At 39.9% G+C, this 53477-nt stretch overlaps 1 protein-coding gene across 4 annotated transcripts; it reads right to left on the bottom strand.

Moving 5' to 3' along the window:
- Window positions 1-5760: 5760 nt before the first annotated feature.
- Window positions 5761-52605, bottom strand: HLTF (helicase like transcription factor). 4 transcript variants are annotated; one of them, XM_077825819.1, is made up of 26 exons: window positions 52468-52598; window positions 50035-50455; window positions 49664-49874; window positions 48536-48702; window positions 45478-45611; window positions 43252-43349; window positions 42257-42331; window positions 41791-41982; window positions 41606-41701; window positions 40176-40224; window positions 35015-35105; window positions 33201-33280; window positions 33080-33124; window positions 31897-31986; window positions 31580-31677; window positions 28293-28436; window positions 25668-25806; window positions 24546-24681; window positions 24092-24271; window positions 22826-22950; window positions 20259-20437; window positions 14874-14999; window positions 13525-13637; window positions 13074-13254; window positions 10095-10175; window positions 5761-6386 (listed from the first exon to the last, which is right to left on the bottom strand). In XM_077825819.1, the coding sequence occupies exons 3-26, from the start codon at window positions 49730-49732 to the stop codon at window positions 6234-6236; spliced, it is 2841 nt and encodes a 946-aa protein (XP_077681945.1). In that variant the 5' UTR covers window positions 49733-49874; window positions 50035-50455; window positions 52468-52598; the 3' UTR covers window positions 5761-6233. The 4 variants fall into 4 exon arrangements, with proteins under 4 accessions (XP_077681945.1, XP_077681941.1, XP_077681943.1 ...); XM_077825815.1 differs by lacking the exon at window positions 50035-50455 and having other exon boundaries at window positions 52468-52605; XM_077825817.1 differs by lacking the exon at window positions 50035-50455 and having other exon boundaries at window positions 31897-31983; window positions 52468-52605.
- Between the last annotated feature and the right edge of the window lie 872 nt (window positions 52606-53477).

The raw sequence follows: 53477 nt of genomic DNA, 5'->3' as shown, positions 1-53477 counted from the left end.
AAAAGATCACTAGTGCGTGACATTAATGCCCCAAGAATCTCAGCCTGCCTTGGATATGGTCAGTGATTCAAGCAATAAGGCTCCAGCTCCTAGAGTGACTACTTTTATAAAGCACAATATTTGAACTGTTCATGCTGAGAACACCTGTAACATGGTGGAGAGAGCACTAACACACTCCTGGGGAAATTCTGCACCACTATGCATGCGCAGAATTTATGTCCCCTTCAGATTTCTTCACTTCCCTGCAGAAAAATGACTTTCTGACAGGGGAAGCAAAGGGAAGCCACAAGCACAGTCATGCAACTCTCCTTAGCAGTATTTTTTCAGTAGCCAGGGCAGCTGGCAGAGAGGTAAATCACTGAGGGGCAGGGACTGGACTGGGGAAGACCCGGTTGGTGGCTCCTACCCTGCACCAGGCTCAGCTGCTAGTCCCAGCTGGGCTGGGGACAGGACTTCTTCTTCCCCTGCACGGCATCCACACTGTGTCAGTCCCACCCAAAGATTTCTCCCGTGGCTGGAGGAAGCTCTTCAAACTCCTTTCCCCACCCCCACACACTTCCTGCACCCATCACTCCCCAGCTGCAGGGGGAGGGATCACTGTGCAGGTAGCTGTTTGCCCATCCGCCCAACTCCATGCATCCAGACCCTCCCGCTGAGCCTCACTCCTGCCCACACCCAGAACCCCCCTGATGAACCTCACTCCCCCTACACCTGGACCACTCCAATGAGCCACCCTCACCTGGATCCCCACCACACTGAGCCCCATATCCCCAGCATCTGGACACCCCCAAGCTGAGCTCCCCACACCCAGACCCCCCCCACCAAGCTCTATCCCCCCACCCCACACTGAGCCCCAACTACCTTCACCTGGACCACCCTGCTGAGTCCCATTACCACTGCACCCAGAACCCCCCAACAAACCCAACAGTGATCCCCCACTGAGCCACCCACACCCAGATTACCCCACACATAACCCCCTCAACCCACACCTGGCTTCCCCAATACTAAGCCTCTCTACACTTGGATCCTACTTTGCTGAGCCTGCCTGCCCACGCGTGGTTCACCTGGCATAGAGGGGCAGGCCTGGTCCTTGCGCTGTGTCAGGGTTGGGTGCAGCCTCACTGCTGCGTCCATGTCCCGGGAGGGAGCTGCACAGTGATCTCCCATCTCTGTGCAACCAGTGGCCTGTGCTCCCCAATGCCATGCTGGAGCCACCACATTTATTTGACAAATAAAATTTGCAGAATTTTAAAATATTGTGTGCAAAATTTTTAAGTTTTTGGCACAGAATGCCCTCAGGAGTAACTAACAAAAGGAGAAGCCCCTGGCAAGGGGCATTTTAAATTGGCATTTAATGTTGCCCAAATTTGCACTCCAGGTTCTTCCCCTATGAATTACTGATACGCTTTCTTCCAGAATCAGACAAAAGCCGCATTACTCATTCCTTGGCAGCCAGGGGCACTTCAAATGGAAAAGTCAGTAGTCCCAAAACTCATTTTAAGAGCAAAGACTGAAGCATATTGTTACATTTCACCCCAAAGGGGTAAATAACCACTTAGAACCCATTCCCCCCCCAATCAATCCCCTAGAGTCTTTCATTGCTCAGCCCCCTTTAACAGCAATAAGTGGAAAGCCACTCAGTACAGCCAACCACAATTAAGACAAGTACCTATCTTATCTAGACATACTGCAGGAAATACAGGCCCAGAAAAGAAAGCTCTCATCCTGAGCTTTAACTACTCTCTTCTCCCAAACAATATACTAGTATGTAGGTGAGATCTCCCACTGGCTGTTTATAAAGTTGCCCAGCACCATTGTACCTGAACCTTCAATAGAGTGGGGAAGTAAATTTATGCTCACATACAGGAACTGCTGCAACATGGAGGGTGTCTACTGGGAGGCAGAACTGGATCAGGACTAGGGTGGAGCAAGTCTCACCATAGTTTACCCTCCCATGGCACTTTGCTCAAAACAGGCAGCATGACTGATTAAAGTTAATATTAGGTGGCCATATTGAAATTGAACTGGTGGTACTATGAAGAAGACATGCTCAACGGGAGTAGAAGTATCAGACGAAATTTAATATCCACCTATAGTATAATGGTCAGGTAGATTACAGGCAAATTATTTAAAGTAGCCTTTTTGAAGCCATCTGTATCCCTAAAGTATTTCTACTGAAAGCTGCCTTCATTGTGCAGCATGTGGTAAAGCACAATCAGTTCAGAATCAAATGCTTTTTTGGGTTCCAGAGAAATGCCATGCTGCATTACACTAAAAGGATGAGTGGGCCTAGCATCTCATCTTCAGCAGTGAGCAATAGGGTAGTGGATTTTTAAGAGGAAGGTGCAAAATTCCCCATCATGTATCTAACCCTGCACTGGGTTATCACAAAGAGACTTGAATGTCAGTTTGTGAGCAGCTTTTGTTACAAAGTCTGAGGATTAAGCTTCATTGTAGTTGTACCTAGTATAACAGCAGATGTTTTTATTTACCTAAATATCTAGTCCTTTTAGATGTATTAAACTATTGGTCTTGACTTTTAGGTAAGGGGGCAAATCAGTAACTTGGACATTTGCTCCAGCATGACACCCCATTCGTATCTCTGGGACATGCTATTTCCCAGCTCAGTTTAGGCAATACTGATATAGTCAATGTATACTTCCTGGGGCTAGACCTGTGGTTTCTGTCCTTCAGCATCAGAGCAGCACGCAATGATGAATTAGCAGGTTCAGAAGGAAGGCAGAGGCCTACGGCTAAACTGCAGTTTCTAATCACTACAAAACATATACAGCCCCCTTGAACTGCAGCAATAAAGGGCAAAATCACTCAACACCCTGCCAGCCACAATTAATTTTATTCTGCTTCACTCCAGTAAAGAAGAACTCAGCTGCAAACAATAGGTATGTCTACACAGCAAAGAAAAACCTATGACTAGCCCATGCCAGCTGACTTGGGCTCACAGGGCTGTTTCATTGCTGTGTAGACATCAGGGGACAGGGAATGGGGGGGGATGGGGCAGGAGTCCCAGGGGGGCCATCAGGGGACAGGGAAACGAGGGGGGATGGAGCAGGAGTCCCGGGGGAGCCATCAGGGGGCAAGAAGCGGGGGAGAAGGGGGTGTCAGATAGGAGTCAGGGGCCGGGCCACCCCTGGCCCGCCATACAATTTTGGAAACCCGATGTGGCCCTTAGGCCAAAAAGTCTGCCCACCCCTCGGACAAATTAAACATTAAAAGGCTGATCAGGAAGAGCATACAATAGCACCAGTTCATGTGTAACCTGATAAGATTTTTCTTGGGAGGGGGAGGAGGAAAGTTAGGCAAGGAAGATTCAATGCTAAACCCACCTCTAATCCATAAGCAAAAACATTTCCCACTTCTAACCACAGTAATTGGATCCACACAGATATCAAGGAAAACAACTTGCCAAGGGGCATAACTGCATAAGAGTGACCTGCTCGTATACACCTGCTCTACATTTGTTCCAGCATGAGGTTTAATGCACTGAATGTATACAGTGGGCATATGGGATACCTGCTTGTGGCTGAGTGGGATCATACAAGCTATTTGAATGGCAAATACTAAGTCACACACTAAGAGTCATCACTCCTGAAACAATTTTCTTAGGCTTTGTTACTGGCAGCGGTGGCTTCTATGGCTCCTGGCTTCTATGACTCCTCCCTCTGTCTTGCCCCACACATCAAGGCAGCATCCAAATCTTGTCAGTTCTTCCTCTATAACATCTCTAAAATCTGACCTTTTCTTTCTCACCACACAGCTTAAAACTCTCACCCAGGCCATCATCGCCTCAACCACCTCCCTAACAACCTGTATTAAGCCACACAAGTCAATTGAAAACAAAGCTGTTAGATTTCAGAGTAACAGCCGTGTTAGTCTGTATTCGCAAAAAGAAAAGGAGTACTTGTGGCACCTTAGAGACTAACCAATTTATTTGAGCATGAGCTTTCGTGAGCTACAGCTCACTTCATCGGATGAAGTCTCTAAGGTGCCACAAGTACTCCAAAGCTGTTAGAGATCATGCTTTTTTTGCCTGCCTTCACCATATCACTCCTCTGAGTCCCTCAACTGGCTCCCCATTTTACAGAATTCACCCAGGCCCTTCCAACTTATTTGCACGTGTATCTTATGTCATGCCTTCATATAGTTCTTCCCCTCCATCCTTTGTGCATAAAATGTCCACCCCACCCTAGTTTATGAAGGTCCTATCCTCTTCTCCCCAAGACACATTTGTACTGTAAGACCTGCATCAAGTCATCAACTGATAATAGCTAGGCAGAAGGTAAATTCATGCAAATAACTAGGTAAATGTGAATTACCAGTTAGCTTCATCCTCCCTCCCCATTCCATACTACTGTTTCTTACACACACTTGTTGCATCTTGTTTTAAATTATATTTGTAACCTGCTGGGGCAGGAATCATGTTTTCCTACCTATTTATGCAGCACCTAGCACAACAGGCCCCTGATTTTGATTGAGTGCCTTTGGGCACTATGGTAAGAGACTAAATAAATATTGCCACCATCATGGAATTATCCAGTCATGGAATTAGCCCTTCCTGTTCGGACCATTAAATCAGAAGGAAAAATATAAATATAATGGATTTGGATCTGTTATTTTATATCTGAACAGAATAGGGACTTTTACCTTTTATATTTAATTTTAAGAATTTAAACTATTACACACAAAACTAATATCACTGGATGTGCAGTTGCTGGTCAGTTACAATTTTGCACTAAGACCTAGAATATTGACCAGCTGATGGTACATGGAAAGAGGAACATGTCAAAAGCAAATTTTGACCCACTTCCCTGTTACTAGAAACCCTTCTTGAATTTCCCCAGACACAATTCCCTGCTTCTGATTCTGAGCCCACGCTAGATGAGCCAGGTGTCAGTTATCACACTGGAGGGCAGCATGGAGGAGTAAGGAAGCACATGTCTGGGGATACAGGCAACTGGGAGGAGGTAGTTGGGGAGGTGATAGCACTGAAGAGCTGAAGTTGGGTATTTACTAAGTTTGAAAGAACAGAACTATAGATTCTCAACTAACATTTGAGGTTTTTTTTATCAAATTGCTCCTTCCCCTGTAAATCAAGTTCTAGACAGATCAGTGTTCCATGGCATCTTCCAACTTTTTTATATATATATATATATATATATATATATATATATATATATATATATAAATAAAATGATGGGGGAAAAAATTATAACACTTCTAACCACTTAAAAAAGGAAATTAGTTATTTTCCAATGTCCAAGTGGGGTTACAAAAAAACATACTTGTATATTGCATACAGCAAAACTATATATAGTGACATGTTCCAAAATCCAAACACATAGATTGGTTACATGTAATAGTACTAATGCTAAAACCAGAATTTACGTGTTCTTTCCCACATATCAAAAAAAAATTCATATAGAATTACAATTTTTATACACTTAAATGGAATTGTTTAACAGAAGGAAAACATTAAATGTAAGTATTTTACATTTACAGTTAAAATAGTTCACTGATAAAATCCTGGATTCTTGAGGAGCATTCATTCCCTGTTGCAACTGTACATTATACACAAAAGTGTCTTCCTCTATGTTTTACTTATAAAATATTTTAGACCTACCTATACAGACTGACAGAAAACAAATCCATAATTAAATATCAGTCTTCAAAAAGAGTTACCACATTTTTAGTTTTGCAATTACTATTAACTATTTGTCCTGAAACACAATGAACAACACCTGATTGGTTAAAAGAAAGTTTTATGTTCTAGTCTGCATTTTATTTACATTTTTTAATGTTTCCATTTTTGGGGGGCAGATGGTCATATTTTCAGTGCCAGAAAAATACAATTTGCATTTTCATTCTAGAAATAGGTCAGAAACTTACAAATAAGAATGCACAGTTATATCATTCTGTTTTGAATTTTTTTTGGTCCACTTCTCAAATAAACTACTTGTATGCAGAAATGCTGTAAGTTTGAAATATGACTTTTTATAAGTTTAATGAGTATAAAAATATTTAAAGAATTTTTTTAATTAACATTTAAATAGGCAAACCAATTTTTATCCCTGTCAGCTGATTTCACAGTCTACATACTAACAACATAATTATAAACACACATGGAGTGTGTGCACATAAAAACTAATGCAGTAAAAACTAACAGTAGTACTATATCCTTTATTCAGAAAGAATGATTGACCTATCCTCTTACAAAATTATAAATCAATCAGAGTCTTAATTTCATTGATCTTGGTTTGTTTTACTTCACTAGCAGTAAGCTTTTTAGATGCAAAGGCTCCTGCTGCAAGTTCCCTCTTCTTGTTCTGGATTTTCAGCATATTTTCTTCCACTGAGTTCTTCACAATGAACTAACATACATTAAAAAGAAAAAACAACACACAAAGTAAAAGGCAGACATTTTCAAAAATGGGTGCCTAAATTAGGCTCTTAAGTGATTAACTGGAATTACTCTGTACTTAGCACATTTGAAATCAGGCCACTTATTTAAGTGTCTATGTATGGATTTAGAAATATAGGCCCATGTTTCTGGAAATTTTATCGATATGGTAACACTCTGAAAGAAGAGTGGCTCTGTCATTCACTTACTTTGCCAAAAGAGTGAGTGGCAAAGTACACAGACAAATCTTGGGTCTTGGGGGGGAAAGGAGTAACCTCTCTTTTGCCTCCATTTTGATTATTGGAACAACAAATTCTTCCTACTTGCTGCTGATATCAGAAGAGGAACAACTCCAATTTCCTAAATGTGATTCCCCCAGTTGGTGTAGGAGGAGGAAGGGGAGACAACTGGCTGGTGAAGAACAGATCAGCAGCTAGGAGATCTGTAGTGACATAAGGAAAAGCACTTGGGTCCCTCCCAAAGAAGACCAACAGCCTGGCTGGCTAGACAACAATAGCATGCCTAGGGACCTACAGACTGGGGTACTGGCTAGATTCCATTCAGGCTTCTGGAGCTTGAAAAACCCTGGGAATCCAGAGCACAGAGGCTCAGATTCCTCTCTCAGCAGTTCTAGTGGGTAGCCAGGAAGGGGCGCTTTCTAGGATCTGAGACAGAATGGTGGCAGTGCAGTAATACACGAAGATTTTTACAACACTGTTGCAAAGGCTTATACTTTTGCTCTTTAAACTGAAAGCAAGAGCAGGTCTGTTCATTTGTCTCAGGTAAAAGCCATTTAGCAAGCACAAATTACAAGCAGTTCATGAAGAGCAGCTTCTGGGCCTGTATGCGCAGTGAAGTCTACCTGCTGCTGATCAGGAGAAACTGGAGTTGGTGGCCAGGATGTACTCACGTGCCATGAGGCACAATGGGTCACCTGCTCCAAACCAGCAGCCAGAGCGGGTCCCTTTTTCTCCTACAGGGCATGCAATGACAAAGCAGATGGGGTCAGATGATCCAGCAGAAGTATCTGCAGTGACTAAAGGTCCAGAGCTGTGGAGGCTGAGGAAGACACTGATGGAGCGTGAAGCCAGACATCAGAGTGAGGAGAGAGCTGGAGCAACAGAAGTTTGCTGACCTGGACAAAACGCAGGCAGCTCGAACGGGAGATGAGGGTCAAGTCACGCCCATGGGACCCAGGAGCAAGGACATAAGCGTATGCCTCATCAGGGGCTAGTATACAAATATATGAGGGAATGATGGATGCTATCATTCTGCCTGCAGCTGAATCACTAGGGATGCTAATGTTTGTTCTGGGATTCTGACTGTGGGAAATTATTTTTCTTGATTTTTTCTGTAGTAGTGTACCAGGGTCACATTCTGAGGGTTCAGGTACAAGCCCGTCATGACCAGACTCAGTGGTTGAGGGGAGAGCTCAACATCTACCTTCACTGGGGAAATTGAGTCAGTGCTGAGTGTGTCTGTGGCACATCTAAAAGTTGCTGTGGCTCAGAATCTGCTGGGAGCAGCAAGATAGTGATACAGCTAGGAAATGCTGTGGACCAGAACCCCACTAGAAGTACAGAAGATTACTGGGGGCGGTGAGACACTGGCGCAGCTAGAAGGTGCTGTGGACCAGAATGACGGTGGGAGAAGGGAAACTAGGTATGGCCATAAGGTGATGTGCCTCAGAACTCCCCTGGAATGAGGCAGACTCTGGGTGGTAAAAATGCTGACAAATCCATGCCACCTAGTAAAGGATGGGGAAAAGCCCAGACAGGTTATAACCACTGTGGCAAGTGAAGATGTTAAGAAGAGGGAAAGATACCCTTTAATCTGTGGGTTTAGAGTGGTCATGAGAGATATAATTAAACCTGAGGGGGATGAGAGAAGGAAACACACCTCACCTCTCCCCAAGGAGGGAATGAACATGGGAACTAACGGATGACTATATTTTAGTTTGATTATTGGAACAGTTTACTAGCTGAATGAATGTATGAAGTTCAAATTAATAAGCTGATACCCTGTCCAGACAGAGGGACTTTAAACCAAGATCTGTGGAGTAGCCAGTAGCTAATCCTAATGAGTCTACAACAGGGGAAAGCTGACACACAGAAGCCCATTGGTACCACCTGACAAAGGATTCACTGTCCTGTAACAGCAACTCTTAAGAAGCCTGACAAAGTCAGTACAGCTAAACACACTGCTTTGATGGTATTTATCCATAAATTATATCCTGTAAGGTCTCTAATATAAGCTTATGTCATACTAATCCTCACAATAATTGCATTATATATGTATGGATGATATTTAAGGAGTTCGTGTATATGTAGTGAAAATATAAAGACTGTCACCAATCAAAGAGAAAAAACAAGGTTCTTCCAGACAGGAAACAGGATGTATATTCACCTCTCTCAGTTCACAGGTAAATTAAGCATGGTAAGTCACTGGAGACTAAACCACAGAGGTTGTCCTGCCTCTACGGAGGGAAAATGAACTCTGAATAATACAAATAGAATGTAAAGAAAAGTCTCATCTATTCACTAAGAAAAACATCTGGTAGAAGGGGATGCTTCATGAACACTTGGATCCCAGTTTGCCTGAAACCGGCTAGCTCTGCAAGTCAGAACCCTTTTTTTTTGGGGGGGGGGGGGGGGGGAGGAATCTATATCATATAGGAAAGATAATGATTTCTAAGTTTCAGAGTAGCAGCCGTGTTAGTCTGTATCCGCAAAAAGAAAAGGAGCACTTGTGGCACCTTAGAGACTAACCAATTTATTTGAGCATAAGCTTTCGTGAGCTACAGCTCACTTCATTGGAGCTGTAGCTCACAAAAGCTTATGCTCAAATAAAATTGTTAGTCTCTAAGGTGCCACAAGTCCTCCTTTTGATTTATAAGTGTAGACCCTGGTTTGTATTTATTATTTGATATGTAAAAAACAGTTTGGTTTCTAATTATCCTTACTCAGTATCTCTTAAATCTTAATCTTTGATAATAAACTTGTCTGTTTTCATTATGAATATATTCCTCAGTGCTATGATGTCATATAGGCACTGATCCTCAATTGCATCAAACAAGTTACTTAGTGTGTATTCAGTCCATTTCGGGATAGCAAATCTGGTAATTTCTGAGAGTGTCCAGTGACAGGTGCTGGATACTAAGGGGGTATGCTTCAAGAGGGCTCCAGGATTGGGGGGCATCTACTGATAACCTGCAAGGCAAAGAAAGGCCTGGCACAGCCCTGAGGAGACTGTAAGGGTGGCTAACAGACTGGTGGTGTCAGGGAGCCGCTGGTACCCAGTTAGGCATCTGCAAGTCTTCCTCTGACTGAGACAGTGAGAGGTAAGAAGGTGACTCGGAGTCCTGGGCATCTTGAGAAAGCATCACACCTACCCACCTTAAGATCTCAGCCAGGAACAAGCAAACTCTGCTTCAAAAATTAATCTCTCTTCAGAGAGAGAGGTCATACCCTATTATTTTTGCAAAACTTTAACAAAATTTCACATTTTTGTAAGTGAGGAAAACAACATAGCCCGAGCTAACATTTCAAAAATGGTATCCCAACTATAGTTATATTTATGTTATACTATAGCTATATCCTCTGCCCAATTCTTTTAAATAAAAAGTTGTTTAAAAGAACATCACTCCTATATCAAAATCACAGTTGTTCAAACAGCTCACCTTAGTGATAACAACATCTTGCTTCTGGCCAAGTCTGTGACATCTGTCAAAACACTGGTCTTCTGCAGCAGGATTCCAAGCCTATCAATGATGCATGATCATCAATCTAAACCTTATGGTGAACAATTAGTTTTTCAAAACTACACTTCCAGTACATTAAGACACTAAGAAATTTAAAAAATGAATTCACTAAAACATGTTATCATGATAGTACGGCCTATGATAAAAGTAGCCATGTGATTAGCACTGTTTATTTTTATCAGTAACTGTTGTTCTTAGGGTATGTGACATGATCACACTATTCTATATAAGGCTGTAGGGTGGATTTAAAAAAAAATTTAAGTAAAAAAAGGCATTTATATTTTCAGTAAAACCATAGAGGAGTTTGTAATCAGGACCAGCAAATTCCAGCAAGACTCCATAGATGAAAAGTTCACTCAGTTCATTTATGCAACCAGTTCTCTCTTTTGTTTTGTTCAGAACAAATATTCCATTGACATGGTTCAGTCATTACAACAACTACACTTCACCCAGCAGAACAGACATTGCTGGAAGGTTGCTGGATACAGTGAATGAGAAGGAAACTGAACAGTGTGCAAAAAACAGTGATGAGAAATTCGTTAATCTGAGCCTTGATGCATGCAGCAATGTACACAATGATTTAGTAATATGTGCTTGTGTGACAACAGAAGATGGGTTTGTCAATCTTTCAGAAAAAATGGATACGTCAGGAAATGCCCATGCAGCAGAGTACTTAAAAAACGGGCAGTAAAAGCTATAACAAAAATTCAAGTGTCAAGCACATAGCTTTGTCACTGACAATGTTGCAAATGTAGCAAAGATGAGAAGAAATCAAAGAGGGAACCTGAAATTTATGTAGGTGCAGTGCTCATTTGATGCATCTTTTAGCCAGAGACTTAAGTATGACTCCAGGAATAAATGAAAATGTTGCTGAAATTGCAAAATACTTCATCACTTTTCTTCAGCTTCACTGAAAAGAGCAAGATCTAAACTAATTCTCCCCCATGGTGTACAACTGAATTCAGTGGTTGACTGCTTTGAGCTATTTATTAAAAAAACTTGTCTATTCTGATAACAATTTACAATGAAAATCAGGACAAAATAAATGGAACTATCACAGCCAAAGTAGTCAACATCAGACTAAACGGAAATGTAGAAGATATGCTGAATGTCACAAAATCCATTTTCATTGCCTTGAACAAACTGCAGAAAGATTGCTGCTGTATTGCTGATACAGTCGACTGAAGAAAGACTCCAGCAACAAAAGTTATATTGCAGGTAGTAAAGAAGAGGATGGATCAAGCACTTACTCCACCTCAATTTCTTGCCAATATTACCAACCCAAAATACTAGAGTAGATATCTCACTATTGAAGATGATGCTACTGCAATAGCATGGCATCTAATCTCATCAATAATGCCATAATAGATTTCAGGACTGGAGGTGAACCATTCTAGTAATACATGTTTGCTGAAGATATTTTGAAGAACATCATACCACCAAACTTGTGGTAAGTCCCTAGCTAAGCACCTGGAACCAGTTTGTTGAAATGCTAAATCAGCTTTTAACAGCAACAGCCTCTTCTGCAGGCACAGAAAGAACATTTTCTTCATTTGGACTAATTTATTCAAAGTTGAGGAATCAAATGGGAGTTGAAAAAAAAGCAGGAAAATGTGTCTTTTCCAGTCTATGAATAAAAACGATGAAGGAGGGGATGAGATCTACTAGTTTTAAAAGTTTGAAGAACAGCCTAAGTGACTTAGGAGACTGTGCTCTCATTTTCAAAATACTTAGGTGAGTAGAAACTTGAGCTCCAGTCTAAGCTAATCCTAAAAAATACAAGGTGAATCACATAGTGCACAAGCGAAGCAAACACTGCCAAGGGATTCCTCTTGCAGCCACGGACATGAAAAAGGAACATGGGGCAGGTGAGCCTGCTCCACTGCTTATGCCCTCAGTGAGAGATACGAAATGGTATAGAAACAGCCCCAAAAGAAACTGCTGGCCAAAAAAAAAAAAAATCTGATCTCAGGCGTATGGGGTGCATGTGATCCAAGAGTGGAATCTGTGTGGACAACACAGAAAGAATAACCTTCTGTTTCTCCATCTGCAGTCACTTCATAACAGGAGAAGAAAGAAACTAGAGGAGAGTTGTGCTAAACTCAAAGAAAGATGTGTAGAATGAAAATGGCTCATGCACAACCCCAGTCAGCTGCACTCTGCAACCTGGTACGAAAAGTACAGGACTTTTGCATGCAAACACAGTGCTATCCCCCTCTTTGATGCCTCTCAAAAACAGGAAGCAGGACACAAAGAACAATGGATAGAAGAGAGGATTAAAAATATATGAAAACCAACAGAAAACAGTGGTAGTTTTTAAGTATCTCACATGATGTTCCACTAAATTTAACTTTTAGCAGCCAGCTCTACTACTATTGCACAAATAGTTCTGTCTTTTCCAATTTTTTTGTTTTGGTTTGTTTTTTTTTTTGTTTTGGTTTTTTGTTTTTTAAGAATACAAAGAGTGCTACATTGCCAAAGAAAGACACAAGATATTCTTTCCTTCCTCTATCTGCCCCTTGCCCAGATAGCACTAATGTCATTAATTCTTAGGGTATATCTACACTGCAATTAGACCTGCAGATGACTCTGGCTAAGAGGCTCAGGGGCTATTTAAATGCAGTGTAGACGTTCAGGCTCAGGCTGCAGCCCACTCTCTGGGCCCCTCCCACCTCAGAGTCCTAGAGCTCAGGCTCCAACCCAAGTCAGACTGTCTATACACAATTAAACAGCCCTTTAGCAGAAGCCCTGGGAGCCCAAGTCAGCTGGCACAGGCCAGGGTTGGGTTTTTAATTGTAGTATTGGCTTTATACCTACCGCTTCCTAAAATCCTGAGGGAACTACAACTAGTTTTGTATAGATCACTTCCAACATACCAGTGTTAAGTCTATTACTTACAGGATCCATTAAAAACACTCGTGAAGCAGCTGTCAGATTTAAACCAACTCCACCAGCTTTTAGGGATAGCAGCATTATGGTCGGGGACCCTTTTTGGCTGTCTTGGAAACTCTGAATTGCTTGTACTCTCTTCTTCTGTGGCATGGATCCATTCAAACGAGTAAACACAAACCCTGATTCTCTGCAGTAAAGAAAAACAACATTTATCAAGTTACTATGACAACAGGAAACATCTAGTTAAAATCCTGACCTCTGCTGTGAATGTTTAAAAGGTTATGCTTCTAGTCAAAACAGAAGTTAAGGTACATGGATCTATACCACTAAACAAAGAGTAATAGGATTCTCTTATATTCTAAAAGAAAAGCACATTTTGTTCAATTTACTTGAAATGGACATTTCACAGACATTTCAGCCACTAAGAAGTACAAAATTATAAATTAGTTCAACTTACTTCAGTGGAGTTTCTATTAGAGACAGGAAAGTGGTGAACTGAGAAACAATCAGACACTTTACAGCTGGATTCTGCTTCCTTAGGTCTATCAAAGCATGCATTAGAGCACTGATCTGAAATGCCAAAAATTAAGATTTATGCAATAGGGTTATGATCCCAATCTTTTGGATACTTCAAAAGCTTTGTGCTTAGGTACTGTGCTGATGGCTGATAATTTACCCTGTAATAAAACAGGGTAATCCTAAAGAAAATTTGTTTTTTAGAACAACTCCTGAAAAGAAAATAAGAACTGGCCAGTTTTTATGGCTATAAAGGTAGCTATTGGGAAGTTGGCAATGTTTGGAGAAAGTTTCCTGAGGAATTAATATCAACCTAATCTGTGTATCCAATGCACTTTTCTCCTACTGACAAAGTGTCAACAACCTTCTTCAGGCCAGAAAGCATGCAAAGAGGAAGGACGTGGAGGGGGAACTCAAAGCAGTGAGACTGAGGCAGGGGTTCTGGGCGGGACCAGTGCTACAGAACATCAGAGGAGGAAAAGGAAGATCAGATTCCTTTTGGAGCTGAGAGAATAAAGAATGACCTCCTTCCACCTTTGAGCCCAAAGGCCAAATATTTTTGTTCTTCAGCTTCTATAACTGTCAGGATAGAGATATTTTTAAAGGCTCAATATATACTGACTTTGAAAGGGCAGTACCCTTCTTGCAAATTTAAATTAAGTTTGTTGAGAAACAGTCAAATTCTGCAATTAAAACCAAAAAAAGAAATCAAATGAAGACAGGAAAATTTCAGATTTGGCAGTAAGACCTTGTACACTGATGAGGTTGAGGCTAAACAAAAAAAGGTAAACTTTATAAAAAGATATAACCAGCTGGGTAAACTAGTGAAATAATGTTCCTTAATAAAACATTTGTGAAATATAATGTCTGAAGCTCATTTATTTCAAGAATTTTAATGTGTGAAGCTCAGCAATTTTAAGAATTTTCTAAAGAAATGTATTCATTCATTTCTGATAAATTAAAGAGGATTTCCTTACATTTAGTTACAAAATATATCTTCAAAAGAAAAAAACATTAGAATTTCTGCTCTTTTACTGAAACAGTATTTTAATTAGTACACTCCACAAACAGCCCTTCACTAAGGGAGCTCCAGGTCAACAATACTACTTAGCTGCAATTTGCACTACTTTTGTCTGTTTCCTTGTTGCAACCAAGGCTTGTGGTAGGATTTTATGGTTTTAGTAGTGTTGTATTAACTTGATGTATACACCGAAAATTCAATTTTAAAGCGGAGAAAAATATTTCTATATAACGTGCTAGATTTCACTACACAAGACAGTGGGAAATTACTTTTGAACTGGATATCCATTCCCGATCACCCTTCTTCTCAAGGCTAGAATCCGACTCCTCCAGAGGACATTCTACCAAATGTTCTACTCGAAGTTCGTTCCTACAAAGAGGACATTTGGCATTTGGCTATAAAATAAAAAGGGAGTTGAAACATTAGGAAAAGCACTTTCTTCATTCTAGATCAGATTAAGAGCATTTTCCCCCTGAAAAGCTACTTTATCACTTGCAGATCAAAGAGTTCCAAGATTGCCTTTATGAAGTACATTCAGTGAAATTGAGAATATTGCATTCTGATCCATGCTAATTCACACATGGTACATTATTCCACATGATATAACTCTTCCAGCCACACCTGACACTGCAAAAATAAGATGATTCTATGTGCTACACCATGAAGACTACACTGACATTTCCATTTTAATACTATTTTATTCACATTTCTTAAAAAAAAAAATTGAAAATATTTGTTTGGAACAATGCAAACATCTGTTTATTTTTAAACTTTGAGCTAAATATGGTATATCATTCAGGTCCTCTGGAAAAGAGAGGGAAGAGAAAAACTCTCTATATTCAAAATATCAGAAGCAGAAAAATAAACCATTTTTTAAAAAAATCTGAGTTCTTAGATCAAGGACAGTCTTCTCTTTAAAAATGAAATGTGAAAGATTAACTGCAAAGTTAAGCACATCCCTACCCTTTTGCTGTATTTAGGGGCAGATATTTGGACACTGGCGGTCATTTTTTTATAGGTGCAAATAACTGCAGACATAATTTTATGCCTGCAAATATTTGCTCTCACTGAAAATAGAGACCTGGTTAAGGCAGGGCCAAGAATTTCTCTATTAACATTTCCATGGGGCAGTATTTGACAAACATAGTATGGATTGTCTGTGTTGCAGGAATGGAGAAGGGCAAGAGTTTTAGTCTACCATCTCTACAGAAGGAAAGGGAAAGGGAAACTTCTTCCCCCCGTTCCCCTCTCCCCGGGGGGTGGGGGGGGGGAAACAAACCCCACAACCCTAACAACGGTCTTAACAAAAAAACTTCTGGTTTGAGGTTTTGACTGCTGAATTATGACAAGAGAGAATGGCATCCATGTAAAAAATAAAGTGTGACAATTTTGAAATAATTCTTCTCCCCTGGCAGTTGGCTAACACAAGACTACTCAAAAATTGTAAGTTTTCACTATATTGTTTGCAGTGTTGTAGCCGTGTTGGTCCCAAGGAATTTTTTAAGTACATCAGAAGCAGGAAGCCTGCCAAACAGGCAGTGGAGCCACTACACAACAAAAAAGTGTTAAAAGAGCACTCAAGGAAGACAAGGCCATTGCAGAGAAGCTAAATGAATACTGTGTATCAGTATTCACTACAGAGGATATAGGGGAGATGCCCCAAAAGAATATCTCTGATGTGGGTAACATATCTGAAGGACTGTCCCAAACTGATGTATTAATAGAAGAGGTTTTAGAACAAGTCAATAAACTAAACAGTATTAATTCACAAGGACCAGATGGTATTCACCCAAGAGTTCTGAAGGAATCAAATATGAATTGCAGAACTACTGACAGTAGTATGCAACCTATCACAGATATCAGCCCCTGTACCAGATGACTGGAAGGTAGCTAATGTAACGCTGATTTTTAAAAAGGGCTACAGAGGAGATCCTGGCAATTACAGGCCAGTGGGCATTTTGGTGGAAACTATAGCAAAGAACAGAATTAAACAGACACACAAATAAATGCGATTTGCTGGAGAAGGGAAATGGAAATCATGCCTCACCAATCTATCAGAATTCTTTAAGGGAGTTAACAGCCATGTAGATAAGTTGACACACTACTTGAATTTTCAGAAAGCCTTTGACAAGGATCCTAATCAAAGGCTCTTAAGGAAACTAAAGTAGCCATGGAGGGAGGGTCCTCTCATAGATCAGAATTGATTGAAAGATAGGAAAAAGGCTAGGCATATATGGTCAAGTTTTCACAATGAAGAGGTAAACAGCAGGATCCTCCCAGGATACAGAGATTGGAACCTGTGCTGTTCAACATATTCATTGATGATTTAGAAAAGGGGGTGAAGTGGCAAAGTTTACAGACTATACAAAATTATTCAACATAATTAAGTCCAAAGCAGACAGCTAAGAGTTACAGAAGGGTCTCACAAAACAGGGTGACTGATCAACAAAATGGCAGATGAAATTCAATGTTGATATGCAAAGTAATCCACACTGGAAAAAATAATCCCGATTATACATATTCAATGATGGGTTCTAAATCAGCTATTACCACCCAAGAAAGATCTTGGAGTCAAGCATGGATAGCTTTCTGAAAACTTCAGCTCAATGCACACTAGTGGTCAAAAAGGCTAACAGTATGTGAGGAACTATTAGGAAAGGGATAGAAAATAAGACAGAAAATATTATAAATGCCACTATATAAATCCATGGTGTAATTACATCTTGAATACTGTGTCCAATTCTGGTTGCCCCATCTCAAAAAGGATACAGTGGAACAGAAAACATTCACAGAAGGGCAACAAATATATATGATCAAGTGTAGAGAATGGTGTCCACACAAGGACAGACTAAGAAGATTAGGGCTATTCAGAAAAGAGACAACTAAAGGGCAATATGATAGAGGTCTATACAAATCAAAAATGGCATGGAAAAAGTGAATAGAGAAGTGCTATTAATGCTTTCACACAACACAAAAACTAGGGGTCACCCAATGAAATTAATAGGCACGAGGTTTAATACAAACAAGAGGAAGTCTTTTTTCCACACAATGCATAACTAACCTGTGGAACTCATTGCCATGGAATGTTGTGATAGCCAAAAGCATAACAGGATTCAAAAAAGAAAAGGTCCTATCAATGGCTATTAGCCATGATGGTCAAGGATGCAACCCCATACTCAGGGTAACCCTAAACCTCTAACTACCAGAAACCCAGAGTGGAAGAAGAGTGGAACATTTCATAATGCCCTGTTCTGTACACTCCTCCTGAAGCTCTGGTAATGGTCACTGTTGGAGACAGGTTACTGGACAAGATGTACCATGGTCTGGCCTAGTATGGCTGCTCCCATGTGAGAGAGACAGGGCAGGTGAGGTAATATCTTTATTGGATCAGCTTCTAATGGTGGAATAGATAATCTTTTGAACTACACAGACCTCTTCCTCAGGTCTGGAGAAAATAACCAGAAAGTAACCAGTCTGAGCTAAATACAAGGTGGGTTAAGCATAGGAGGTTCAACACATGCTGCAGGAGACCACTTAAAATGAAGTGGACAATTAAGGATTAGCAAGCAAGAGGGTGTGTGACAATTTCCCGTAGTAAGCCATAAAAATCAGTGCCCGTTTTTAATGTCCAGCAGAGTTATGAATTTAAGTTCCCAGGCTTGTCTTGAGACGGCGTTATGCAGGTTTCTTTTGAGGACTGGGACCAAGAGGTCAGATATGGAGTGATCGCTTTATGACAAGTGTTCATCCACAGGTGATATGGTGTTTTTGTCTTTTATCATTTTTCTGTGTGAATTCATTTGACAAATCACATCCTGGAACAGACCACCCAAATACCCCAGAACTTTCTGCAGCACAGAAAACAACAAAACCCATGGACAGCACACCCTTAGTTGTCACCTACCATCCCCATACTGGAACCCATACAGGGTATCATTAAACAATTACAACCTATACCTGATGGGGACCATACAAGGAAATAAATCTTTACTAAAACACCCTCTTGTGGCCTTCAAACACCATCCAACCTCAGCAAGCTCATCATCAGAAGCAAGCTCCTCAGAGGCCAGGATACAGCCAACTCAAAGCAGGGCTAAACAGATGCAAAACATGCAGACATATCTCCACAGCTAAAGTGATCAAATACCCCTGACAAACACACCTGTCAAGATGAATAGGTCTTACACATGCCTAATGCAACATGTAGTGTACCTCATCCAGTGCACCAAATGCCCCAAACACCAAGAGTTGAAAATGGACAATCAGTATGCTCTTGAATGAACTCACACCGAAAAATTTAAAAGACAAGAACACCAAATCATTCCTGGCTGAACACTTTTCACAAACAATCACCTCAAATCTGACCTCTCTGTCCCCTTTCTCAACGGAAACCTGCATAATCCTTTCAAAAAACAAGCCTGGGAACTTAAATTCATAAGTCAGCTCAACATTAAAAATCATGCACTTAACAGAGACTTATCTGTCACACCTTGTATTTAGCTCAGATACAGTGGTTGCCTTCAAGACATGAGAAAGATCTCTGTGTAGCTTGAGAACTGTCCCTTCCACCAACAGAAATTGGTCCAATAATAAAAAAAAAAAAAAATTACCTAACCTACCTTTCCTCTCTTAGTTTTCACTATCTTATTCTATCATTCACCAACCTTCCACTCAGTTTACTATGGGGATAGACAATTGCTTCACCAATCCCAATATAATGTAGGTAACCTCAGAGTGAACTATTATAAAATGGTTAGCACTGACCTCTGGTGACAAATCTAGAGAGTACACATTTCCTTTGCTCAGTGCATATGTATGCAGTTTGAACAGATGTCAGCTGGCATACAAAAGGGTTGGTGGGTCTGCATGATGCAGGGGAAATTACAAGACTGCTGGGGCTTCCAAATTATCTTTTTTACTCACTTGAACAGATTACAAACAGAACTGCTAAAAAGGATCAGTTTTCATTAGAGTCTCCTATATGATGCTACTGACTGCTTCAGTTACTGAATATTTTTTTTTAAGTTCCAGTTAAATAACTGCTGTTAAACAGTTTAATTGAAAGGTGGTTTTGTCCTCACTGGTGAAAAAAAACAAAAAACAAAAAACCACACACCTTACTTTTTAGATTCACTATTAATTGGTCATCTTCAAACAAAGTAATTTTGATTTCTTTTAAATGCAGATGGAGAACATGCTAGCCAAAGGCTTGAAAAAAGTATGCATGCAGCATATCCACAGTGATAGTCCTGTGGAGGTACACAGCACTATACATGATGCTCTCATATTCATTTCCAAGACTAAAAAGGAGTGACCTGGTAAAGCACAGCAGTAATCTCAAAAGATTAATCCCATTTTATCGTGAGAAAAAGTGAACAATGACTGGTAAAATCTGCACCGGAAACAGTTGCGAGGCTCTCATTAAAGTTTATGGGATATGCGGGTGCAAATCCAAAGACAAAATTTGGGCCTTGGGCTGTTCCAGTAGGCTTAGCATACATCAGTATATTCTTTAGCCTTAAAGCTACTCTGTTTATTAATAGGATTATGATATGTCATCTGGAACGCAACGTTACCTCCGCTCTGGTCCAGATTCAATCTTTGTTGCTTTGGGATTAGTCACTATGATTAAATGCAACAACAAAATAGCTAACCTGTTCACTTTGGATGACTTCACAAATGCATGGTTTACAAAACACATGTGCGCAGTGTGTTATCACAGGAAGGTTCAGAGAATCCAAGCAAATTGCACATTCTTCATCTGAGCCAGAGCTGAGAACCAACTTCATTTTATTTACTAACTTCTCACGTAATTCTTCAGGAGTACTATAACCTAATATATATAGAAAACAAAGTTTTGTAAAACAAAAACAAAAAAAGATTTTACACATGGGGCCAGATCATCAGCATAGTTCCATTAAATTCAACAGAACCATGTTGATTTACACCAGGTGAGGATCTGGCCCACAATTTATAAACGCACTTAAATATGGCAGAATCAAGACTAATTCTGTATTACTATCTAAAAACATTTTTATGAATATTCAATTTGAGTCACTCAGACTAAGTTCAAGAAACCCTAACTGACTAAGGGCACACTGATCAGTACACGGTGCAACGTGCTCAGTGACTGAGGGGAAAAGAGCAATGTTTACGCAACAACAGTTTTGGACAGTGATTCTATTATGGAGATATTGGTAGCTACTCTGTAGTTGGGATTGCACTGTGATTTCTGCTTAAAAGGAGGAACTAATCCAACTGTTTCACACTAATTGAATGTAGCATCCAAATTTAGCACAGTAAAACTCTACATGGAAAACGTATGTCCTATGAATTTTTTTTTTTTTTTTTTTTTTAGGAATAATGTTTAGCAACATTTTAAAATGCTCTTTGAAGTTTTGCCCCATTTTCTCAAATTTCTTTGTTTCCAGAAGCTCTAAACTTCATACTGATCCTGATGACATCTTAGATATATGATCATTTTGAAATTTTAGAACTGGGCATCAGAAGTTATTCCTTATATTCAGGATATCTCAACTGGACTGTGCTAAATGCAGTCAATGGACCTACTCAGATCCAGCAGCTACTTTCCATTTTCTGAAGTTACAGGGGCATCTGCCTCTGCAGTGGAGCTGCACACTCTTGGATTCCAAAAACTTGGCCTTCAACTCTCACCCTTCCCCCCACCCTGCCATAGCCCCTATAATGGCAAAGAATCATGGGGAAAGAAAAACCCATAGCTTGCAACTCCACTACAGAGGCAGTTTCTCCTTCTGATAAAGCTGCAGGGCTGTCCCCCAATGCCTCACTCATCCTTTTGTCCTCAGAAGGGGAGAAGTGGGCCCAAGACATTAATAAACTTTCTATGGCTCAGCAGAGCACAGCCGTCCTCTGATAACCCTCCTGCAATTCACCAGTCAAGAGCTTGACTGAGGTCTGTAACAGCAGAGCTGTCAGAATCAGGGAGGAGAGTATCATCTCCTCCCTGTTTTTCGCCTCCATGACCTCCCATACTGCTCTGCTTCCCCCACATGTACTTGCCACACATATTCAGCTTTTAAATGTGTACTAGTGTTGATAGATCTACATTAAAAGCAGAACATAGTAGGAAAGGTGGACAACATGGTGGGAGCAAGGCTACCGGGGGCAATTTAGGCTGTGAAGGGTACTGGGGAGGAGTAGGTCAGGACAGGGAACAAGGCATAGGGGCAGGGGAAGGAAAGGAGGTCATGGGAAACACCAGGGCTTTGCAAAGGGCTTACAGGGGAGAATACGTATTAATACCAAATAGCTAATCACATGTATTAAAAAGAAGATGGTCAACACTGGTATATACTCATTAAACCCTGGTAATTTCCCCCACCATAAAAACCAAAACATGTACCTTAAAAGTTAAGTTTGCTAGACTGTACATTCAAATTCATTAAAACAAAACAAAACAAAAAAATTGCAGTTAAGACATTCAACACCCTCCTCCCATCTACATGCCACTCCTCATTCCTCCACTCATAATATACATAGGTCCATTTTCATCCTTCAAATCAACATGTAGTTTTAACTCAGTCCACAAATATAAAATTCACTAGTGCATGCATATGCGGACTTTACATAGCAATTACAGAACTGATATCAAATTTAGAATGACAGATCACCCATTCCCAAATTTTCATAAGCATTACAGAAAAAAACAAAAACAATCTCACAGCCACCATTTACAGAGACCACACACCTCATTTATTTACACACTAATACAAAATCATGTATGGAAGTACAGTACAATTTATAAAAGCCACCCTAACCCTATATTCATGATTAAAATACATGAACATTTGAACACTCAGAATGGTTGTTCAAGAAAAAGATATTGGAATGAGATATTAAAGGATGACAATGTGAACCAATGAGTGAACTGTAGATGGGTTGATGAATGACTCAGCTAGATATTTTGGGTTTTTTTATGGCTTGCCTTTGGTGGGATATGAAGACTAGCATAGATGACTGTAAGTTAAGGGGCGTGGGTAGGTGAGAGGATGTTTTAAAGATCAATCTAAAATTCCAAATACTGTAGGTAAAACACATTAATATACCCAATTAAAGACTAATTGTTTTTGTCCATAATACAGCAGGTAAAAAGTCTACCAATAACATTTCTATTCTTGGGACTTGAACTAAAATGCTGTTATAGTTTTTAGAATGATACACGGAAAGTACATCTACTCACCTATTTGACAACTAGAAGATGATGTATTTGTGCAAAGATGAGGATGACAACACAGCTGCCTCAATCTGAGCAAGACACCAAGGACATCTGCATAATGTGCCAGAACAGTTCCTTCATTAAAATACCTGAAGAACAATTTTAATATTATAGTGTGAAAAACATTATACCCTAAATACATGGTCTCGATGGGTCAAGTTCAGCAATCTAAACCATGTCCTATTCTTACAGTCACCTTTTACCTGTTTTTTATGCAAAACACGCCCTTTCATGTGTTTTGTTTTGTTTTGTTTTTAAATGCATACATACCCGAATGACAAAACTGGAGCACTGCCATTTAGCTAAACAGTGGTGTCCTGAACATTAGTGTTATCCCTGAATCTGACCCAGACTTTAATGGAATTGCAGCCAATTACACTCTGCACTTTAACTCACAGAAACCAGGGACATCTGGATGTCTGAACATTCTCAGTTATAAAAACTTTTTGTTGTGTAGATTTTCAAAGAGGTATATGAATTTTTAGTCACCTATTTTACATTGGCCCTGGTTCTCCACTCACCCATACTAGTGTAACTTCATTGAAGTAGGTGGACCTCCAGCTAATATAAACTATGTGACTGAAACCTTGTGCAATGCTTTGAAAAAATTACTGCTCTGGGTAAGGTGTGCGTGCCACGGTTTCTTTGACCTCAGTTTTGTTAAAGCTGTGAAATGCAAAAGCAAAACTGAAAATCCTTCAAGGTTATCTAAACTTACTAAGCTATATATATGCACTTACCATACAGGTCAAAGTAGGAAGTTCCATATACCATCATATATCAGTAACTAGCTCCTAAGACTCATTTACATTTAAGTTCTACTTTTTTCAGAAATAGTGTATGAGAATATATGTGATGTTCTACAGAAACAAGTTTTTCAAGTGCTAAAGAATTATTTTTAAGACTACTGTTAGTGTATTTTGTATTATTTGCTTCTCTCAAAGACAGTTAGGCTCATTTATGACATATGCTAGACCATTCTTCATTTTCTTCTTCATGCTAACAATTGAACAGATGTTACCGTCATTTGCAGTTATTAATTCAGGGCACACTAAGAGTGAAAAGTGGGGAGGGGGGGGGAGAGAGAAAGAGTTTGGCATATTTTAGATACATTCTGCTATTACAGCTAATATGCTTGAAACATCTGGACCAGTAGTTTTCAGAAGTCAGACTACAAAGAAAACTGACAACTCTAATAGCAACTGCACAATCTATCTTCTTTCTATCTACCTGCTAATAGCAGCTTGGCCTTCGTTCTTCACAGACTGATAGATTTTTCTCTCTTCCTCTGTAAGCGTAACATGCTGAATAAATACCTTACGTTCTGGTAACTCCAAAACAGGCTTTCCTTTAATTTTGCTTGTTTTCGTTCTCCTAAGGGTGATGTTTTTAATTAGGGACTGTAAACGCCTAGAAAAGACACATGAACCAGTCTTTAATACACTAACACAAATTACTAACAGTTTTTTTATTCAGTTTACTATATGACTGATTCTTTTGCATAAAATCTAAGCTTGATAGTATGCTACACTGCACTAAAATTAAGTTATATACAATATATTGCATTTAAAACCAAAAATGTACATTATGTTTAAACAAAGTACAAATGCATAAGTTTGTCATGACGCACTGGCAATCAAATATCAGATTTATTATCCACAAACATTTTACAAGCTCTTCATACCTCAGTCCCCCTTGGTCTCCCAGCATGACAGGGCGCTGGATTGTTCTGTGCCACCACTCTCTATCAGTAAAAGGTTTCAGTTTTAAAAAGGAGAGAAGAGACCACAAATCCTTTAAGGAATTCTGGATAGGAGTGCCTAAAATAAGAAAAAGAATCTGGAAAACCTTAAGAACCAAAAATATAAATTTGATTAAAAGTAGTCCACCCCTCCACAAATATATAGATCAAGGTTTTAAAACCCAGAACACAGAAATTTTTTTTTTTCTTCAGATTGAGTCACAGATCCACGATATGAAACAAAGTACTAGTCTTCACAAACAAGGCACCAATACACTAGCATACACTTTTTCAGGGGAGTCTTTCTGCAGCTATCTCAACTGCATATTTTAAAATGTATTAGTTTTGCCATATAGTTCCACTTTAGAGAAACAGGCAGAAATTTTGTTCAGTTTTTCAGAATTGTCAACAAATGGAAAAAAATCCATTATTCACCCAGCTCTATTCATAATAATGCCTTTGGGGCATTATTCCTTAGACAGCACATGTTTGCAGGTTGTTGTAGATGGTTTGCAGTTCACTTAGGCCCCAGTTCAGGAAAGCCTACTCAGGCCAACACTTAAGCAGGTGATTAAGTGCCATTGATTTAAGTCAAACACCTGCTATGTGTTGGCCTGAATCAAGGACTAGGTGAACAAAAAATCTGGGTTTCAAAGAAATTGAACATGTTGGTTGGTGAGCCAGTCCCTTCCTTCTTTGCTGATCATGTAAAATGAAGTTGGGATAATAGCATTATTTTAAATAGTTCAATTTGGTTGCATTCTCATCAACTTTTATAAAGATGATAGCAGCAGCAGCAGCTTTCTATGGACTTCTAATTTGCTACTGAGGACTTACGAAAAACTCTGACGTTACTTTTTCAAAACCGTTTTAAGATCTTCTTTCTGAACTAAGATTAATTTAAGAACATTCCAAAATAAGTCTGAATTTAGAGCCCAGCAGCCAAAATAAACGTTAGGTTTTCTGGATAAAACCAAAATGAAAACATTTCTTTAAAAATGTAGGGTCACTGTAGTACAAAAATAAAGGTTAACACTGCGATTACTGTGGGGTAAAATATTTCACCTGTCAGTATCCATCTTCTCTGTGCCTCCAGATTTAATGCAGCTTTAGTTTGCTGAGCATTTGGGTTTCGAATAGTGTGCCCCTCATCCAACACCACTCTCAGCCACTTTAATCTGTGTAACAGACTATCACCTCTGCTCTGAAATACAATTTTATTTTTGATCCTGTAACTCAAATCAAAATAGATCTTTTTGAAACTATGATATAGCAAGTCATAGATCTAACACATATATAGCACAAGTGAGGTAGATTCATTAAAACAGATTTGTAATAGTAGAAAATATATTCATTTTTATCTTGCTTACTCATCAAAGAATAGTAAAACGAGGAATGTGAGGAACCCACTCTTGGATTTAAAGAATCCCTGGAAACGTACATCATGTGCCTGGGACTAAGAGGATGCAAAAGGAAGAGTGAAGTCATGGAAGCCAGATCAGAAAGCAGAGGAGCGGGAAGGGGGCTTACTGATGCTAAATTAAATAGGAGGGACCATTTGAAAGATCTGATACCCAGATATTTAAAAAGGACCGAGATTTGTATGAAAACAAAGCTAGCCAAATGCATGAATTCACATATAACGGCTATCCTTATTCAGGAAATCAATATATCCCTCAAAAATAATCAGTTTTTACATACTTTCATAGATTATGCATAGGGCCCTACCAAATTCAAGGCTATGAAAAACTAATCACGGACCGTGAAACGTGGTCTTGTGTGCTTTACCCTATATAGATTTCATGGGGGAGACCAGCATTTCTCAAATTGGGGGTCCTGATCCAAAAGAGAGTTGCAGGAGGGTTGCAAGGTTATTTTAGGGAGGTTGTGGTATTGCCACCCTTACTGCTGTGCTACCTTCAGAGCCGGCACTCAGCTCTGAAGGCAGTGCCCCACCAGCAACAGTGCAGTTCCAATCCCATGCCATCCTTACTTATGTGCTGCCGCTGGCAACAGTCCTGCCTTCAAAGCTGTGATCCCAGCCAGCAGCCACCGCTCTCCACCTGCCCATCTCCGAAGGCAGCGGTGGGGCCAGCACCAACCCAGAAATAAGGTAGCAGTATCAAACACCCTCTTCCCCCCTCTCCCTCCCCCCCCACACACAATAACCCTGTGACCCCCTCCACAACTCCTTTTTAGGAAAGGACCCCCTACAATTACAACATTGTGAAATTTCAGATTTAAAAATAGATGACATTATGAAATTTATTACTTTTGAAATCCTATGACCATGAAACTGACCAAAATGGACTGTGAATTTGGTAGGGCCCTCACTATGCAATTCAAAAAGCTTTACTGAAGTGCCATGGCTGTGTAAAATTAAGCAGCAGACAGGGTTGGAACATTTAGATCCACTGCAGAGAGCTCTCCAAATTGAGCTAACAGAGTAACTAATAGCAGTAGTACGTGGTCATCCTTACTGTGGATCAGCAATAGAAGGGGATGGGACATTTTGCCAGAGGGTTTCACAGATTTTTTGCTGACATCAGAGGGAAAGGTGAGACTCGGGAATCTTGGGTTCCATTCCAGGCTTTGGAGGGGAGTACACTATATATTGAACACAAACACTTCTACCAAATTCCCTTCCCTCCCCCCACCGCCACCCTTCAAATTCAACCTCTTCTGCCCGGTCTCAGTCCTGTGTCTTTTCCATCATGGCTCCTTGTCCCAGTCCCATTCTCCTTGTCTACCCAATCCCAGTTCCCTTGCCCAGAAAATCCTTGCCTCACCCCTCAGGACTCCACGTCGGTTATTCCCCTCCCGCACTTTCATTCCCCCTGCCCAACCCTAGTTCCCATCCATCCCCTAGCTTCCTATCTCCAGTCTCCTTGCTCACACGATCCTCTGCCTCTTTTCTACCCCAGAATCCATCTGCCCCTCCCTCCACATTCCCCATCCTGACTGGCCTCCAGGGATTCTCATTCAGTTTTAGTGTCCCGCATCTCCCCAGCTCTTTGTCTCAGGTCTCTTTTCCCAACCAGTCCTTGTTCTACCTTTGCACCCAAGTTCCTTATCAGTCTTCCCTCCCATCTTATCTCCTCCCCCATTCGTTCTAAGTCCCAGTCTCTCCCTCAAGCTCTTCATCCAATCTCAGTCTCTACCCACACCTCTATCTGCTGCCTCTCAGCCCATCTGCCCCCTCTACTCCTAGTCCCAGTATCCTGGCACAGCTAGTCCCAAATTACCAATTGCCCACCCCACCCCAAGTCCCAGTTTTCGCCTTCCCTCCAGTTGCCTATCCTAACCTGCTCTCCACTCAGGTCTGACTCTTGTCCCCCTCTGCAAATGAATCAGATAGCTTCCTCCTCCATGCTGCCAGGGCACTGAGCACTAAAAGATACACTCTCCCTGCTCAGTTCAGGTGCTCAGATCCAGCACAGCCCACTGCTACCCAGAACTGAAATTGTAGGGTAAACCCTGCTCAGCCCCAGGCTAGATCAAACCCAATGCAGTCAGAATCTGTGGGGAATTTAATTGCTAAAAATCAAAGAAATGTCTACTAAGCACTTAATACAATATACACATTCAAAGAAAGCCTCCCACTCTCCATAAATGGCCATTTTGGGTTTGTTTGGTTTTTTATCATCTGATACAAAAAGTTGCTATAAAGATATTTAGTATTTTACTTACTCCATAATCGCTGGCTAAAATGTTGTAGGTTGTTAGTACTATGTCTTGTTTTGAAATAAATGCTGGGTCTTTGCTGCGGTCAGGACCATAATAAACATATATATTCAAGCGAACATCTGATCTGATATGTTGTTCAAACTGGTCCTGAAAAGAAAAGTCATTAACAGAAACTGCAATTAACCAAATGTTGCCACATAACTATATTCCTTAAGGATGGCTTACAAAACAACTGTAGATTCTGTTCCGACTCTGTGGCATACTGCAACTACCAATGGTGGAACATAGGACAGACATAACAAAAGTCAATTGTTTTAGGATAAGAGAGGCAGAGGGAACTGAAGCAGCCAACTTAGTTACAGCAAAAACAGAGCCAAAAACAAAGCAAAGCTGTATAATCAATCACAAGTAATTGTACTGCAATGGAGTTGAGGGGAGGGACAGAGGGAGGAGACCATTTTTTACACATGTAAAATAAAGCTACAATGGCATTTCTGAATAAATAAGAAAAAATAAATGAAAGTGACTGGTTAAAAATTACTAGCATTTTTTCAAGATCTACTTTTCATCATTAGTGTTTAAATTTTGCACTTCTTTTAAATAAAACAGCTAATCTTCACTTGTCACTTTCATTTTTGTTTCTAAAGTGTTTCGCCTTTGTCGCTCTCCAGCACTGGCACCATGTTGCAGAATTTGAGCTGCTGACAAAAAGAAGGGGTAAAGTCTAAAGAAACCGATATCAATAAAAAGTATCACAGTTCTAGGACACAAATATAATATATGGAGGGAGTAATTTAATCTCCCTCAATCAGTTCTCCACACAAAGCTTCATTTGTAGAGTTTTCTGCAAGTTTCTCCATTACTGAGTAAGTATTAGGCAGCATTTCTTCTCGTAATTTTATTCCAGCATCTTCTCGAATCACCAGACTCTAGAGAAGGAATTATAGCTAGAGATAGGCAAGATTTTTCAGATGAATAGTTTATTCCCCCCCAAAATTGCAGTTTCAGTTGATTCAGAACTATCTGCGAATTTGTCAGTTTCAAACAATGAAATGAAAACAGTAGTTTCAGATGCTAAAGTCCAGAGTCCAATTTTGTAGTTTTACCAAAAAAAAAAAAAAAAAAAAAATGAACAGGCCAAGAAAAAAACTGAAAAAGCAAAAGTATTTTCTCTCATCTCTTTTCAATTTTAATTATCTCTGTGTTGTAAAATCCGTTAGCATAAAGCTTCAGCAGAGACATGTGATTTTTAAGCTGACTATCCCTTTAACATGTTTACAAACAATGAACAACTCTCCTGCAATAAAAAAGGAGGGTGGAAATGTGAACCGGTGTGGAACCCATTTGCTCAGTAATGACTCCCCTCACAGGGTGACCAGTATTCATAGCTCTTTAATGGACATGAAATAAATCACATGCATCAGTGAATAAAAGCCATTCAGTCTCATGGCTCTATGATGTCACTTCAATTTGTTCTAGTATCAAAAATTACTAGGGCTGTCAAGTGATTTAAAAAAATAATCGCAATTAAATCACCCTGTTAAACAATAATAGAATACCATTTATATAAATATTTTTGGATGTTTTCCACATTTTCAAATATATTGATTTCAATTATAACGATTTCAATTATAACAAAGAATACGAAGTGTACAGGGCTCACTTTATATTTACTATAAATATTTGCACTGTAAAAATAAAAGAAACAGTATTTTTCAATTGACAATACAAATACTGTAGTGCAATCTCTTTATCATCAAAGTTGAACTTACAAATGTAGAGTTATATACAAAAAATATCTGCATTCAAAAATAAACAATGTCAAACTTTAGAGCCTACAGGTCTACTCAGTCCTACTTCTGGTTCAGCCAATCGCTCAGACAAACAAGTTTGTTTACATTTGCAGGAGATAATGCTGCTTGCTTCTTGTTTACAAAGTCATCTGAAAGTGAGAACATGCATTCGCATGGCACTGTTGTAGCCGACATTGCAAGATATTTACATGCCAAATGTGCTAAAGATTCATATGTCCCTTCATGCTTCAACCACCATTCCAGAGGACATGGATCCATGCTGATGATGGGTTCTGCTCGATAATGATCCAACGCAGTGCAGACCAACACATGTTCATTTTCATCATCCGAGTCAGATGTCACCAGCAGAAGGCTGATTTTATTTTTTGGTGGTTTGGGTTGCTGTTTTAAGACTTCTGAAAGCATGCTCCACAGCCCGTTCCTCTCAGATTTTGAAAGGCGCTTCAGATTCTTAAATCTTGGGTTGAATGCTGTAGCTATTTTTAGAAATCTCACATTGGTGCCTTCTTTGCGTTTTGTCAAATCAGCAGTGAAAATGTTCTTAAAAAGAACAACATGCTGGGTCATCATCGGAGACTGCTATAACACGAAATATGTGGCAGAAAGTGGGTAAAACACAAAGCCGGAGACATACAATTCTCCCCCAAGTTCAGTCACCAATTCAATTAATGCAGTTTTTTTTAAAACAAGCATCATCAGAATGGCAGCACATCTTCTCGAATGGTGGCCAAAGCATGAAGGAGCATACCAATGTTTAGCATATCTGGCACATAAATATCTTGCAGTGCTGGTTACTGAAGCGCCATGCAAACGTCTGTTCTCACTTTCAGGTGACATTGTAAAGAAGAAGTGGGCAGCATAACTCCAGTAAAATGTAAAACTTGTTTCATTTAGTGATTGGCTGCACAAGAAGTAGGACTGAGTGGACTTGTAGGCTCTAAAGTTTTACATTGTTTTGTTTTTGAGTGCAGTTATGTAACAAACAAAATCTACATTTGTAAGTTGCACTTTCATGATAAAAAATTGCACAATGATACTTATATGAGGTGAATTGAAAAATACTATTTTTTTTTATCATTTTTACAGTGCAAATATTTGTAATAAAAACATTATAAAGTGAGCACTGTTCACATTGTATTCTGTGTTGTAATTGAATAAATAGATCTGAAAATGTAGAAAAACATCCAAAAATTTTAATAAATTTAAATTGGTATTCTATTGTTTAACAGTGTGATTAAAACAGCAATTAATCTCAATTAACTCAAAAAAATTAATCGCGATAAAAAAGTCACTTGAGTTAACTGCAATTAATCAACAGTCCTAAAAATTATCTATTTTTTGAACAACTGCTTTATTTCAAAATTAGGAGAAGCAGTAATTTTAGTCACATGACATGTTACTGGAGAAATGTATTTGTATTGTCATAATTAAGAGTAAAAACATATTAAAGAATTAACATGATAATGTAAAACCTACAATCCAGTTGCTTAGGACAGAGAGCGGACAGATGATCAGTGTTGTTCTGGGACCCTCTTCAGAATCATTTTTCTTAACAGACTGTACAATTGCAGTACCTGAGAAAATAGAAGTGACACTTAGCAGGATAATCATTTACCTTAATCCTTTATTTTGAAAGATTATAACAAATACGACGCTAAAAAAATGTGAGTAGTTCCTTGAAGTCCTTTCGGAGGTCCCCATCAAAATAATGCAATCTTCACATAAGAAACATCTGTATAGTATTTCAGTTTGAAAAGAAAAATTCATAAGGCTTGTGTTTATTTCTTCATTACCTTTTTTCTTTGCTTTCTTTTTTAATGGAGCGGATGGAGATGCAAGAGCAGACGCAAAGCCTGTGTCTTCTTGAATAACGCAAGAAGCTGCTGCCAAAAGACCACATCCAAATGCAAGACATTTTAAAAATGTGTGCATGGGTAAGTATATTTTTATTACATTTATGTTACACTAAGTATTAACCAAATGAACTGATTTTCTCACTGTTTTACAGGTAGCTACTAACACGGAGTAACTCTCAAAGGGACAGAATCTATCCGCCATTAGGACAAACGATTTAGCACAAGTTTCACTTCAGGAGTACACATAAACATAAAGTACTTTAGACTTGTTTACACAAACACTCAGCACACATCAAGCTGGGGTGTAAACCTACCCTCTGCTAGCCTGCCATGCATTAAGTGCCCATGTGGACCCTGCTGCCAAATACTAAAAGTTCCCTAGTGTGCTCTTGTTTCAAAGCAGCATAGATCAAAGCGCACTAGGGAACTTTCAGTGCCCGCCAGCTGTGTTCTCACAGACACGTAGTCCAGGCAAGGTAGCATAGGGTAGATGTACATCACAGGTTGCTGCAAAGTGTTTGCGTAAACAAGCCCTCAATGCAGAGTACCTATAGTCTTTCAGATTTTCTTCCATGAGAGGTATTTAGTCTGACAGATAATATGTTCTTGTATTTTTAGATTAGCATCTAAGCATTTTATCTTGTACAATAGCTTTGCCTTTCAAATGTGCTTTTTCCATTTCTGTGCTTACATACTACTACATCCTTGTCAGAATCTAAAGCATCTCATGTTTCCTCACTACACCTTCCACCATCCCATCCCTTTTACCAAGGAGGAAAGGATTCTCTTCAAAGCCTGTCACATCATTACTTACTTCTTCAGCCAGAAAAGCTGTTACGAAACATAAGCCCAGGGAAGGAGTGCATCACCACTAGGCTAGCTGAATAGTCCTTTCTTAAATAAGAGTTCAAGGTTCTACTTCTAACTGATAAATTTACTCTTATAGGTGGTTAAACCGAGTTACATGCTCACAGCATTAAACACACGTCCACAGGAGTTTTACTGAAACATTTTAATATAGATTCTTTTCTTGATAAAAAGTTGGTCTGAAGTATCTTCTGGTGTACAATTTCTGCTTAAATTTCTGGTAAGGAAAGATTTATACTCCAAAGAAACATACTTTTACTTCTCTTTCTGGTTGCTGGGAGATCTTTTTCACATTTGCCTGAAAAGAAAAACAACTATTTAAAAACTGAATGAAATTAATTCTATTTTAACCCAATTATTTAAGTATAACTTACTTCTTGTTTGTTGTGGTAGCCACTCTTCAGATTCTTCTGAGTCACTGCTTACTGTATATTTGGGTTTCTCAGCTTTAGCTCTAAAATATTAAAACAAAAACCCCTCACAACCAGTATTAAAACTTGAAGAGCATGTTTTAGCCACACAGACTAACATGCAATAGATATGACCAATGTGCTTTGAAAAGTTCCTTGGAGGATGGAGGGGCGCAGGGGGACAAAACAAAACGTACTCTGCTCATTGTTGCACTTCAATATGCAAAAAAAATAAAATAAAATCTGTGAACAGACTATTTTCTCATAAACGTAAAAAAAACAGATCTTTACACGAACCAATAAAAAGAACAATCTGTGCCATGATGAAATGGCATGAACATATCAGTATGTTTCAAACTCAAATCAAGCCAAAAGCTGCCCCTTTTATCTACAGAACAATGTATCTAAAGCAGCAGTTCTCAGACATCATTGTACTGTGACCCCCTTCTAACAACAAAAATTACTACAAGACTCAGTCCACCTGAGCCCCGCCGCCCTAACTCTGCTGTGAGGGGGTGGGGGCCAAAGCTGAAGCCCAAGAGCTTCTTCCCTGGGCAAGGGGCATGTAATCTTAGCCCTGGGCGGTGGGGCTCAGGCTTCAGCCTGGGGCGGTGGGGCTTGGGCTCTGGCCTCCGCCCTGGGCCCCAGCAAGTCTAACATCAGTCTTGGCAACCCCATTAAAATGCGGGTCCCGACCCACAGTTTGAGAACCCCTGATCTAGAAGTGAAACACTGACAAAAACTATTGACATTTAGCAGGACATCAGAAGTTTATGTCAAGTTTTTTAAACAATAAATACAGACTGATTAATTTTAATTGTGAAGTAGATACCTGGCACTGCTATCATGCCTATCGTTCAATTTCAATTAATGGTCTTTGATACTTCCCGCCTTATTATATACATTACATCATATTTCTGACAACTATAAGCTGAAGCTTGGGAAAGCAAAAGGAATATTGCTGCTACGGACACTGGCAGATAAACAAAGCAATCTAACCTTGTTGTTTACATTCTTTAAAAAAAAAATTGAAGACTGGGTATCAAAACAACATTACTACAAGAATGGATTACATTTGATACTATTATACTGACAAGAGGAATAATAAAAATTTAGAACAGGCGTCTCAAACACGAGGCCAAGCTCCCCGTGGGGCCCCCCCCGGAGTTATTTCCTGCGGCAGCCAAGCTCCCCTCACCCATCGCCCCACCTCCTCCCCAGTGCGTCGCATCCCTGCTCCTCTGCCTACCTCCAGGCGCTTCTCACCGCCAAACAACTGTTTGGTGTCACTTAGCGCTTTCCAGGAGGGAGGGGAAGGAGTGGGGAGCCATGCGCTCCAGGGGGGAGGCAGAAGAGGTGGGGCAGGGGTGGGGCTTCATGGAAGGGGTGGGAAGAGGTGGGGCCTCATGGAAGGGGTGGAGTGGGGCGGGGCAAGAGCCGGGGGCAGAGAGGGGGCTTTTGTATCTTTATATGAAAAGGTGTCAGTGATGCGGCCCTCGGGCCAATGTACTAATCCTCATGTGGCCCTCGTGGTGATTGGAGTTTGAGATCGCTGATTTAGAATGTAGGCAAGAGTCACTTAGAAAAAAAATTCATGATGGGCAGAGGACAGGACACCAAACACTTACCGCCTAGATAAGATCATCCCTACTCCAACCCAACTGATGTAAAAACCTGAAAGGGACTGCATCTTCTAGTTTTTTGCTAATAACTTTAACTTTATTCAAATGTCATGTAGCAAGCCAACAAAAGAGAAAAAGTGTGTTTCAGGATATTACCTTTTTGGTCGGGAACTAAAACATTGTGACTGAACAGTTTCACTCTTCTCCTTTACATTAGAAATACTGGGCTCCACATTACAGCTGGTCTCTTCAGGAAAAGAGAGAAAAGAAAAGAGAAAAGAGTTATGAAAAGGAAAATACAGTCTTTTTGCCTGAAAGCCAAGCTACTTGATGAATAAAACTAGTACAGATTTAGATCAAAAATAATGTTCTCAATTCCTCAGAGCGAAATTAGCATAACTGGCACTTTGAGTCACGATTGCAAATGTGAGATAAAAATACTATGAAGATCTTCCTAATATATTTCCAGCCATCTAAAATGCTGACATATTAAAGCAACCACTCACCACCTTGCCCAGATAAATTTGCATACAAAAGAAGTCAAAAAGTGTTAACGGCCTGTGTGAATGCCCCTGCATTCACACCCTACACACTATTGTAGTAATCTTTGTAGAAGGTGTGCTTTTGTAAGATATTTGAAAACTCATACTTTGCTGGTCAATATTGACCTGATAACATTCGTGTGGCAACATTGTATGTGAAGTTATAAAACTACTGTGTATGATGTTCAAAACTCACGTTCCACCAAAGTGGTCAAAAAGTCCTGTCTTGAACAAAGGAGTACGTTTGCCTTAATTTTGCATTTAAGTAGTAAACAGAGTCATCAAGTAGGAAGGGAAAACAAAGGATGCTCAAACAGGTAGGAAAAAAAACAGCAGGGAACATCCTTCCACACAGACTTTTTGTCTCCTAGTTCCCAGCTGGAAAAGTTTTTTCAGGAGGGAGGCGGGGATTAAAACTTTCAAAAGAAGGGGCAAACACCCCAAGACTCCCACTCTCTCTCCGTCTGTCTCTGACATTGCACCTAAGATGACAAAGAAAAACAGACGTTGGAATCTGAGGGGCGTCCATACCTGAAGAGTTTGGTCAGTAGCCTTGCTGGAAGCAGGTGTTGAGAAATTTTGCTTGAATTTAATATACTTTGTTAGAACACTTACTAGTGCCTATCTTGATTTTTTTTTTTTAATAACCATTTCTGACTTATATGCCTCATTACTTGTACTAGCTTAAAATCTCTTTGTAGTTAATAAAGTTGCTTTACTGTTTCATCTAATCCAGTGTGTTGAAACCAAGCGTCTGGGTAACTCTATTTAAGATAATAAGCTGACATATTTTTCCCTTAAAGGAAGAACAGACATAATATATTTATACTGTCCAGGAGAAGGCTGACCAGTACAGGACATACGTTTCTGTCAGGAAATCAGGGACTGGGAGTGTGTTGAGGTTCCCCTGCAGTATATCCCAAGCTGGTGAGAGCCAGTGGGTAACTAGCAGGCTGCAGTTACACCCGGACACTCAGGGAATAGCTTGCATGCTGGAAGGCTGTTTGTGAGCAGCCCAAGTGGGAGCTACTTCAGCAAGGCATTGTAAGGCACCCAGGGTTCCAAGCCAGGGGTGACACAGCCCTGCAACTGATCTGAATTGTATCCTAGTATCCACAGTCTGGTTCTGGCTGACAAAGCTAAATTAGATTTCCAAGCTAAAGATACAAACTAGCTTTCTAATCAGACCCTGAAAGGTATTCTAATACATTTATTGGCTTTTGTGGGTTTATTCTAGACCCTTTTTATTTTAAAATCATTTCTGAAATAGATGACCCTTTTTAAATGTTAGCTTTAAAAAGAAAACAACATTAAGGATCGGCCTGTATTTAGATACCATTTAATATTTTTTAAATCATAAACAATAATTTAAATGTCCAAGAATAATGTAAGCATCAGTACAGACTATCATGTAAGTTCATACTTAACTACAACGCACTTTGAGAAAAACAACTTGTCCCAACAGACCACAACACTGTTTACACCAGGAGGAGAACAGATATTGTGAAATGGAGAAATATGAAACCAACATTGAGCTGATGAAGACCTAGAGAGCAGAAATAACTAAAAATGAGTTACAACAGAAAAAAGTCTTTCCTCTATGGTGGGATACAGTGACCTTTACCTTACATTAAAGTACATAATAATAAAATCTTACACTTGTGTGCAAGATCAAGGCATAAAACTGAGTCTTACCACATTATTGTAGTAGACCCAAGTACAAAACTTACAAGACACAAGGAGAAAATTAATGTAAATACCATACAGATAGCAAGGACAGTGCCAACAAAGCTATGTCAGGATAGAGCACTTCCAAGATGAGCGTTGTTCTAGCTGCAGGCTTGATTAATTAGGGATATCTGAGTTTCTGGGTTACCTAAAACTAGTTAAAGTCAACAGGAACAGAGAGATATGTTGTAACTGACCCATAAGTAAAAAAGTAAATAAAATTATTTAAGATGAAGATCTTATCTGTTGGAAAAAAAAGAAACTAAGAATTCCCAAGAAGAATATACACAAAAGTGAATTCAAGAGATAAAATGTAGTAGGACAGCCCTGGCGGAGGAAAACTGAAGCAGCTGAACTTGAAGAAGCAGTTTTGGTGTAAGTGTAAATAGTACTCAAATTTGTGCAATTAAATACCAGCAAATAAAAGGTGCAGAAAATAAATGGGGAGGAAAAAGCATGTGCCGTATGCAATTTTTACTCTCTCCAACTCAGTAACTTTCCTTTCATGATGAGTTCACCCAAATGAATGCAATGGTGCTACACTTTTATATTACTAAAAAACCCTCACAATCTTGGGGAAAAAGAAAAGGAGTACTTGTGGCACCTGAGAGACTAACCAATTTATTTGAGCATGAGCTTTCGTGAGCTACAGCTCACTTCATCGGATGCATACTGTGGAAACTGCAGAAGACATTATATACACAGAGACCATGAAACAATACCTCCTCCCACCCCACTCTCCTGCTGGTAATAGCTTATCTAAAGTGATCACTCTCCTTACAATGTGTATGATAATCAAGTTGGGCCATTTCCAGCACAAATCCAGGCCCCCCCCCCCACACACACACACAAACTCACTCTCCTGATGGTAATAGCCAATCCAAAGTGACCACTCTCCTTACAATGTGTATGAAAATCAAGGTGGGCCATTTCCAGCACAAATCCAGGTTTTCTCATCCCCCCCCCACCAAAACACACACACACACAAACTCACTCTCCTGCTGGTAATAGCTTATCCAAAGTGACCACTCTCCCTACAATGTGCATGATAATCAAGGTGGGCCATTTCCAGCACAAATCCAGGTTCTCTCACTCCCCCACCCCCATACACACACAAACTCACTCTCCTGCTGGCAACAGCCCATCCAAAGCTGGAAATGGCCCACCTTGATTTTCATACACATTGTAAGGAGAGTGGTCACTTTGGATAAGCTATTACCAGCAGGAGAGTGAGTTTGTGTGTGTGGTTTTTGGAAAAGGGGGGGGGGGTGTGTGAGAATTCCAGCACAAATCCAGGTTTTCTCACACACCCCCCCCCCCCCCTTTTCCAAAAACCACACACACAAACTCACTCTCCTGCTGGTAATAGCTTATCCAAAGTGACCACTCTCCTTACAATGTGTATGAAAATCAAGGTGGGCCATTTCCAGCTTTGGATGGGCTGTTGCCAGCAGGAGAGTGAGTTTGTGTGTGTATGGGGGTGGGGGAGTGAGAGAACCTGGATTTGTGCTGGAAATGGCCCACCTTGATTATCATGCACATTGTAAAGAGAGTGGTCACTTTGGATGGGCTATTACCAGCAGGAGAGTGAGTTTGTGTGGGGGGGGGGGGGGGGGGGGTTTTGGGTGAGGGCCTGGATTTGTGCTGGAAATGGCCCAACTTGATTATCATACACATTGTAAGGAGAGTGATCACTTTAGATAAGCTATTACCAGCAGGAGAGTGGGGTGGGAGGAGGTATTGTTTCATGGTCTCTGTGTATATAATGTCTTCTGCAGTTTCCACAGTATGCATCCGATAAAGTGAGCTGTAGCTCACTGAAAGCTTATGCTCAAATAAATTGGTTAGTCTCTAAGGTGCCACAAGTACTCCTTTTCTTTTTGCGAATACAGACTAACATGGCTGTTACTCTGAAACCAATCGTGGGGAAGAGAGTGGAAACAACAACTCAATTTGACAAGTCAGATGGCCTCCATATACCTCAGTTTAAATGTGTATTTTATTACTTCTCCTAGAGCTACTAAGAGGCTTAACTAGTTTGTAAAGACCTTTCACATTCTCAGAGAATTGCCATTGTAAGCAGACCTGGCCAAAACTCAGGATTTTTGATTAATCAGAAATTTTGGCATTTCAAAATCTGGTATGGAATGAAACCAAAATTATAAATATTTCTCACAAACTGGAAATTCTAAAAAACTATTGTTTTTTGGAAACAATGATGTTTCTGAAACAAAATTTGCTCTCTGGGACTACAGCAGAGGTAAAACTGAGAAGAATATCAATTTCATCCAGCAGCTGCCAGAGTGACCAGGATCTGTGGCTCCAGGGTAACCACACCATACTTACCGCCAAGGGGCGGAAACCCAAGGGCTTCCAAACTCATGGGTTAGCTGGCTCCCCTGGAGTCTGAAGGCTCTGGGGTCCCTGACCTGAGGCAGTATGCATGGCAGGGTTACCCTGGAGCTACAGATCCTTAGAACCCAACCCAGGACTTCCAGGCTCCTAGTTCTGTGGCAATAATCCTGAGAGCTCTCATGGCTTCCCAGCTTCCTACTGCAGAACTGGGAACCTCAGCTGAGAGCCCTGGCAAAAGCCCAGTTTCTTAGGGCTTCCAGACTCTGTGCTGCAGAGCCAGGACCCAAGACCCAGTTAGAGTCAGGACTTCCAGGCTCTTAGCTGCCTAGGAGCCTAGAAACCCTGGCTGACCAGAGCCATGGACCTTGCAAACCCCAGGGCAGCCCTCATGGTGGGGATCCTCAACAGCCTGCCAGGCAAGCTTACAGGGTTCCATTGGGCTCTGCCAGAACCCTGCTTGTGATGTGGCAAAAGTTCATCAAAACTTTACTCATTTTTGTGAGCAATTTCAAGTTTGATAAACCGGCATTTTCCAGTTTGTTTGGGAAATTTCCAATTAACTCTAACTGTAATTGCATATTGCTATTCTAATAATATTAGTGTTGTTGTATACAACTGAGTTAACAGATCTAGCGCTAGCATGTATTATTCATAATTCAAGTACTATTTTGTTGTTTAAATTTTACTGTTACCTTTCAAAAGTTTATGTCCTTCATTTTTCACACCAGTGACAACAGATTCCTAAGGAAAAAAACAGTTTATTCTGTAATGTAGTAATAACTAATAGTGTAATATGGTAGTTACGGGTTTAATCTGAACAGATAATTATTTTTTTGCATGCCAAAGATTGGTATAGTGATAATACATTAATCAAAAGCTTAAAAAGTTATGGAGTTTAACATATTCATATAGTAAAAAAAGCAGATACACCAAAAGGGAACTGTAGACAGGCAGAAAGAAAACTTTAAATTACACAGGTATATTGGAAGGAAAATAAACCACTAAGCTTTTCAGACTATTCTGAGCCCAAACACAAAGTATTACCACGTAATTTTGATGCAATCATGGGTTTTTTTTAAAAAAAAATTTCTAATTCCTGTACAGATTACAATAAAATAATCAGACAATGCTCGTACTTACTCTTTCCACTGCATAGTTAAATAAAGTTATGGAAAGGGAGTGAGTGCAGCAAAACAGACAGTTGGATTAGATGATCCAAGAGGACCTTTTCAATCCTCCCTCCCCCCCGCCCCTTTTTTAAACTATTTGGTAAGATGGTGTTCCACAAAGTAAATAAATCTGAGGACAAAAGAGACTTTCAAAGCGGGGTGCGGGGGGGGAGAAGAGGAGGAGGAAGGGGCTTTGTTTTGGGTTCTTTGTGTTCATTCGCTCTCGGGACTGGACATCAATCCATGTTCTCCAAATCTTTCTAAACAAGTCTCTCATATTTCAAACTTGTAAGTAACAGCCAGGCAAGGAGTATTAGTTTATCTTTGTTTTCTCAACTTGTGAATTTTCCCTTTGCTAGAGGGAGGTTTATCCCTATTTTGTTGTAACTTTGAAACTAAGGCTAGAGGGGATTCCTCTATGCTCTCTGAATTTTCTGCTAATCTGTAAGATTAACTACCAGCCTAAGTTTATAGAGGAGATTCTTTTACCTTTTTCCTCTTTAAATAAAATCCTTCTTTTTAAGAACCTGACTGATTTTTCCATTGTTCCAAGACCCAGGGGTTTGGGTCTTTGATCATTTTGTAACCAATTGGTTAGGATATTATTCTCAAGCCTCTCCAGAAAAGCGGGTGTATAGGCTTGGGGGAATAGGACTTCAAGTGGTCCTTTCCCTGATTGCTGGTTAAATCACTTGGTGGTGGCAGTGATCCCAAGGCAAGAAAGAAATCTGTGTCTTGGGGACGTTTTAACCTAAGCTGGTAAGAATAAGCTTAGGGGGCTTTTCATGCAGGTTCCCAAATTGTACCCCAGAGTTCAGATTGGTAAGGAACCCTGAGAGAGGTAAGGATTTTTGATTACTTGCTAGAAGAAATTATTTCACACACAAAAAACCCTAGTCATTGTGTGTGCCATCAAATACGTTTATAAAAAAAAAAACAAAAAAACCACTCACCTTATGCAACTGATCGCTTTTAATCTTTTCAACAGAAAGAGGTTTGCCATCATGAAAGTTGGTAAGAATCAATGCAATTGTTGCAAGTGTTTTACCCTAGATAAAATGCAAAGGATAGAATTTATGATTTTTCCAGAGATAAGTCAAACTGTATTCAAATACACTAAAGCACTGTACATAGTTACCAATCCCATATCATCAGCCAGTATTCCTCCAAGTACATTTTCTGGTCGTTCTTTTTCAGCGAAGTTTGTAAGTGTATTATAGTAGAAATTATTTTTCTCTTCCCAAAACAGTGGCAACTCCTTACTGTTCTCACGTGAAACCATCCAAGCTAAAGCCTGCTTTTGGTGTGGGAGTAATGGTGTTCCAACAGCCTATAAGTCAAAAAAGGAATGTTATACCTCTTTCACATGAAATAACCCTCTTCCCTTTGGGAAGTGTGGAGGGGGGGGGCGCAGGGAGATAACATTTGATTAATTGCTCTCTTAAAACTTATTTAAATTAACTGGTATCTAGGGCAACTTATTAGTCTTGCATGACACTGCTAAACTTTGAAGATGTGTATAGATGTTAAAAAGAGAGTTTGTAACACAGAATTTAAGGCCTGATTTAAAAGCCTATGTAAGACTTTTTCAATAGAACAAATACCTCTGCTCCTTCCATTTCATGAGTTTTATCATCTTCTTTCAGATCTTCAAACAATTTGTCAAACTCACTTTTAAGCTGCAATGCATAAACACAGAAGTTGCAATTAAACTCAACTTCTACATTAAATAAATACTTGATGACATAACGGATGCCAGTCACATGGCCATACGGATACCCAGATCTCCAAATGACTCCTGGAGCCACTAGAATCTGTAACTGCTGCTACTGGGGAGGTAGGTAACAAAGAACATGTGGCAACCTGAAAAAGGAGAAGAAGTGGGGGAAAAGCCGAAGTAGTGGGAGAAGAGCCACATTCATATTCCAGCTTGGCATTAAAATATGCATTAAAATAGGATGAGGTATACCAGCACAGCTGTGTGGAAAAAAAAATCTTCACACTGCTGAGTACATCTTCTTGTGAACTGTTTCAAATGGGCCACCCGGATTACATTGGCTTCATTACCACTACAAAGTATTCTACTGTTGAGAATAGTCCATTTCCACCTTAATGGAATTGTCTCGTTAGAACTGACCCTCCCACTTGGTAAAGCAACTCCCATCTTTTCACATACTGTGTATTTATACCTGCCTACTGTATTTTCCACTCCATGCATTGGATGAAGTGGGTTTTAGCCCACAAAAGCTTATGCCCAAATAAATTTGTTACTCTAAAGTACCACAAGTAGTCCTCATTGTTTTTACACATTGTGTTTCTTTTAATTTTAAATTTGCGCATTTGATAGCACTTTGTGTCCAATTGGTTTCACTCTGGAGCAGGTGTAGTAGCTGAACCTAAATGGTTAAAAAAAACAAACAAAAAAACCCCCCAGATTTCAAGTTGACTGTACCCTTTAAAAGATATTTGTTTCAGAAGGGAGAAAAACAAAATACTTCAGTGCTCATGAAAAAGGACTAATCCTCACTTTTATGAGCAGCAAGTTCCCTTTTTTAAAAGTATATATTTTCAACTAACTACCAAAAAAACTACCACACACCTGTTCTGTTGTCATCTGCATAGCAGCATGTCCTGGAGCACTATAGCTTGGTCCAGCTCTCCCAGAAACCCAGCTTGATCCAAAACCAAATTCTGAACCTGTGCTCCATTTAGAAAAAACACAAACACAGCAGTTAGAGACTTGGCTTGCTCAGATGACTAACAACAGAATATGGTGCCTTTTTCTCCCCATTTGTTTTTTATTCAACTATGTTCAGTGGAAACCAAAAGTTTTTACCAACTAATGGCTATTTGTGACATATGGGAAATGACTATGAGCGTAGTTCCTTGTGAAGAGTTGTATTGCTTACCAGTTAGACTACTAAAACATTACAAAACATAAGAATAAAAATGCCTAACGATTCAATGCACAATTAGATCAACAAAAAAAGGAAAGTGCTGAATAAGATTTTGCAAGTATAACATATCAAAGCATGACTTGTTGACTTCAAGAACTCTGGTACAAGGAGTTTCTGGAAAAAAAAAAATGTTGACATGATTACATTTCTGTTATAACATGGTTTGATTCTTCACCATGCAAAAAGATGAAACTGTGTTCCAATCACATTCAGATCAGGACTATAATATATTCAAAACAAAGATGAAAGAAACCGTACTAAAGCACTTACCGGTAATTATAATCTACATTCTCAACAATTTTACAAAAACACAACTTTACTAATGTCAACATTATACAGTAACTCCTCACTGAACATGTAGTTATATTCCTGAAAAATGCGACTTTAAGCGAAACGATGTTAAGCAAATCCAATTTCCCCATAAGAATTTATGTAAATAGGGGGGTTTAGGGTCCAGGGAAATTTTTTTCACCAGACAAAAGACTATATTATATATATATCTACACACTGTGTAGATTAGATAGATAGATTTAAGCAAAATTTAATATTGGTACATAGCGATGATGATTGTGAAGCTTGGTTGAGGTGGTGAAGTCAGAGGGTGGAAGAGGGTGGGATATTTCCCAGGGAATGCCTTACTGCTAAATGATGAACTAGCAATCAACTGAGCCCTCAAGGGTTAACTCACTGTTGTTAATGTAGCCTCACACTCTACAAGGCAGCACAAATGGAGGAGGGGAGACAGCATGGCAGACAGACACACACACACAGTGTGAGAGAGAGAGAGAGAGAGAGAGAGAGAGAGATGCACATTGCCCCTTTAAGTACGCTGACCCCACTCTAAGTACACTGCCTTTTTGAGTAGATCATCAACTTGAGATGGAAGCTGCTGCCAGGAAGCTCCCTCCGTCCTGAGCCCTGTCCTGTCCCCCCCCCACTCTTTGGAAATGAGGTAAGCGGGGTGCAGGGGGAGGGGGACACCCTGACATTAGCCTCCCCACTTCCTCCCCCCCGCACAAGCAGGAGGCTCTGGGAAGCAGCTCCAAGGCAGAGGGCAGGAGCAGCACATGGCAGTGGGGGGAGGGACAGCTGAACTGCTGGCAATTGATAGCCTGCTGGGCCGCTGCCCCACAGGGAACTTAGGGAAACAGGGGGCTGCCGGTCCACCCTGGTTTCAAGCCCCCATCAGCTAGCAAGCAGTGGACAAAGCAGGAAGCTGCCACACAATGTTATAAAGGAGCATTGCGCAACTTTAAACGAGCATATTCTCTAATTGATCAGCAACGTAACAGAGGTAACAGGGATGACTTTAAGTGAGGAGTTACTGTATGTTCATCCACCTTTAAATTATATAGCAACTCTATGATCTATCCCAGTCAGAAACAAGGAAAAGAAATGGGCCTAATTCTATGCCAAAAGCCAACAGACTCTCTTTTGCACACCTGCAGGGGAAACAATATTTTGGGTCAACACTATGAAAAGAATTAGCATGAACATTTGATCCCCTTTCTTTCACAAGGAGGTTAGTGATACTACCACAATTTCCAGGGTGAAAGACAGAAAACGGTTAAAAAAAAAAAATTCCAGAGGATAACAAACATGCTTTGCCACAACCATCAATCACTTTTTCATGTCTACAAAGTCAAGGAAAACCCACATTATAGCACAGATGGAGCACAACTGCATATTCACTATGAACCCAGATCTGGCCAGTTTGGGGCTGGTCATATTCCCAATGAATCCACAGGAATATTACCATTGACTTCTCTAGGAGCAGGATCAAGGCTTTAAAGTCTCTTCTAATGACTGGGGTTTTGCAAAGCTCATCTTTAAAATATTTTAAAGACAAAAACTAATCTATAACTTACTTTTTGAAGGAGGAGCCAATTTAAATCCATGCATTTTCAATTTATCTAGAACAGCTTGCTTATTTTCTTCTTTTCCCCAAAAACTCATTTGCACAGGCATAGTAAAGGCATTCTGTGCTCCATAAGGGACAACCCTTAAGAATAAAGGGAAAAAAGGAACATACTTCTCACTTAAAAAGTAAAACATTTCATAGCAGACTCCTACGGAGAAAACACAATTAATACTTCCATGAAATAAAGAACCTGTTATAATCATTAGAACACTGAAACAGTAAGTCACAAGTTCCACCAAGGAAGCAGACTCCTAAGAAAACTATCAGGCATTCATTGTCATTCTGTGTGTCACTATGAAACCTAGAATTTCCATCACGTCAGTGTCAACGATATGGAAATGGCTACAAGCATGGTTGAGAGTTCTTCTTGTTCAGACAATCATCACGTTGAATCATCAATGGAATCTGTGGTGTGTTACCAATTTGTTTTAAGTTCTCAGCCATTTTGACTTTACGAAGTATACCTATGTGACACACAGCTACAGTAAGACAAGTATTTGTGCCATACCAGAGTCCCTAGACCATCGTGATATCAGAGGGAACTCAATCAATCATCGTTGCTCTACAGCTAATTTTCATGCAACGATTTCAATTGGCTGTATGAGGCAAACTGCACAGATAATGGATTACCAGGCCCAAGTGCTATACCCATGCAACAGCACAAGCTTTCAGCTTCTACTACAGTATTAAATACACAATGGGCCAGATTCTCATTTGTCCAAAGACCTATTTTACACCACTATGGCAGCATATAACCATGCCTAAACTAACTTTATGCTTATTTTAAGCCCCTTTATCCTACCAGAATAGTGTAAAGTGCCCTTAGCATAAATAAGAATAAGGCTCAAAATAAAGTATTTTTATATGATATTAATACATTAGAGATGGAGCAGTTAGTTCCACAAAAGTTACAGCTGCCTTAACACTTTCAATTACAAGATCCAGTTTTAGTTACTTACAACTTTTTGAAACTTTGCCCACTCAGACTAAAGTTTTCCATGCAAGATGTCTGCCTGGGGCTGAATTTTTCTGGGAAGTTTCAGCAAACACATTTCGACTGCTCCTCAAAATTAGTTTAGGGGAAGTAATAGATTTAAAAAAAAAAAAAAAAAAAGCGTGGGCAAAATAATGTTACAAGTATTTCACTGGGGAGCTCGAGTACTTCCATTCTTTTGGAGCAGGGACTTGAAATTTAGCAGGAAAACAAAGACACCAGAGTGCCAAGAACAGAGCTAGGGAAATTTGTAATCAAATTTTTTTTTGGTGAGAGGGCAAAAAACTGCAGACTTGACAAAAACCCTTTCACAGATTCATATCAGTTCTGTCAAAGTTGCTCATGTAAAAAAAAAAAAACAAAAAAAAACAAAAAAACCCTGAAATTGAGAAAAAGTTAAAACCTTTTGTTATGACATTTTCTATGGGAAATGTTTCAAATTTTTTGGTTGAAAACAACTTTGTTTCAAAAATTTCCTTTAATTTTATAAATAAAATCAAACATTAAAAAACGCTTGAAATCAAAACAAAAAGTTCTGTTTTCGGTTGTCCTAGACATTTTATTTGACCTAACACATTTTTTCCCCAGTTTTCTGGAATTGCAAGTGAACCAAAAAAAAAAAAAAAAATCCATTGTTGGCACAGCTCTAGAAATGTTCCTTTTGCTGTCCTCCATGAAAAAAATGTCCAAATTTGGCCAAGTCAGAAACCTACAAAAATATCTCAGTTCCCACATGCTCAGTAGACGCATCTTAGAGGCTGGCAGCATTATTAACAAGGTTTCCAGAGGATGCTATTTGTGAAGGACAAAAACAAAAATGACAAGAAGATGAGTCTGCAAAGAGAACAAATATAGTTTAAAATAGTGCCAGAGTGGGAGCTGGGATGGGTGAAGAGAATGGAGAGCAATCACTTGTACAGGACAGTTTACACTTTAAGAGCTCAAAATCTGAAGACAATGTCCAAATTTAATAAAAACCTAAAAAAAAAAAAATTATTTAAATAGTTTCAGGATTTTTCCATGCATCTCAGCAGGTGTTCGGATTTTTGGATTATTGGAGTTTGGCACTAATAGTCACAGAAAGATAGTATTAGCAAGAGTTAGCCAGGACTGCCAAATTTTCATGACAATTTTACAAGTACACTTTTACACCGATTTAACGTTATATAATTACTACTTAACATTGAACATTTTTCTGACTGTTACTGCGAATGAAATCAGAATCAAAAACTGATTCACAGCCACCTATAATTAAAAATTTGCAAAATCACAATAGTGTTACAAATTTTGTCATTTTCCAATAAGACATTTGCTCAGAAGTACCAATTTTATTGTATGTACATGATGAGAAACTTTTTGCCACATTCACTTTCAGGGAAGGGGAAAAAAAAAATTTTCTTTTACAATAAGCCTGTATAACGTAAATACAGAATTAGTCCAAATTTTTCCCACAGAAGAAAAATGATCAGTGAAAACAATCTTTTGTTTTTGTTGAAATTTATCATGGAAATATTTTAATTTTCTGAAAATACTGAAAGATTTCAGCCAAAATCTTTCTGGTTTGGAACAAATATTTTTATGAATAAACAAAAGTTTTCCGTGGAAATGAGACACGGGGGTGGGGGGGACACATCATTTAGTCAAAAATCCAAGTTTTCCATCAAAAAAGAGTTTCAAACAGAAAATTTTTCACCCGCCCTACTAGAATGCTTTGAAGGAGCCAAACCACTGTGTAAGAATTACAAAAGTATGCTTTTGTCAATTCAACTCTCACGGATGCCTCTAGAATGTCATTTACAGAGGAAAACGAACTGCAATCTGGATGGTTCATAAAGGAAGCCTATAGCCTGCAGCTATGACACTTAAATCCTGTTATGGCAGCCTCACTGTTACTGTCAGTAATCTCAGCGAAAGGATATACATTTTAATTGTTGCTACATAAAACATACTAAAAATATTAAATTGCCATTCCCTTATAAAAATGAAACTAAATATTTCATCTGCCACTTACCCTTCAACTATTGCTAGCTTGTTGTCCATGATGTACGCCAAGGGTGCTGCAAGTTCTTTTTTGATGTGGCCTACCTGGTTTCCATTCACATTATTTACTTTTACTGCATTTTTATCATAGAGGTTATTGGGCTCTCTCTGAAGTGCAACCATTTCATTATTGTTAACCTGCAAAAAAAAAAGAGCACAGACTTGTTTAGTTACAAGTTATTTACAGAAATACCTAAACGTATAGCCATTCTGAAGCTACATTTAAAGATTATTTTAGCATAATAGGCTGTTTTTACCTCCAGTAATTCTTTATTCAAAATACTAAAGACTTTAGAAGTTAGGTAAGAGGTGGGCTTTAGAGTCCAAGCTCCATCCTGAGCTGCAACTTCAAAGCACTGTCTACACAGCTATTTTTAAAGCACTGGCACAAACCCTGTTAGGCCAAGTCTGTTGACCTGGGTTGGTAGGTTTGCTGCCTGCAGGCTGGTTAGACATACCCTATAATACTTTGTACTTATTCAACTCTTCTCATTTGCAGAATTCACGGCTCCTTACAAAAAGCTAGTAAACATCATTCCCCTTTTACCATTGGAGAAACTGAGGGGCAGGTATGTTAATTGACTTGCTTAAAATCACGTGGGCAGGATATACAATCCATGTCTCCTGGCTTCCAGTCCTATCGAAGTGCTATACCATCAAGTGTCCCCTCCATCCACCAACACTGTCAAGACTGTGGCTAGGAGGACTGAGCTAGCTACAAGTATGTTTGCACAGTCCTAAATGAGTGTAGTCGGAGAAAGCAGGAAGGGGACGGCGCTTTGAGAAGGGAAAACACCTTCCCTTCCACTACGGTCAACTTCTTGGGGGCTGTTCTTATCTCACCTGAAGCCAGCTCCAGAGTAAATACCTTAACAATTCCTGAAATTTAAATTGCAGGTTTAGACTACTGAATTCTTCTCCTGGAACTGTGTAGAATCTTAAATGCACTGATAACAAATGAATGAGAAAACCCTAGGACTTGTCAGAAAATTCTGGAAAGCTGTGAAATTTTAACAACAAAAAGGCAAAATGTTAAATTTTTGTCCCACTTTTCAACTACCTCTGCTTAGTAGCAATTTATTATTCATACTGCACTTACAACCCCTGTGTAATAACGTAATCCAACCACATTTCCTCGCAAGGTTCCAAATAAGACAGCTGAATCCATATCTTCATCTGTCCCAGGAACGTCATCTGTACATAGAAAGTCTTCTAACCCAAACTGAGAATAAAAATCACGAGAGGTATAATGGGAATAGTTCCTATCTCCTCCATGATGGGCAGACTGTAAGTATTTCCAGGCAGAATCTCTGCAGAAAGACAGAATAGAAGTTATTTGACATTATATTTAAAAGAGTAGTCTGAATATTTCAGTTACTGTTGATCCCCTTTTATAAGTGTCAATTTAATTTTCCCTTTTATAATGTGAATATTTATATTTCACATCTTTATATAATCATTCTACCTTACCTGGCAATTTTCTCCTAAGTTATACCCTTAAAAAAACTGTCTCCAGGACATCATAGTCTCACACAAACAACACATAGTCAAATTATTTTTACTATTTAACTGACTAGAATATAATCTTCAATCACTCAGAAAAAGAGTCAGCACTGTAGCGTAGGATCTTTTGGCTGCTTTTAGGGCAAGATTGAGCAGCAGGAGCAGATGACTAAAAGATCTTCATTGTTTTTATTGCTTAAGACTTTTTTTGCTGCGTGGGGGATCAAAAGAGCAAAGGGCAGAAGAGAGTAATGTCTCACACAACAGAGGACCAGAATACTGAGTTGGTCAGGGTTTCTCATGCTCATAGACTTATAATTTTCTGCTAAAAAAGGATACGCAGACTTTGCCGTGGCAAAAATGCTTTCACTTCATTCTTCAGAAAGGGCTGGAAAAAAGGGAAACACTGGCATTTTTTAATAGAACACTTCCCTAAACTTCACTTCCCCCCATGTTCCTAACTTTGTCAAAAGTCATAGAGAATACGCAAAAAAATTATGTTTTTCCAACTTAACAGAGTCCTCTATAATAAGTGCTTTACAAACATTAGTTTATTTGCCATGGGTTCTCTCAAAGAGAAGAGTGGCTCTTCTCATTGATAATACCTGATCACTTCTGCCTGACATCACATTTATGGACTGTCAGAATCCACAAGAGACAGCAAGTCTGAAGTGATATAAACAAATTATTATCTGCATTAGAAATCTACACTTTTCAGGGGAGATACAATGAGGTACAAAGCCAAAGCATAAGTTGCTTTATTGAATACAGTACACTTCAAGAAGTAAAGTTATTACTTTTATAACATACTTTCCAACACTTCTGAGACAACTGCTCAGTCCTGACATATATAGTCATACTGGATACTCACAGTAAGAATTTTCACCAACCAGGTGAAGATTCTCTCTTATTCTCCTTCTTTCTTATTAGAAAGAGAAATCCTCAATAACACCTTAGTATATTGTACTTTTTGGCTAACTCACAAAAACTTCTGTGACCACGTATGTCAAATACATGTATTCACATCAATGCAAAGAACAGTACTAACGCTTGCCAAACTTTACAAAAGCAACACAAAAATGAATGCTCAGTGCTTTGGAAGGCTCGGCTGTTAACAGTTAACAGCATAGCACTTTATAACTTTGCACAGCAAGACCTTCCTGCACAAAGGTATTATTTACTTAAATTATCTTAAACTACTGTCAGGGAGTGTGACTAGGCTTGCAAAGGCTGTGTATCTGGAGCTTTGTCAGGATCAACTTTGGTTTCTTTTGCATAATGTCACTCCAAAATTAGAGTAATCCTGGCTGAGTAAGAACCAATCAGATCCACAATTTAGCCAAGGTTTACCACAAAGTCATCTAAGCTTTGCCCACCTGAGGGCTATACTAGCAACTTGTCAGTTCAAAAGCCACATATATGTTGTGCCACATACCTCTTATGTTCTTACAGGACTAAACTGGCATTACATGGGTGTGTGACAGGGAAAGTGAAATAAGCAATCAACTCCAGCAGCTACTGGGTTGACACGGAAGGGAACACATACCATACCCGTATAAAGGGTGGCTGAGCAACTACTTCAAGGTGTGCTTGCTTCCTGTGGAACTCCAGGTGAATCACCCATAATTTCTGCTGAGACGCCTGAGGCAGCACTTTCCTCTCTATATACTAATTCAAGTAAAACATGTGCTTTAAAGGCGCAATCCTGCCCTGATTTTGGAAATGTGGTGGTAGCAGAGAATAATGACCTAAATGCATTAATGTAAAATGTGTATAACTGAAGTGGGATGCCAAGATTTAGGGAGCACTAGAGCCCAGCTAAGGAGAAACAACAGCCCTCACAGGATGGGTAAGGGAGGATGGAAGAGACAGGCATCTCACACCAGTGAGAACTGCTCGCTCTCTCTCCATTATATCTGTCACATGCTCTCAACACTACAAATGATAACTGTCTCCACTCTAAAAGAAAAGGAGTACTTGTGGCACCTTAGAGACTAACCAATTTATTTGAGCATGAGCTCACGAAAGCTCATGCTCAAATAAACTGGTTAGTCTCTAAGGTACCACAAGTACTCCTTTTCTTTTTGCGAATACAGACTAACACGGCTGTTACTCTGAAACCTGTCTCCACTCTGAAACCTGTCGCCATAATAGCACCACTAACCCCTCCTGGCCCAGAGTGCCCAGCTTCCCCCGCCCCGCCCCTTCAGCTCCCCAGCCCCCACCCAAGGCTCCCAGCCCCGCCCCGTCCCGCCCCCTCAACTCCCCCAGCCCCCACCGGACCAGGGCCTAACAACCCTTCCCCCAGCAACCGGCCACGCTGACCTCAGTTACACGAGACCTACCCCCGCCTTCCCATCCCGGCCTCGCCTGCCCGCTTTGCCCCACGCCGGGCCTCACCTCATGAACATCCAAGCCATGGTGCTGCGGGAGCCGCCGCACGGCGACCGTGACAGAAGAGCAGACCCAGCGCCCGGCAAAGAGCCAGAAGACGCGCAGCCCTCCAGAGACATCAATCCCAAGCCCCTCACCGTCAGAGCGGCGCTTAGCGCTCCCAGCCTGACTGACGCCAACAGCACCAATCCCACCCAGGGTTTCACAGACGCCAGCCAATGAGAACAGGGCTGTGAAAGAGAGGCGGGACTTTCTTCATGCGTTGTCTGTGCGACAAGAGCAGAGCCGCCAAACCCTCCATCCGCCGCCTCCGCAGTGTCCCTCCGCCTCCCTTCCACCGTCGCTGCGAGGAGGCTGCAGGACGGACTGGTTGCAAATTAATCCCCCCCTCACCGTAAGCGGCCACCCTGCTACTGGCATCTCTGCCCGAGGTGGCCTTCGGTGGGCTCCCTGTTCGACACAACACTCATGTTGCAAAGCGTGCAGAGAAGAGATGCAAGCAGGGGGTCAAGGTCGTCTGGCTCACCTGCCTCCTACAGCTCCAGCTACTTGGTTTATCCAAGAGCAGGTTAAGATCTGGCTTAATTTCATTGTGGTCTATAGCTACCTGTATGGGAAAGAAAAGGAGTACTTGTGGCACCTTAGAGACTAACCAATTTATTTGAGCATCAGCTTTCGTGAGCTACAGCCCACTTCATCAAGTGCCACAAGTACTCCTTTTCTTTTTGCGAACACAGTCTAACACGGCTGTTACTCTGAAACCTGTATGGGAAAGAGATCTCTGAGCTTAGATGGGTCTTTAATTTAGCAGAGAAAGGCATCAAAATGAGGAAATTTTAAACTGGGTGGGTACCCAACCATTGCAATAAAAACCACCTGCGGAGGTGGTGAAGTCTCTAGCACTTGCAGTCTTTAAATCTGGACGGGATATCTTTCTAAAAGATATGCTATAGCTATAGCTCAAACAGAAGTTATGGGTTTGATGCAGAAGTTACTGCATGAGATTCTCTGGCCTG

This window comes from Eretmochelys imbricata, chromosome 9 (genome assembly GCF_965152235.1).
Source record: "Eretmochelys imbricata isolate rEreImb1 chromosome 9, rEreImb1.hap1, whole genome shotgun sequence".
Lineage (NCBI taxonomy): Eukaryota > Metazoa > Chordata > Testudines > Cheloniidae > Eretmochelys > Eretmochelys imbricata.
Note: the sequence above shows the minus strand (reverse complement) of the source record. Positions and strands in the feature narration are given on the sequence as shown.

Coding starts and splice junctions, on each gene's coding strand:
- HLTF (XM_077825815.1), bottom strand. CDS start 52,580: ATGTCTCTGGAGGGCTGCGCGTCTTCTGGCTCTTTGCCGGGCGCTGGG. Junction 33,281..35,014: donor TTTAGTTCCCGACCAAAAAG/GTAATATCCTGA, acceptor TTAATATTTTAG/AGCTAAAGCTGAGAAACCCA. Junction 28,437..31,579: donor CTGTCCTAAGCAACTGGATT/GTAGGTTTTACA, acceptor TTTTCTTTTCAG/GACCAGTTTGAACAACATAT.